The following is a 72089-nucleotide window of genomic DNA, read 5'->3' on the forward strand; positions in this document are numbered from 1 at the left end:
TACTAATAGCAGAGCTGGTCCTAGAATCTGATTCTCTCAGTTTCTACTCCACTGCTTATCCTTTGCTATTCTTTTGCTATTTTTTCCCTAAACTTGTCTCTTTATTCTTTATTTCCTTTGTTTTCCATTCCCTATTTATCCTTTATCTCAGCTGGATGCTTTTGAGTTCTCCCCTCTACTTTTTCTTTTCTTTTCAATTATGTAAATTTCTGTAATCCAGAAATTGCTGAGCTACCTGGAAATCTGGGTATGAGAAGGTGTTGACAAAGACATCAACAGATGTATCAGGTGTTACAGACTTTGCTACCTCAAAACTGCAGGACAGTTTTACTCTTTAGTAACTAAAATCCCATTTTAGTAACTAGAATATCATTCAATCTCGATATATTTGATTATGTGTAAGTTTTGTGCAATTAACAAGGAAGAACTCTGAAATAAAAATCTAGATCCTAGAAGGTCTTGATCTTAAACTTTCACATTCTATTTCTACCTAACTTTAAGGGAAGTCCTCGTGCTTCAGGAGCTCCGGCAATCTCAGTTTGAAGTGGACAACGCTGAAATCCAGCTGGTATTTAAATTGCCCCCTTCTTAGGAGTACTTCACCTAGTAGAGCAGGACTTGCTGGCTACTTGTTATTCTGCTTTGATTCCATTGTCCTTATTTGAACTCTTGTCATTCTAAGAATCCCAAAATCTTCCTTAAAGCCCTGGTTTCGTTTCACAGTGAATAGGACTCTAGACTTAAAAACATCCAACCCAGTGTATGAGGTTAAGTCATAGCAGTAGACTCAGAAATTAATGGGAAGCAAAGGAGTAGAAGAATCACACTAAAGTAACAAAGTAGAGAACTTGGGACCAAGCCCTGAGTGCTCTCAGATGAACACAAAGAGGATCTGATTCCATCCTAGTAAAGGCAACTTCAACATCAAAAAACTGAAATCCTGGCAAAACACTCATCTTTCACATTTGAGTAAAGCGGAATACTGTTTAAAAATTAAGTAATATCTTTCCACTGTTTAAACATTCTCACATGGTATACTTTTATTTTCTTTTTTAACAGCTTTATAGAAATATCATTCACTCATCTAAAGTATACAATTCAATGGGCTTCAGTGTATTCACAGGGTTGTGCAACCATCATCACAATCAATTTTTCATTTTCATCAACCCAGAAAGGAAATTTCACACCCACTACTAGTCACTTCCCGTTTTCCCCCCACCTCCCACCCCTAGTCAATCACTAATCTTTTTTTTTTTTTTTTGGCCACGCCGCATGGTTTGCCGGATCTTAGTTCCCCAACCAGGGATCAAACCCAGGCCCTGGCAGTGAAAGCGCAGAGTCCTAACCACTGGACCGCCAGGGAATTCCCTGGTCAATCACTAATCTATTTCCTATCTTTATAGATTTGCCCATTCTGGATATTTCATGTAAACGAAATTGTATAATATGTGGCCTTTTGTGACTGGCTCTTTTCACTTAACATAATGTTTTCAAGGTTCCTCCAGTTTATAATATGTATCAGTGCTATATAGGAAAAGTTCATTCCTTTTCATTGTCAAATAATATTACATTACATGGATATACCACATTTTATTTATCCATTCATCAGCTGATGGACATTTGGGTTGTTTCCATTTTTTGGCTATTATGAATAATGCTGCCATAAACATCTGTGTACACGTTTTTGTGTGAACATATGTTTTTATTTCTCTCAGGTATATTCTTAGGATTAGAATTGCTGCGTCCTATGGTAACTCTACATTTAACCTTTTGAAGGACTGCCAGAGTGTTTCCCACAGCAGACGCAACATTTTACATTGCCACCTGCAAGGTATGTGGGTTCCATTTTCTCCACTACACTTATGATTATCTACTTTTTGACGGGATGTGAAGTGCCATCTCACTGCGGTTTTGACTGGCGTTTCCTTGATGGATAATGACACTGACCACTTTTTCATGAGATTATTAGCCATTTTTTGGAGAAAGGTCTATTCAGATCCTTTGCCCATTTTAATTTATTTTTTTTTTCCAATTTGAAAGCAGTCAGTGTTTATTAACTGACCAGATTACAAAAAGAATCATGGCAGATACCTTAGTTCATCCTTCTAATAAGCCTGTTGATCTGGTCTTCCCTGTTGCCAGCATCTCCACTTTCTACCAAATGGGCGGTCTTTTTCTTCATTCTGCTTCGTGGAGAAGACAATTTAAAGGGCCACAGCAAGTTGTCTGCTTCTTTGAAATGTTTTCCAATGGTATTGATCTCATGAATCAGATCCTTCCTGCAGATGGTGCCATATTTGCCAAGAGATGGAGCAACCAAGGCGTCATCTGTCAGGGCACTTCGCTTCCTGTTGATTTTGCCATAACCACGCCTGTAGATCAGTTCATTTACTGACTTCAGGTTTGGGTGCCCCCCCGCAATGTACGGTTCCACAATTCTCAGCACGTTCATTAACATGCTGAGAATTCACAAAGGTGCCATTGAGCTTCACAAAGGTGCCACTGAAGATCTGATGGAGGCGAAGAAGCTGCAACACTTTTCGAACATTTGGGCTCACACCATTGACACCTCTGATCCTGATGACGAATGCCAATTTGGGTTCTGCGGGTACATAGAAGTTGCCGGCTTTTCTTGCCATCCTAGCCATTCGAATGTCGGTTCTGTACATCTGCCTGTATTCCTTGTGATGGTGCTTAGCTTCTTCATAGATATGCCTCCGCCTTGCCTTTCGAAGCATCTTTTGCTTTTTCTTAAGGGTTTCTGGCACAGCAGGAACCTTCTTTTTCTTCTCTTCTGCACCTTCCATGGTTCCAGCTGGAAAAGAGCTGCCCATTTTTAAATTGGGTTATTCATTTTTTAAAAATTATTGAGTCATAAGAATTCTTCATACAGTCTAGATACAAGTCTTTTAGATATATGATTTGCAAATATTTCTCCCATTTGGTGGGTTGTCCTTACGTTTTCTTAATGGTGTCTTTTAAAGCATAAAAAGTCTTAATTTTGATGAAGTCCAATTTATTTTTTTCTTTTGTTACTTGTGCTTTTGGTGTCATACCTAAGAAATTATTGCCTAATCCAAGGTCATGAAGGTATTTGCAGGCTTGTTTTCTTTTAAGAGTCTTATGGTTTTAACTCTTACAATTAGGTTTATGATCCTTAAAGTTAATTTTTGTATATGGTGTGAGGAAGGAGTCCACTTTCATTCTCTTGCTGGTGGCAGTCCAGTTGTCCTAGCACCATATGTTGAAAGACTGTTCTTTCTCCATTGAATTATCTTGGCACCCTGTCAGAATTCATTTGACCAAAAAGGTGAAGTACCGGCTTCTCAATTATATCTCATTGTTCTATACGTCTAATTCTAAAAATTCGTTTGTTGATTTGCAGCATTAATTCCAAAGGTTTGACATGGTGGGAAAGTAAGAAATTTCTCAGGATGGTGGAGTTGGAAGGTAATATTGCTTGGTGGCCAAGCTAAGATTTGTGAAGAATCAAACCAGTGTCCCGTTCTTTGCTCTGCATCAAAGTAAACTGTTGACAGGCAATGTTTTTACACAGGGTACTGGTTTCTTGGGCGGAGACTGAATAAGCTATTATGTTGTATTTTTGTAGATACTTGGGTAGGCCTCATGTGGTTAGGAAGATTTTTTGGGTAAGGTTATGTGTGCCTCAGAACCTAGGAAACATGGAACAGCTGGGCCTCAGGAAGTCAAGGAGCCGAGACAGGGCTGGTCGTTGTAGAAACTGCAGTTGGAAGGCCTTTTCTTTTTTTTTTTTTTCGGCCGCACCGCGCAGCTTGTGGGATCTTAGTTCCCCAACCAGGGATCGAACCCAGGCCCTTGGCAGTGGAAGCACAGAGTCCTAACCATTGGACCACCGGGGAAGTCCCTCTGGTCTCCCTTTTGATTTGTTTATTTTTCAGTACCTCGAAGCTTCTCAGTTTTTCTTCTTTTTCCTTTAAAAACCCCAATTTTGGACTTAAATGAATGATAAGTAAATTTCTATCATGTTTGGATAGTTATACGTTGTTTTTAATTGAGGTGTAAGTGACATATGACATTAGTTTCAGGTATACAACATAACGGTTTGATATTTGTATATACTGTGAGATGATCACCACAGTAAGTCTAGTTAATATCTGTCAACATAAACAGTTAAAACATTTTTTTTCTGTGATGAGTCTTTGAGCTTTACTCTCTTAGCAATTTTCCAATCTCTAATGCAGTATTATCAACTACAGTCCCCACGCAGCACATTGCCTCCCGTGACTTATTTATTTGGTAGCTGGGTCTGTGCCTTTCAACCCCCTTTACCTATTCTGTCCGGCCCCCATTGCCATTTCTGGCAACCACCCATCTGTTCTCTGTTTCTTTGAGCTTGTTTGTGTGTATGTTTGTTTTGTTTAGATTCCACATATAAGTGAGATCATAAAACATTTGTCTTTCTCTGTTTGACTTACTTCATTGAGCTTAATGCCCTCAGACTCCATCCGTGTTATCACAAATAGCAAGATTTCATTCTTTTTTTATGACTGAATAATATTTACATCACATGTTCTTTATCCATTCATCCATCAGTGGGCACTTAGATGTTTCCATATCTTGGTTATTATAAATAATGCTGCAATGAACATGAGGGTGCATGTATCTTTTCGAGTTAGTGTTTTCAGTTTCTTTCGATAAATATTAAAAGTGGAATTGCTGGGTCATATGGTAGTTCTATTTTCAGTTTTTTGAGGAACTTCCATACTGTTTTCCATAGTGGCTGCACCAATTTACATTCCCACCAACAGTGTATAAGGATTCCCCCAGTACCTGTTATTTCTTGTCTTCTTGATGATAGCCCTTCTAACAGGTGTGAGGTGATATCTTATTTTAGTTTTGATTTGCATTTCCCTGATGATTAGTGATGTTGAGCACATTTTCATGTACCTGTTGGCCATCTGTATGGCCATCTTTGGAAAAATGTCTACTTAGATCTTCTGTCCATTTTTTAATCAGATTGTTTGGAGTTTTTTTTTTTTTTTTAAATGTATTTGTTTATTTATTTATGGCTGCGGTGGGTTGCACGTGGGCTTTCTCTAGTTGCGGTGAGCGGGGGCTACTCTTCGTTGCGGTGCACAGGCTTCTCATTGCGGTGGCTTCTCTTGGTGTGGAGCGCGGGCTTCAGTAGTTGTGGCTCGAAGGCTCTAGAGCGCAGGCTCAGTAGTTGTGGCACACAGGCTTAGTTGCTCTGCGGCATGTGGGATCTTCCCGGACCAGGGATCGAACCCATGTCCCCTGCATTGGCAGGCAGATTCTTATCCACTGCGCCACCAGGGAATTCCCTGTTTTGAGTTTTTGTTTGTTTTTTGCTATTGAGTTGTATGAATTCTTTATACATTTTGGGTATTAACACCTTATCAGATATATAACTTGCAAATATTTCCTCCCTTTCAGCAGGCTGCCTTTTCATTTTGTTGAAGGTTTCCTTTCCTGTGCAGAAGCTTTTTAGTTTGATGTAGTCCCACTTGTTTATTTTTGCTTTTGTTGCCTTTGCTTTTGGTGTCAGATTAAAAAAATCATCACCAAGACTGATGTCAAGGAGCTGACTGCTTATGTTTTCTTCTAGGAATTCTGTGGTCTCAGGTCTTACATTCAGATCCTTAATCTATTTTGAGTTAATTTTTGTGTATGGTAATTTTTGTATATGGTGTAAGATACTGGTCCAGTTTCATTCTTTTGCATGTAGCTGGTCAGTTTTCCCAACACCATTTATTGAAGAGACTGTCCTTTACCCATTGTACATTCTTGACTTCTTTGTTGTAAGTTGACTGACCATATATGTGTGGGCTTATTTCTGGGCTCTCTATTCTATTCCCTTGTTCTATGTGTCTGTTTTTAGGCTAACCATACTGTTTTGATTACTATAGATTTGTAATATAGTTTCAAATCAGAGAGCGTGATGCCTCCAGTGCTGTTCTTCTTTCTCATGATTGCTTTGGCTATTTGGGGTCTTTTGTGGTTCCATACAACTTTAAGGATTGCTCTATTTCTGTGAAAAATGCCATTGGAATTTTAATTGGGATTGTATTGAATCTGTAGATTGCTTTGTGTAGTATGTTTTTGGTGTACAGGTCTTTCACCTCCTTGGTTAAATTTATGCCTAGATATTTTATTCTTTTTGATGCAATTTTAAATGGGATTGTTTTCTTACTTTCTCTTTCTGATAGTTTGTTGTCAGTGTATAGAAAATTTTTGTACCTTGATTTTGTATCCAGCAACTTTACTGAATTTATTAGTTCTAACAGGTTTTCTTTGGTGGAATCTTTAGGGTTTTCTATATATAATATCATGTCATTTGCAAATAGTGACAGTTTTACTTCTTCCTTTCTGATACGGATTGCTTTTTATTTCCTTTTCTTGACCAGTTGCTCTGGCTAGGACTTCTAGTACTATGTCAAATAAAAGTGCCAAGAGTGGGTATCCTTTCTTGTTCCTGATCTTAAAGGAAAAGCTGAAAGCTTTTCACCATTGAATTTGATGTTAGCTGTGGGCTTGTCACATATGGTCTTTATTATACTGAGTAATGGTCCCTCTATGCCCACTTTGTTGAGAGGTTTTTTTTTAAATTAATTAATTAATTAATTAATTTTTGGCTGCATTGGGTCTTCGTTGCTGCGCGCGAGCTTTCTCTAGTTGCGGCGAGCAGGGGCTACTCTTCGTTGCGGTGTGCAGGCTTCTCATTGCAGCGGCTTCTCTTGTTGTGGAGCACGGGCTCTAGGCACGTGGGCTTCAGTAGTTGTGGTGTGCGGGCTCTAGAGCGCAGGCTCAGTAGTTGTGGTGCGTGGGCTCAGTAGTTGTGGCTCGCGGGCTCTAGAGCGCAGGCTCAGTAGTTGTGGCACACAGGCTTAGTTGCTCTGCAGCATGTGGAATCTTCCCAGACCAGGGCTCGAACCTGTGTCCCCTGCATTGGCAGGCGGATTCTTAACCACTGTGCCACCACAGAAATCCCTGTTGAGAGTTTTTATCATGAATAGGATATTGAATTTTGCCAAATGCTTTTTCTGCATCTGTTGAGATGATCATACGATTTTATCCTTCATTTTATTTATTTATTTATTTTTAAAGATTTGTTTTGATGTGGACCATTTTTAAACTCTTTATTCAATTTGTTACAATATTGTTTTTGTTTTATGTTTCGGTTTTTGGCCACGAGACGTGTGGGATCTTAGCTCCTTGACCAGGGATTGAACCCACACTCCCTGCATTGGAAGGCGAAGTCTCAACCGCTGGACTGCCAGGGAAGTCCCTATCCTCCATTTTATTAATGTGGTGTATCACACTGATTGACTTGAGGATGTTGAACCATCCTTGCACCCCTGGAATAAATCCCACTGGATCATGGTTTATGATCCTTTTAATGCTTTGTTGAATTCAGTTTTCTAATTTTTGTTGAGGATTTTTCATCTATGTTCATCACGAATATTTGCCTGTAATTTTCTTTTCCTGCAGTGTCCTTGCCTAGTTTTTGTATATGAGGGTAAAGCTGGCCTCATAAAATGAGTATGGAAGTGTTCCCCCCTCTTCTATTTTTTGGAAGAGTGTGAGGAATGGTATTAATTATTTAAATGTTTGGTAGCACTGTTTGGGTTTTTTTTCTTATGATTTCTATCTCCTTATTGATATTCTCCATTTGATTAGACAGTGTGATCATACTTTTCCTCAAATAGTTGATTTGATTTTTGCCTGCTAAATCCAATATTTGGCCCCATCATAGGCAATTTCTGTTGCCTGATTTTTTTTTTTTTCCCATGTGTATGGTCACACTTTCCTGTTTCTTTGCATAACTGGTAATTTTTTTTAAATTTGACATTTTAGATAATATACTGTAGTAACTCCAGTGTTAATCCCCCCTCCCTCACCCCAAAAGGACTGTTGTGTTTTGCTTATTTTTCTCAATAACTTGGCAGGGCTATTTTACTAAAATCTATTTTCCTTGGCTATGTGCACCCTCTGAAGTTGCTCATCAGGGGGTACAGCCTTAGGCATACATAGTCACCTCTCTTTTTCTGATCTTTTTTAAGTTGTCTGTCACTTTTGGTATCACACCCAGCTGTTAGTCTTCAATAATTGCAGGCAAATTGCTCTACTGTCTTTAGCAATGCCCTGGAGCATACATTTTGCCACATTCCAATTCAACTAAATTCAGGCCACTCTGCAGGAGTAGTCTTTAAGGCCAGTCTTTGGGTTTTGCTCTTATCCCAGTAGGCTCTTCTTAGCAGTCTCATTCTTTGGTTCTTTTTGGTAAACTTGCAGCTGGTTTATAATTTAACTTTTTGCTTTACTGAATCTGCCAGCCTCCTCTTCAGTGCTTACCACCAAATTTTCCTTTATTTTGGGGAGCACTCTTAGGCTTGAACTTCCTCACATTCTATTCTAAATAAGGTCAGATCCCTTTGGAGCTCTCCATTCTTTTTTTTTTTTTTCTTTAACTTTTGGCCACGCCACGTGGCTTGTAGGAACCAGCTTCCTGACCAGGGATTGACCCGCACCCTTGGCAGTGAAAGCATGGAGTCCTAAGCACTGGACCACCAGGGAACTCCCTGGAGCTCTCTATTCTTAGAGCTTGCCTCTGTACCATCACTCTGGAGCTTTTCTCAGAGTGACAGTGCCAGCTTCTCTTGGAGTGACAGGCCTGATTTATAAGCAGGGTACTGGGTGGGGCAGTAGTCTCTGGTCTTCTTGGCTTTTCTCTCCTGGCATAAATCATCTGCACTTTAATTGAGCTGGGGTGAAGACTGTTGGAGCCCCAGTGTTCTTGGTCTATTGTGCCTGGGGGTAGAGTTTTCACCCTATGAGTGGGTACTAGGTAGAGAAGAAAGACCCAGATCTCTCAGCCACTTTTGCCAAGAATTAAGCTTCTTCAACATGTATTTGGGAGAAAATCAGAAATGCTGGTGCCTTGTCCTTCACAGAAAGATACCGTAGCTGATAGCTGGGAGGTGGGAGAGAAAGCCTTATGTTCTTGTCTGGATCTGCCCAGGGTAGAGCTTCAGCACACTGAACTGGGCCAGGGAGGAGGGAGAAGGAAGTAGGTGGTACCTCAAGTGCTAAAGACTCTCCCTGCTCTCTTAGAAAGATTTAGATTTTCTTGGATCAATGTTTCTTCATTTGTTGTATGCCCTTAACACATTTCCGGAGACTTTAAAATAGTTGGTTTCTTAAAAGTAATTTTTACCTGTTAGAGTGGTTTCACTAGGAAAGGCTCCTCATATCATTATTCCAGAAATCATCTCCATGGATTAGATTTATTTTTATTTTTTAAAATCTTTTATTTATTTATTTTTGGCTATGCTGTGAGGCTTATGGGGATCTTAGTTCCCTGACCAGGGGTTGAACCTGGGCCCTGGCAGTGAAAGCACTGAGTTCTAACCACTGGACCACCAGGGAACTCCCCTAGATTTATTTTTCAGATTTATTTTTAAATCTCATGTTCTATTTGGGATAAAATTGTATCTTTTATTATTATTATTTTTTACAACACAATGGTGTATGTTTTATGTGTTTTACTTGGTATTTAAATTTTTTGATTTTTCATCTCTCTATATATAGCTGAATATTTTTCATATAAAGAGGTATTTTAATGTAATGACATAATTTTTATTCTTTTAAACTAATTGTTCACCAAGTGTTTGGCAATTAAATCACTTATTTTCTCCCCTCCTCCTTCCCTCCTTTATTCCTCTTTTTTTAAAAATTCTTATTTTATATTGGAGTATAGTTGATTTACAACGTTGTGTTAGTTTCAGGTGTGCAGCAAAGTGATTCAGTTATATATATATATACATATATTTATTCTTTTTCAGGTTCTTTACTCATTTAGGTTATTACACTATATTGAATATAGTTCCCTGTGCTATACAGTAAGTAAGTCCTTGTTGATTATCTATTTTATATATAGTAGTGTGTATATGTTAATCCCAAACTCCCAATTTATCCCTCTTCCCCACCTTTCTCCTTTGGTAATCATAAGTTTGTTTTCTAAGTCTGTGAGTCTGTTTCTGTTTTGTAAATAAGTTCATTTGTATCATTTTTTTTTTAAGATTCCACATATAAGTGATATCATATGATATCTGTCTTTCTCTGTCTGGCTTACTTCACTTAGTATGATAATCTCTAGGTCCATCCATGTTGCTGCATATGGCATTATTCCTTCTTTTTTATGGCTGAGTAATATTCCATTGTATTTATGTACCACATCTTCTTTATCCATTCATCTGTCTATGGACATTTAGGTTGTTTCCATATCTTTGACTATTGTAAATAGTGCTGTTATGAACATAGGGGTGCATATATCTTTTAAAGTTAGTGTTTTCATTTTCTTAAATTGTACCTTAAGATTTAGAAGGGACCTCTAATGTCAGTAAGGTCAACCTTTCAATCAATGAAGACATACCTAAATATCCTTGATTCGTAGTTCTTTAATCTCTCCTTGGTGACAATTTATGACTTCCTACACAGGCAAATGGTTTGACGCTGGACAGCTTATGTTAAAAGGTCATTTTGACCTGAAATATGTCAGCAATTGATAACAGTTTTGAAAGCAAATAAACTGTCTAATCCTTCTTGTGTTAAACAGTTCTTCAAACATTTGAGACCAGGCATCAAATCTCCCTTTCCTCTTTTCTTTTTAAAATTAATTTTTTAAATTTTTATTTATTTATTTATTTATTTATTTATTTATTTATTTATTTATTTATTTATGGCTGTGTTGGGTCTTCGTTTCTGTGCGAGGGCTCTCTCTAGTTGCGGCAAGTGGGGGCCACTCTTCATCGCGGTGCGCGGGCCTCTCACTATCGCGGCCTCTCTTGTTGCAGAGCACAGGCTCCAGACGCGCAGGCTCAGTAATTGTGGCTCACGGGCCTAGTTGCTCCGTGGCATGTGGGATCCTCCCAGACCAGGGCTCGAACCAGTGTCCCCTGCATTGGCAGGCAGATTCTCAACCACTGCGCCACCAGGGAAGCCCCTAAAATTAATTTTTTTAATGAAAAAAATTTATATATTTATTTGGCTGCATCAGGTCTTAGTTGCGGCAGGCAGGATCTTCGCTGTGGCGAGCGGGCTTCTCTCTAGGTACAGTGCATGGGCTTAGTTGTGGACTCGGTAGTTGCACCATGCGGGCTTAGTTGCCCCGCAGCCTGTGGGATCTTAGTTCCCCGACCAGGGATCGAACCTGCGTCCCCTGCATTGGAAGTCAAGATTCGTAACCACTGGACCATGAGGGAAGTCCCTAAAATTAATTAACCAATGTTTCTTTTTTTTAAAAAAATATTTATTTATTTATTTTTTTGGTTGCACCAGGTCTTAGTTGTGGCTCCAGGGCTCCTCAGTTGCGGCTCCAGGGCTCCTTAGCTGTGGCACGTGGGCTCCTTTGTTGTGGCATGCAAACTCTTAGCGGCAGCATGCAGGTGGGATCTAGTTCCCTGACCAGGGATCGAACCCAGGCACCCTGCATTGGGAGCACGGAGTCTTTTTTTTTTTTTTTTAATAAATTTATTTATTTTATTTATTTATTTTTGGCTGCGTTGGGTCTTTGTTGCTGTGCACAGTCTTTCTCTAGTTGTGGCACATGGGCTCAGTTGTTGTGGCTCGCGGGCTCTAGAGTGCAGGCTCAGTAGTTGTGGTGCACAGGCTTAGCTGCTCCACGGCATGTGGGATCTTCCTGGACCAGGGATCGAACCCGTGTCCCCTGCACTGGCAGGCGGATTCTTAACCACTGCGCCACCAGGGAAGTCCCACCAATGTTTCTTTAAATGAGGAAATTTCTGAAACTCTAAACATCATAGCCGCTTTTTAAAAATGTCTCTCTTAAAATTGGTCTAAGTTAAGTGCAAAAACCTAAATGTGACCCCAATAATTCTGTGTATGAGACTATTATTTTCAGTACAGGGGTATAGGAAGTAAACAGATGGATAAATAGATCAATATACATGGACAGATAATTAGATTAATACCTTTCAAAAATACATTTGTTCAAACTGCAGAGGCCAAAATAGGAGAGACAGTGAACATAATATTCAAAGTTGGAACTTGGGAAACTTGGCTCTCCAACAAACTCACTTTATCAATTCCTTCAAAAACCTCTGGGGAAATGAAATGTGCCTCTCCCTTACTTGAGAAACGGGTGTGAGGTGAGTGTGAGAGATGCCACGAGAGCAGTGTCCACCTTGCACTGACACCAGCAGAAATGTGAACGTAACCTCTTTGGGTGTGTGCTCCTGACAACTGCCTCAGTAACAGAATTCAGACCAGCATCTTGGGGAGAGCTAACACAGGCATCATGTTGGGGAAAAGTGCTGATGTGTAGCCCTGGGGTTTGTATCCCATCAGAAGTGGACTGCCACGTTCTTCTGGTAGGGCTTAGATTTAAATGAGTTTATATTTGATTTTAACTCAATTTATTAGTTGCTCTTCTTGGATAAATTACTTAATTTCTGAACCTAAGACTGCCAACTATTAAAAGAGGGTATTGTTGGGACTTCCCAGGTGGTGCAGTGGTTAAGAATCCGCCTGCCAATGCAGGGGACACGGGTTCGAGCCCTGGTCCGGGAAGATCCCACATGCCGCGGAGCAACTAAGCCCGTGAGCCACAACTATTGAGCCTGCGCTCTAGAGCCCGTGAGCCACAACTACTGAGCCCACATGCCACAACTACTGAAGCCTGCACGCCTAGAGCCCGTGCTCCACAACAAGAGAAGCCACCGCAATGAGAAGCCCGCGTGCCGCAACAAAGAGCAGCCCCCGCTCGCCGCACCTAGGTTAGCTTTAGCTTCGACAGTGACTGTCTGAAGGGGGGAAAAGGATGTGAGCGGCTGCAATGAGCAGGAGGAGGTGAGATGAAGAGATCAGAGGAGGAGGTGCAGCATGTGCCAGTGCCACAGGCACAGTCACACTCAATCCCAGCCTCGTACAGGCCTACAAGTAGAAAGAGCTTGAACTTGTATGATGTGTCTCCACCTGTGGCAAATGCATTATCAAGCCTATTTTGTTCCAGATCCGAGTTCTGTGTTTGGAAATGGCAAAGTAGAAAGACTTCATTTTACTAACTAATATCTTCTGGGTACTCTGTTCAGTATGGCAATATTCCCCCAAGTAGTTCTAGAGTACCAGTGGAAACCAAAGAAGTACGAGGCCAGGTGAGGGGAGTTTTCTAGAGGAGATTCCCAATTCTTATTCAGGTGTTTCCTTATGGCAGTGCAAGAGCGCTCTTAGCTTTCCATTTTTTTCCTTAGTAAAAACAAAAGAAGGATCACACTGGAAACTACTCACAAAGTTTTCTAGGTCTTAGGTAACCGGGGTAGCTCATAAGGAGGCTTAAAATTAAACCTGTATCCATGCAAGAAAGTATTTATTTAGCTGAAGACTATTTAGTGCTGTTCTTTCACTCTTTTGGTTTTTCTTCACTATCTCACATTAAAACATATTTGCGATTTGCATTTGGAGCCAGGATTTTAAAGGGCATCAAGGAGGCTTTCCATTTGCATGTTACTGTAGTATGGTCGGAGTTATTTTCCAAATGAAAACCAGCAGATAAATAGTCCTCTGGTTACTATCCTCCAAGGATTCCAATCTTCCATATGAAAAAAGCCATATTGTTGGACAGAATTTCAGCTTGATGTTTCATCCCAGTAACTGCAATTAAATTCTACTATGGGTTATAGGTAAATCCTTGTCTACGATGTAAAAGATCCAAATTTTTTTTTTTTTGAATAATCTCAAATGCAGGGAATTCATGTCTGGGGAGCATCTGATACTTCACCTCCTAATCTTGCTCCATTTTTTCCATCACAAATAGCTCATTATTGAAAAGGAAGGGGGCTGGGCTTCCCTGGTGGCGCAGTGGTTAAGAATCCGCCTGCCAATGCAGGGGACATGGATTCGAGCCCTGGTCTGGGAAGATCCCACATGCCGCGGAGCAACTAAGCCCGTGCGCCACAACTACTGAAGCCCGCGCACCTAGAGTCCATGCTCTGCAACAAGAGAAGCCACCGCAACGAGAAGCCCGTGCACCGCAATAAAGACCCAACGCAGCCAAAACTAAATAAATTAATTAATTAAAAAAAAAAAAAAAAGAAAAGGAAGGGGGCTGAGTCCTATTTCGTGTTGGTGAAATAACAGGGATCACTGGTGGGGGGAAGTTATAATGGCCCTGTGGGCTAGAACATGAAGAAGAGAAAATGATAAAAGAGTTTCAGGAAGAGGGTAGATTCTAGGGCAGCAGCACTGAGGGGTCTGAAAGTCCCAGATTCTCTCAGGCAATGATTATCACAGTGCAATCCCAGACCAACACCAGTAGCACCACCTGGGAACTTATTAGAAATAAAGAATCTCAGGCCTCACCCCAGACACACAGAATCAAAATCTGCATTTTAACAAAATCCTCTGGTAATTTGTATATACAGTAAAGTTTGAGAATCACTGGTTGAAAAACACCAAGAGTTTTATCCTTTTGTGCCATAATATTCTTGCCTTATTTAGGACTTTTATAATAGAGTCACCCTAAAATGTACTTGGACTTGGAAGAGGGTTCACGATCACACAGGATAAAGTGGTCCCTTATGCTGTCCATGTGTTAGCTCACAGCTTACCCTAATGACTCAGTCAAGGAATTTTTAATAAACTCCTATGAGCAAAGTACTAAGATATGTGTTATGGAGGATATATACTCTTTACAAAACCTTAATTTTCGTGACTGGGAGACAGGCTACCCTTAAAATAGGAAATAATCCACATATCCTGTTAGAGTCTACTCTAATTCTCTAATGTATTAGACTTTTTAAGATTCTAACTAGCTGCCATGAGAAACCGGGCATGTGGCTTTAATAAATGTTTCATTCGACCAAATGTAAAATGCATGTTATTATATGGAATTAGATTTGTTCTCCCTGTGCACATCCTGCTCTTCATTAGATGGGTCACATTTAAATACTACATTGAAAATTCAAGAGTAGTTTCATAAGCTCTCTGCTAAATAAATACAACTCCAATTTTAAGCATAGTGCAGTATAAAGAAAACAGCAGTAATGGCTGTGGATAGTTAAAAAATGCTGTACAGGAGACTGCATGCATTACCTCAAGATCATTCAGAGAAATAAATGTATCACTTGCCAATGAATTTGGTTATCTTAAAAAAAAAAAAGGTCAGGCTATAGCACTTTTTCTACCAACATTGGCCAAGAGTAATCTGCTCTCCTATGAACCGACCAACAGCTACTGATTATTGAGTGGCTCTATATAACCAACACTGTTAAAGACATCAAAGTATAGGAAACAAAACTTGTTCCCCAGGAATTTATAGTCTAGACTGAGAGAAAAACTAGATGCACATAAAAATAATGGTCAAGGGGCTTCCCTGGTGGCGCAGTGGTTGAGAATCTGCCTGCCAATGCAGGGCACACGGGTTCGAGCCCTGGTCTGGGAGGATCCCACATGCCGCGGAGCAGCTAGGCCCGTGAGCCACAACTACTGAGCCTGCGCGTCTGGAGCCTGTGCTCCGCAACAAGAGAGGCCGCGATAGTGAAGAGGCCCGCGCACCGCCATGGGGAGCGGCCCCCGCTCGCCGCAACTAGAGAAAGCCCTCGCACAGAAACGAAGACACCACACAGCCAAAAATAAATATAAATAAATAAAGTTTTTAAAAAAAAAAAAATAATGGTCAAGACAATATATAAGTCTCAAATGAGGGATACAAACAAGTGTGCAGAAGTTAACTTTGTCTTGGGTGATCACTGAATCTTCACAGAGCACACAGGATTTGAGCTGGGCATTGAAGCTCAATCGAAGTTGAATAAAATGATAGAAGTGATATTTGTCTGGAGCAAAACATTCTCCGTCAGCCATAGTTCTCACGGTGCTTTTCCTAAAAGAAACATTTTCTTGCAACTCCCTCATACCAGAGGTCTGAGTCTAAGGTCCAAATGTGTTAGTCCTACTATCTTATTATCCATTCAGTTAAAAACACCCAACAACAAAATGATCATTTTTGAATGATAACTTAGCTAACGCTACATGGAACTTTGTTTACCTGGCAAAACGTTAATGTATTAGCTTCATGTCACCATCCTCGTGGATTTTTTTCCCTCATGCTTTGGCCGAGCAGGATTCTAGTTGAAAACAGTACCATGCAACCATGCAGCAACATGCCCCCCTTGACTGCACGTTCACTGTGTCCTCCAGGGCCATGCTCTTCACACACGGGGCTTCATGAATGTTGCTGGCAGATGGATTAACAAAAAGAATGATACTGGTGCAGCTCTCTAGTCCATCTTGCCTAGGTTACAGCAGAAAAAGCACTCAACAGTGAAAGAAGAAGGAAAAAAAAAGGTTGGCTGGGATTGGATACCAGCTGACTGGTTTTTCTTAGTAATAGTATATTTTTGTGTTTACCGAACAACCTAAACTACTTGGAGGCTAAAGTAAAAGTGAGGGGTCCTAACATTATGCCAAAGAATAATTTTCAAAGGGCTGAAAACACGATCTCTCACATATAAAATAAACGCGTGGTGAATGATTCTATTCAACTCAATAGTTAATGAGGGAAACGGTAAAAGACTGGGTTCAAATGAGAATTGGAGCCTCCAAGTATTAATAAATTTAAAAAGGAATGTTAGGATAAGATTACTAGGTTAGATACAAAACTAGTTAATGTCCCACAGGGCCACAACCCACAACCTCTAGGATTACCTTTCCCACTGGACAGAAATTATTTGTATCTCTAACCAGACAAAAATCTACAAGTTAACCTCTGCTCCTACAGAGATGTCAAATAACCTAGTCAACAAAGGGGGCTTCCCTGGTGGCACAGTGGTTAAGAATCCGCCTGCCAATGCAGGGAACACGGGTTCGAGCCCTGGTCTGGGAAGATTCCACATGCCGCGGAGCAACTAAGCCCGTGCGCCACAGCTACTGAGCCTGCGCTCTAGAGCCCGAGAGCCACAACTACTGAAGCCTGCACGCCTAGAGCCCGTGCTCTGCAACAAAGAGAAGCCACCGCAATTAGAAGCCTGCACACCACAACGGAGAGCGGGCCCCGCTCGCCGCAACTAGAAGAAAACCCACGTGCAGCAACGAAGACCCAACGCAGCCAAAAATAAATAAAATATATAAGTGAAACAGTCAAAGGTGCAAGCCCGGCAGGGCATTGGAAGAACACCCAGTAATCTCATCTCTTGTGTCTATTTCGAGTTTTGAATAATTGTTCTGACACTCAGAAGAGGCTCTCAAAAGGCAATGGCAAAGGTCCAACATCATGCTAGAATAGTATGCAGATCTTTATCATGCATATGACATTGTACCAATTATAAAAGAACATTGTTAGGGCAGGTATCCATCCTGTACAGTTTGAGGTAACATGATTTGATTTACGTAATGACAAGACTCAGAGAAGTAGGGCACAAAAAAAGTGTTCCGGTGAATATTAATGAGCAGAGAGTTCATATACATGGCAACCTCAGTGATCTGGAACCTAGTTGGGAACCAACCTAGATATAAATTTAAAGGGTATTTAAGTCCAATTTTAGATTTAATTCTAACAGTCTTGCTTGTCTGGAGAATACTGGACACAGTCATAATTCAGCAGAGAGGTGCCTTTAGAGAGGAATACATAATCCAAAAGCACCTAGGGCCACTTAGTTATAGGCTGTAGCACTATAAACCTCTGAAGGCATCAGTGTCTTATATAGTAAATTCCTATAAATCATCTTCATATAAGGGTCAGTTATCAAAAACCCTAAATTGTTTTTTAATAAGCTCTGCTGAAGAAAATGTGCAAATATAGAATTCAAAACTACTTCTATAAAAAATGTTTTAAAATGTAAAAGGCTTGGTATTCATAGAGCTAACAAATCAATTCAACCCCCAGTATTGAATATATATCATGTGCAGGATACCTTACTGGGCCCTGAGTTGTACTAAAAGGAATAAGATATTGTTCCTGCTTTCTAAAAGCTTACGACAGCGAGATATCTTTGCAAACATATTTAATACAAGAAAGTCTGAATGAAGTGTTAGTGCACATGTCAAAACACACAGGAAAGAAAGAGTGACTCAGACCTAAATTAGAGGAAGTCATGGAAGACTTTGTGGAGAAAGGGACATTTAGGTTGGGACTTGAAAGATTTAATATTCATTTGACTGGAAAATTCTCTAAAAGGAATGACTGTGAATAAATGAAGTGTTGCTATGTTTTTTCTCAAAAGGACTCCAATTATGTAGAAAAATACATGTGATACTATAAACAAAGACAAGTGACAAATTGAGATGAAAACATTACAAAAGACAGACCCGTATTGTGGACAATACACAAAAGAAACAGTAATGGCCATGAACATCCAAAATTGAATTTGATCTTGCTAATAACCAGAGAAATGCAAAGTAAAATCAGATACACTTTTGCAGAGAGCAGCATGACAAAGATTAAAGCGAGAGATAGTACTTGTGGTTGGTAAGTGTGTAAAGAATCTAGTGTCCTCGTGTACAGTTATTAAGAATTTAAACTGGTATAACCTTTCCTTTAGATAAAGGATTTATCCTATGAAAATAATTACACAGTAGTACAAAGATTATATCCATATGAATGTCACCAAAACACAGAACAATTTTTAAAAGGAAAAAGCAAAGAAAGAAATATCCAACAGTTGAGAATTGGTTAATAAATTATGGATCCATGATATATCATGTGGCATTAAAAACTGTAATCACATAAAATTTAATGATGTGAAAAAAATTACAAAATATTAAGTGAGAAAAAAAAGCATGTTATAAAAGTCTGTCAGTCAATATGGTCCCAGTTTTGATTTTTAAAACAAAGGAAAAAAAGGATCTTTGTTTTCCTGTTTGTTTCCAGATTATGCCTTTAGGTCTCATCTCCCACATTTAACAATGATCTAATTCTAAGCTGATACATTTTTTTTCCTTATAAGAAACTCTGGAATCAACTAGTGAAATAATGTTTTTTAACTATTATAATGCTTAAGAAAATCTGAGAGAGTATATACACCAATAAAGTTAATATAACTTTTAATTTTCTTATTCTGTAAAATGTCTGTGATAACATATATTACTTTAAAATCAGAATAGCAAACGTACAATTATTTACAAGTTGACAAAAATGGTCTTATTTTATTTTTGGCATGGGATCTTAGTTCCCCGACCAGGGATCGAACCCGCGCCCTCAGCAGTGAAAGCGCTGAGTCCTAACCACTGGACCTCCAGGGAATTCCCATGGCCTTATTTTAAATAGCGTTAACACTTCCAGGGATTTAGTGTAAAGAATTAATCATAGATATACAGAAAAATGTTTGTACAGCACTGTCTTAGCCCGTGTTCCCCAGGAAAAGAACATGAGGCAAAGCATACATACTAATAATTTATTAGTGAGGGGAAAGGGCAGTCAGAAGAGCATATACAGGGGCACACGGCAGACTTGCCACGGCCTCCTAACAGAGTCAGCTTGGTCTCACAGGGTGTCTTCAGTGCGCTGATATAAAGTACTGTGTCTAGGAGCAGTCCATTCAGGGGGAGGAAGGGAAAATAACTTATATAACAGTTCCCTTCCTTTCCTGAACTCTCATTTGTCAGTCAGCCTCAGAGGACATTACGGCCCCTAAATTTCCAGGTTGTGCTACCTGGCCTCTCCAGGCAGTTACTGGGGAGGCCAGTGGGCAGGCACAGCAGATGGTCTTCATTGTCAAGTTGGTGGATGGGGCTCCTTGATTTGCAGGGCTATGGTGGCAGCAGCTGTTACCGGGTCCACAACCACGGAGACTACGAGCCACTGCTAGTGTTGCTGTGTGTGTGTGTGTGTGTGTGTGTGTGTGTGTGTGTAAGGGGGTAGGGGGCAGTCGGGTGAAATAGGCATGGCTGTGCAGATTTTGGTTGGCACACCACAGAGCAAGATATAGTCAACCCCTTGCACCACTTGGATCTACTCATATCCTCTTACGATATCCAGATCTCATAAGAGAGCACAATGCCCTCACTTCCTCTCCAGAAGAAAGGAAAGAGTCATCTTAATGGTAACAGCCACTCATCTCCTTGAAGCACACCAAGACCCACTCTCTGCCGCTGTAGCTGGCCCCAAATTTGTTAACTAGTATTGGTGTCATTTCCTGCCACCTATTCCAGCTTGCCCTCCCTTTCAGCCAAGCATTTTGGCTGTTCTGAGTTGCCTGCTGGACATAGTTTGAGCCCTTCATTGTCTTGTCCTTGTTGGGTCATGGATGCTTCAATTGCTCTTACAGTTATCAGTGGCATGGAAACATCACAAGATACTCTCATTTTATAGAATAAAGTGTACCTACTCATTTTACGCAAGAAAGGCGTACCCATCACCCATACCAAATCTTACTACAGTACACTGCTGTTGAGGCACCTCCCCCCCAAAAAGAAGGCAAGTCAGCAGGTGGTGGTGGGCGATCAGTCTGAAATACTGGTGTCTGTGAGGATTCCTTTAATCAAAGAACCATAAACACCCAGCAGGTTTTCATGCTTTCCCCTCTCTTATTCATTAATTGTGGGATAGCTTATAGAGTACGTCAGTGGAGAAAACACAATTCTTTTAATGACCTAACTAACATCTCTGATTATTTAGAAGAAGGCATCACTTCTGACGGAGAATACCATGTGAGCAAAGAGGCATCTACACAAAATATTGAAGGCAGAGGATGCTCACTTCATCCAGGCAATAAAATGGCAAGGATTTATGTCCTCTACCTACTACCTACCTACCTGCCTACCTACCTACCTACCTATCTATCCATCCAATAATTCAAATAGTCAAGATTTATAAACATCATCTTGGGAAATCCCAATTTGTTACAAAATGCACTTTCTCTGCATTTTCTGAGTTCTTGACAAGGGGAAGGAACTTCGGCCATGTGCTTGTCTCAGTTGTCTATTTCAAAGAAGAGGGATGAATATTTCCATGTTTACTTCTGACAGATGAACTTCCAATGAAAGAAACATATATTCAAGCTAAGTTAGACTTTCATATTAATGTTCTAATTTCACTAACTTTTAGATTACTGGATTTTAAAATCCATACTTATTTTTTAAATTAGGGCAAGTCTCCTTCCTGATGCTACCCATCAACTAATTCTGTTCATTTATTCAGAACTACTATGTACTTATAATATGCAGATTCAACTTATACAGCTTATGAAGAAATACATTTCCAGCACATTTACTTTGTGTTACCCATTATTTATCAATATTTGAAATACATAGGTTGTTTCAACCAACTGTGTTCTACTAAGAGCTGTAGTAATTATTCAGTTATTTAATACTTTGAACCTTAAGATCACAGGAGAAAATTGCTTCTAATTTAAATTTATATACATATTTTTGTTGCAGACACATGTGATCAGGTCAACAGTCAGTAATGGACTTCTAAATATAAAAAATATGTTAGATCAAACTTCTGTAGGGGGAAGGAATTCAGGAAACTAGTAATGATGTAAAAATTTTGACTATTAAATACAAGCTTTCCTTTTAAATCTATTTTTAATTTAAAAACCGGTGGTAGGGGGCTTCCCTGGTGGCGCAGTGGTTGAGAATCTGCCTGCCAATGCAGGGGACAAGGGTTCGAGCCCTGGTCTGGGAAGATCCCACATGCCACGGAGCAACTGGGCCTGTGAGCCACAATTACTGAGCCTGCGCGTCTGGAGCCTATGCTCCGCAACAAGAGAGGCCGCGATGGTGAGAGGCCCGTGCACCGCGATGAAGAGTGGTCCCCACTTGCCGCAACTAGAGAAAGCCCTCGCACAGAAACGAAGACTCAACACAGTCATAAATAAATAAATAAAAGAACGTGAATTTCTTTAAAAAAAAAAAAACAAAAAACAAACCGGTGGTAGGGCTTCCCTGGTGGAGCAGTGGTTGAGAATCTGCCTGCCAATACAGGGGAAACAGGTTTGAGCCCTGGTCCGGTAAGATCCCACATGCCGCGGAGCAACTAAGCCCGCGCGACACAACTACTGAGCCTGCGCTCTAGAGCCTGCGAGCCACAACTACTGAGCCCACGTGCTGCAACTACTGAAGCCTGCGTGCCTAGAGCCCATGCTCCGTGACAAGAGAAGCCACCGCAATGAGAAGCCCGCGCACCGCAACGAAGAGTAGCCCCACTCACCGCAACTAGAGAAAGCCTGTGTGCAGCAACAAAGACCCTATGCAGCCAAAAATAAGATAAATAAATAAATTTATTTTAAAAAAAGGTGTTAAAATACACATAACATAAATTTACCATCTTAACTATCGTTAAGTGTACAGCGCAGTAGTGTTAAGCACATTCGCACAATCTCCAGAACTCTTTATCTTGCAAAAGTGAAACTCTGTAACCATTAAACAATTCCCCATATCCCCTTCCCCCCAGCCCCTGACAACCACCCTTCTACTTTCTATGAATTTGATCACTCTACAAAACCCACATAAGTGGAATCACACAGTATTAATACAAGCTGTACTTTTGTATTTAAAAAAAGGGTGGTAGGTATAAAATTGCTATGATATGTAGATTTCATTGGATATATTTAATAAATATTTTATTTTAAAGTATTAATGTGTCAGAAATCAAACTTTTTGCCACTATCTAAACTTATGAATTAAAGTTCTGAAGGTCAATTCAAAAGGTATAAGGCAATACTTAATTTTCCAAATTTCACTTAGGGAGTATGTGAGTAGAAAAGAAGCCCAGTGATCCCAATTTACTCTGTTTGATTGTTTGTTTGTTTGGCCGCGGCCCGTGGCTTGCGGGATCTTAGTTCCCCCATCAGGGATTGAACCCGGGCCACTGCAGTGAAAGCACCAAGTCCTAACCACTAGACCGCCAGGGAATTCCCTACTCTTTTTGTTTTATACACAAGCGATTAAATGATTTGCATATAGTCAAGACCTAGTTGACTGTAGTGCATGAGAGAGAACCTAAGTAAGACTCCTGATACCTAAGAGCCCCTTCGCACCACAGATTCTGTTGTCCATACATTTTATATATTTATTTCAATTTTAACCACACTATTCACATATGATCTGTGTGAATACTTAGTATAGTCAAGAATCCTTTGTAATAAAAAAATACCTTATATCTCTAGCGTAAGTTAGATTTTTATATAATAAACTTAAATAGACGAGTCTGTATTTGGTAATATGGTATTCTGTTTTAAGTAAGATTAAGTGTATCAACCTATGAATGACCAGTACACTAATATGGACTTACAGAGGTAGGATAGGCCTCAGAGGTCATCTAATCTGAAAAATACAGTATAAATCAAGGCACAGTGAAGTAAATTGCCCACAAATAACCTTCAGGAAATTCTGAAACCTATTTGAAATGTTAAAGACATGAGTTATGTGACTATCCATAAATATTTCTTAATCTTTTAAAAGGGATCCTTTAAGAAATTTCAAAATAAATGAATGAAATCCAATAATTTAAAACTCAAGTGCTGTTATTTCTATGAGATCTCGGATTATATGTTCATTTGTTCATTGGAAGAAAAATCACATTTTCATTTCTTATATTTTATTTATATTAGAGAGAGCACTTCAATATTAATTCAAATATCTACCCATTAAATGCAAAAATGTTAATGCAATATTAAAAATGAAATTTAAATGAAAGCAAGGGGATATCACATTAAGGTTTCCATGGCAACTCTCACTACACTTTTCAGCTTCTGAATTGTAATATGGTCATTTATTACAGGCTCATATAAAATATAATTTTGCAAATATTTAAAGATGTATAGGTTAATTCATGTCAATTTAAGGCTTCATATGCAATGTAATATAATACATCAGACTAAGAATACTCTAAATATTAACCCATATTCTTAATTTAGACATACTATATAAAACAGATGCAAACTTCCTAAATTTTGAATAATCTGTTATTAAATAATTTGTGTTTTGAATAGCACTCACATGAATTATAGCATTTTGCAGCTCCCATGATGGTTGAAACCTGAACTTTATGTTACGTAAATACGAATATAGGCAGGGTCAAGTGCCTCTCTCTTTAGCTTAGCAAGAGTTTGAAATTACAGATTACACATTTTGCCAGAGTAGGCAAAATGTAAATTCATTAGTTCACACCAGTTAAAAGTCCAGGAACTGAATTATGTAGAAGATCAAACGATACTGTCAGAGCCCTCCTGGCTCTGCTTTTTCTACAGCCTTCAGCAGTACACAGTAATGTACTGAGAACTCAAAAAAGTAACCATCTGTTAACCAAGCAATATCTCTTTATTTATGTAAAGGAAAAAATTGGACTACTACAAAGCTATATGTATAAGGATTTAGAAAAAAATGTACACAATCTAAATATCCATCAACAGGGTGGGTTAAGCAAACTACGGTATACAGAGCTTTGACAATGATTAGATCCGTATTGATGTGGAAAGGTGTCCATAGCACACTGTCAAGTAAACAAAGTATAAAACAGCATGTACAGTAAGGAGAAAACCAGAACAAATCGAAACAAAAAGCCAAACAGTATCTCACAAACAATGTGTATACACATATAGAGAAAAGTCTAGAATGATATACTCCAAATATTAAAAGTAGAGATCTCTGGGTGGTGGGATTATGACTACTCTATTTCTTGATATTATTTTTCTGAGGTTTTTCAAACGAATATAATTAGAAAATAAATATAAGGTGTAAATAAAGTAAATACTCTCTGTTATTGGTGTGAAGATACTGATATTCTTCTCCACTGAGAGCAGGAGTATCGATTGGAAAAAACCTCCTTGAGACATTTGATATCGTGAAAACGTTGCAGCAAATCTATTTCTATATTCTACTTTTTAAAATATTCAGGAAATTGGAAACCACTCACATATTCAAGAATGATTAAATGATTATATATCTGTAAGAGGGAATACTAAATATCATGTTATAGAATATTTCTATGTGAAAATACTACTGATAACATGTCAGATCAGGATGCCCTTAGGGGCAAGTAATAGAAAAAACCCTGACTCAACGTACATTATAAAATCTCTGGGTAACCACAGCAGTCGAACATACCCGTTTGCTTCTAATTCCTCCTGAAACCAAACTGCAATGACAGAAAAGGGGAAAAAGTAAAAACTCATAAAGACAAAGAGGGGGGAAGAGACAATAGCAACACAATTTCTGAAGCTAGAAAGCTGGTGAATGGGGATGGGTCTGTGGACCCAGTAAAACAGATGACGTGGGGGGCTCAGCAGAGCCCAGAAGCAGGCTGATTTACCCAGCGGAACTCAAAAAATACTCAAGAAAGGAACACATTTGGAAAGTGGGAGCGCCATGGAGGAATTTACATGAGAAATGAGAAGAACCCAGGTCTCCCCCAGAAATCAAGACCTACTGGGGGTTTTAGAGGCTAGTGCCTCCCCCACACCCAACCATTAAACTTTTACAAAATGTTGAGGCCGGACTGCCCTATTCCTATGCGTTCGCGTGTATATGTTATAATTACGGTAACCTATGATGTTATGAGACGCATTAAAAATGAACCTTAGTGAACTGATTAGAACTTCCCCAAATCTGCTGATCCCTTCTTTTTCTAACTTTAGCATACAATGTTTAGTTTCGCTTGTCTTTGAACCCTATATTTTTAAAAATACTTGGTTATTTTTTATTTTTTGGCTGTGCCCACTCAGCATGTGGGATCTTAGTTCCCCAACCAGGGATGGAACCTGCGTCCCCCCCCCACCCCAGTGGAAGCGCTGGCATCCCATTCACTGGACCGCCAGGAAATTCCCTCTTTGAACCTTATTTTTTAAAGAATCTCCACATAAAAAATGTATGAGTGTTCATGGCAGCATTATTCATAATAGCCCCAAATTGGAAGCAACCTAAATGTCTTTCAACGGGTGGAATTTTTAAAAAGTGGTATACATTTGCATAATAGAATATTACATGGCAATAAAAAGGAATGAAGCTCCCACACTTGCTGCAACAGGGAAGAATCTTGAAAACATTATCCTAAGTGACAGAAGCCTCACAAAAGGCCACCTATTGTGTGATCTCATTTATAGGAAATGTTCAGAATAGGCAAATCTATAGAGTCAGAAAGTAGATTAGTGGTTGCCAGGGGCTGGGGAGAATGACTGATAGTGGATATGGAGTTTCTTTTGGGGATGATGAAAACTTTCTAAAATTAAAATAGTTGTACAACTCTAAATAAACTAAAACCCACAAGGGTATACTTTAAATGGGTGAAGTTTATGGTATGTGACTTATATCTTAATAAAGCTATCAAAAAGGTATTATGCTGAAAGTATTCTTCTGCAATTTTTTGTTTTTAATTGTCCGTGCCATGTGTGGCATGTGGGATCTTAGTTCCCCAACCAGGGATGGAACCTGTGCCCCCTGCATTGGGAGCGCGGAGTCTTAACCACCGGACTGCTAGGGAAGTCCTTCTTCTGCAATCTTTTAAGAAAATTCAACATTATGTTTCTAAGATTTATCTAATGTTTATGCATCTTGCAGTAATGCATTCATTTTTAATGCTGTTGAGGGCTTAGTAGTATGGATAAACTACCATTTGTTTATCCATTCTATGGTGAGTGGATGTTTGTTGATTCTGGCTTTTGCAGGTACAACGCTAATATATTTATACATCTCTCCTGCTGCATAGGAGCAAGAACTTCTCAAGGGTATATGCCAGACGAAAGGGATATGTGTGTTATGTGCTGTTCCACACACAGCTGGTTTGCATTCCCACCAGCACTGAACTGGGCTTCCCTTTGTTGCCTACCTTCTTCAGCACTTAGTACTGCCAGCCTTCAAGTTTCTGTCAACCAGGTGTGTATGAAATGACATCTTAAGATCTTAACCTGTATTTCCAATTACCAATGAGATTGAACCTCGTTTCATGTTTCTTGACTATTCCTGTTTCTCCTTCTGTGAAATGCCTCTAAATGTTTTGCCCATTTTCCTATGCATTAATTCTTCCTTATTGATTTGTGTGTACACCACATGTATACACAATTATAATGAATTAGAAAAGCTAATGAACAGAAAAAAATTACAATGTGTATATTCATGTGTATATATTTAATTCGGTTTGTATATTAAACATGTTCACATGGGTTGCAAATATACTTTCAGTTTGTAGCTTTTCACTATCTTCTGATGAATAAAATTTCAAAGTTTTAATGTTGTCAAAAATTTTCTTTTCTATTATGGCTATTGATTGCTTTTTGTGTCTGTTTGAAGAAGTACTTCCCTACTCCAAGATCACAAATATATTCTCATATACAGTCTTCTGTAGTTTTTAATGTTTTGCTTTTACATTTATGTCTTTAACCATTGAAATGGATTTTACAAATATATATATAAAGGTCCAGTTTCATTTTTTTCCACGTGTCATCCATCCTTGCTACAATGTGAACAGTCCATCCTTCCCACAATGATTTGCTACCTCTGACATGTATTAAGCCCCATACTTGGGTGGGTTTGTTCTGCTGCTCTATGCTGTTCTATTTGCTTATCCTTGTACCAATAAGACACAATCTTAATTACTTTAGCTACATAATATCTTTCCATATAAGAGGGTAAGGCTCCCTACCTCAGTCTTCTTTCAGAACACAGAGCAGCATTAGAAGTGCACCACTCAGGGCTTCCCTGGTGGCCCAGTGGTTAAGAATCTGCCTGCCAATGCAGGGGAACACGGGTTTGAGCCCTGGTCCAGGAAGATCCCACATGCCGCAGAGTAACTAAGCCCACAAGCCACAACTACTGAGCCCGCGCACCACAACTACTGAAGCCTGCACACCTAGAGCCCATGCTCCGCAAAAAGAGAAGCCACCGCAATGAGAAGCCCACGCACCCCAACAAAGAGTAGCCCCCACTCGCCACAACTGGAGAAAGCCCATGCGCAGCAACGAAGACCTAATGCAGCCAAAAATAAATAATAAATAAAATAGATATTAAAAAAAAAAAAAAGTGCACCACAGATTTCCTTTGAGAGTGAATCTGCCGCAATGGGTGGGGTTAGTTAACAGCCTCCCCCTAAAGCATCTTCTGGATCTGCTGCAGCAATTGAGCCGAGGTCATGTCCTTCCCAGGCAGCTAACCAATGCCCGAGCAAGGCAGGAGTACTGAGGACTGGCCCAATGTAGGACCCTCTACAGTCTTTGCACCGGCGTTCCCTGTGGTCAGGCCAAGATTTTCTCCGAGTTGTTGTGCAGCCAGTCTGAAGCTCTTCCTGCCAGCCCTTCTCCCTTCCTTCCTCCGCCCACAGGTGTCAGACCTGCAGCACCCTCTGAAGGCTTTCCCTGCCTATTCCTGCTCCTTCTCTTTATCCTTTACATCTTATACTTCTAGCCACATTTTTGCATCTGTCTCCTAGAAGACCTGAACTGATACAAGGGTCCTGGCTGTCCTTGGTTCCTTGCTCTGCTAAATTTAAGAATCATTTAAGTTCCAAAATGAAAGAAAACAAAAATACTTTGTTAGGATTTTGACAGGAATTGCACTGGATCAATTAATCAGTTGCAGAATTGATGTCTTTATAATACTGAGTCTCTCAGTCTATGAACATGCTACCTCTCTCCATTTGTTTAGGTTTTCTTTAGTTTCTTTCAATATAGCCTTGTGATTTGCTCCAAAAGGGCCTTGCATATTTTTGTGAGATTTCTAGGTATCTTATATTTTTAGTTACGATTGAAATTGTGTACTTTTTAAATTCCATTTTTCTAATCCTGTTGCTGGTATTTAGAAATATTTAAATATTGATCTTTCAACTAACACATTTGCTAAACTCTTAATTCTAATATCTATTTACAGATGGCTTTTGGGTTTCCATGTACACAACCGTACAATCTTACAATAATGACGACTTTGTTTCTTCCTCACACCTTTTATTCATTTTCCTTGCCTTACTGTGCTGACCCTTTTAGTACAATGTTGAAAGTGACGGCAGACATTTTTGTCTTGTTCTTGATTTTAAAGGTAATGCTTCTACTGTTTCACTATTTAGTAATGTTTACTGTGGGGTTTTTGTAGATACCTTTTATCAGTTCAAGGAAATTCTCTTCTATTCTACAGGAAGACTTAATATTGTGAAAAGATGTTGAATTTTATTAAAGGCTTCTCTGTATCTACTGATGTACTCACATTATTTTTTACTTTAATCTCTTCACGAGAAACTTACAGTGACTTATCATGAAATAACTGAATTTTATCAAACACTTTTTCTGCATTGCTTGGTATCTTAACTTTTCCCCCTTTAATCTAGTTTATGTGGCAAACTTTACCGATTTTCAAATGCTAGGCCCACCTTATGTTCCTGGGATAAACCCAACGTGGTCATGATGCTATTTACATTTCATTGAATTGTTTGTTGATTGTCTTTAGTGTTCTTTATACATATATATGTCTTTTTTCTTCCAGTTTTATTGAGATATATTTGACATTCAGCACCGTGCAAGTTTAAGGTGTACAACGTAATGATGTGACTTACATACACCATGAAATGATTCCCTCAGTAAGTGTAGTGAACATCCATCCTCTCATATAGATACAAAATTAAAGACACAGAAAAAATATTTTATCCTTGTGATGGGAACTCTTACCATTCACTCTCTTGACAACTTTCCTACACAACATCCAGCAGTGTTAGTCATGTTGTACATTACACCCCTGGTACTTATACCTGGAAGTTTGTACCTTTGACGGCCTTCATCCAGTTCCCCCCATGCCCACCCCCGGCCTCTAGTAACCACAAGTATGACCTCTTTTTCTGTGAGTTTGGTTTTGAAGTATAATTGACCTACCACACTATGCTAGTTCCTGTTACACAATATAGTGATTTGATACTTCTATACATTTCAAAATGATCACCATGATAGGTTTAGTTACCACCCGTCACCAAAGATATTACATAATTATTGACTATATTCCCCACACTGCACATTTCATACCTGTGACTCATTTATTTTGCAACTGGAAGTTTGTACCTCTTAATCTCCCTCACCTATCTCTCATCCCCCTAACCCTCTCCTCTCTGGTGACCACCTGTTTGTTCCCTGTATCTATGACTGTTTCTGTTTTATGTTTGTTCATTTGTTTTTTTAGATTCCAGATATGAGTGAAATGATACAGTATTTGTCTTTGTCCCACTTATTTTACTTAGCATAATAACCTCTAGGTCCATTCATGTTGTTGCAAATGGCAAGATTTCAGTTTTGTTTTTTTTTAAAATAAAGTTATTTATTTTTGGCTGCACTGGGTCTTTGTTGCTGCACGCAGGCTTTTCTCTAGTTGCAGCGAGCAGGGGCTACTCTTCGTTGTGGTGCGCAGGCTTCTCACTGCGGTGGCTTCTCTTGTTGCAGAGCACGGGCTCTAGGTGCGTGGGCTTCAGTAGTTGTGGCACACGGGCTCAGTAGTTGTGGCTTGTGGGCTCTAGAGCGCAGGCTCAGTAGTTGTGGCGCATGGGCTTAGTTGCTCCGCGGCACGTGGGATCTTCCCGGACCAGGGCTCAAACCTGTGTCCCGTGCATTGGCAGGCAGATTCTTAACCACTGTGCCACCAGGGAAGTCCAAGATTTCATTTTTTTTATGAGTAATATTCCGTTTTGTGTGTGTGTGTGTGTATACATTCCACATCTTCTTTATCCATTCATCTACTGATGGGCACTTAAGGTTGCTTCCATATCTTGGCTATTGTAAATAATGCAGCAATGAACATGGGGTGCATCTATCTTTTCTAATTAGTGTTTTCATTTTCTTCAGATAAATACTCAGGAGTGGAATGCTGGATCATATGGTAGCTCTATTTTTAATTTTTTGAGGAACCTCCATACTGTTCTCCATAGTGGCTGCACCAATTTACATTCCCACCAGCAGTGCACTAGGGTTCCCTTTTCTCCACACCCTCACCAACATTTGTTATTTGATGTCTTTTTATAACAGCCATTTTGACAGGTGTGAGGTGGCATCTCATTGTGGTTTTGATTTGGATTTCCCTGATAATTAGTGATGTTGAGCATCTTTTCCTGTTGGCCATTTGTATGTCTTCTTTGGATGAATGTCTATTTAGATCCTCTGTCCATTTTTTTTTTTTTTTTTTAAGTCACTTTTCTGGCCAAGTTTAATGAGATGAACTGCCATATAGCTCTGTCCATTTTTTAATTGGGTTGGTTTTTTGATGTTGTATGAGATCTTTGTATATTTTGGATATTAACCCCTCATCATTTGCAAATATCTTCTTCCATTCAGTAGGTGGCCTTTCTGTTTTGTTGATAGTTTCCTTCACTGCGCAAAAGCTTTTTAATTTGATGTAATACCATATGTTTATTCTTGCTTTTGTTTCCCTTGCCTGAGATGATATATCCAAAAAAGATATTACTAAGACCACTGTCAAAGAGCATCCTGCCTGTTTTCTTCTAGAAGTTTTAGGAGTCTTACATTTGTCTTTAATCCATTTTGAATTTACCTTTGTGCATGGTGAGAGAAAGTAGTCCAGTTTGAATTCTTTTGCATATAGCTATCCAGTTTTCCCAATACCGTTTACTGAAGAGGCTGTCTCTTCCCCATTGTATATTCTTGCCTTCTCTGTATTGGTTTTATTGATCCCTTATTACATTTTTCCCATTTTATTTATCTCTGCTTTTGTTATTACATTTCTTTTATTTGGGGAAGGGGATTTAATTTACTATTCATTTTCTTCTTTAAGGAAATGCTTATTTAGCTCCTTTTTTAGCCTTTCATCTGATCTAACAAAAGGGTTTAAGGCTATAAATTTCCCCCTAAGTATTGTTTTAACAATACTCCTCATATTTGATATAAATTTCATTAATGAATTAAATATTTTCTATTTTCTATTGTGATATCTCCAATCTATTTTATTTTGAAGTTTATTCCTTACTTTTGAAATATATGCAGATTTTCTATTATCTTTTCATTACTGATTTCTGGTGTAATGGTATCGGCACTGGAGAACTTACTCTGTGATTTCAGTCCTTTGAATTTTGTTGACACAGCTTTATGGCCCAGTATATGGTCCCTAAAAAATGTTATAAGCATGCTGGAAAATAATGTATTCTGCACTTGATAAGTGGTGTGGTGTTTGTGGATCATCCTGTTCTATTTTTAGTATCCTTACTGATTTTGTTTTGTTTACTGTTTACCAATTACTCGGGTGTTAAAATCTCCAAACATAATTCTCAATGTCTCTATTCCCCTTGTATGTCTGTAAACTTTATATTATCCTGGTGAATTGAAAGTTTTATCAACTTCACTTTTTCTTTACCTCTAGTAAAGATACCTTGTATCCTTCTTACCTTAGTATCTTTTGTCTGATATTACTGTACATATACCAGCCTTCTCTTAGTTCGCATTTAATGGAGGATCTTTGTCCACTCCTTTAATGTGAAAAATTATAACCTTTTTTTTCTATTCTTGAGTGGTTATTCTAGAAATCATAAGATGCAATCTCTTTATCAGTGTCTAACGTGACACCTTTCCTTCTCCCAGACAATGTAAGGACCTTAGAACACCCACTCCATTTACCCGACTCCTGATTCATGGTGTTCCTCCCATGTATTCTTAGTCTGCATGAGTTGTGGATGTATTGATATATACATTCATGTCTTTGGGGGGGGGGGTGGTCATTTCTTTCTGCAGTTTCTCACCCATAGAGACTTGTCTTTTTGTGTGTCATAATACCTTAGATTGTATTTTGGACATTGCATTTAAGAATTCACTTTTAAAAATAACATGAGGCCTATGAATGATATTGTCATCCTCCAGAGAGGATTTGTTTTGGTAGGGACATATTCTGCTATTACTGGAAGTCTCCCTAAATGACTGTGGGGAGAGTTCAAATTACTGATTCAAGTATTGTAATGATTATAGTATTTTTCAGGGTTTTTTCTGAGATTGTTTTGATGTGTCCGCTGTCTCAGTTTTCAGAATTACTGACACCAGTTGTTACTGATATAAAGTCTCTGCTCTATTTACAGTCATGCCTTCCTGTTCACTCTGAAAACTGTTTGAGCCCTTGCTCTTGGCAGTAATTTGACTTTGTTGCTTCTCTTGTGTTTTCTATTTCAGTAATTTCTACTCAGTTTTTCTCCTGTGTCCTTTGTGTTTATTCTTTTTCTAACAATTTGTATGTTAGTATTTTCTAATTGTGAATATGATTTCTTATGTGACCTATTATTTAGAAATTTAAACTTTTTTCTAAATTTGGAAACTTTCTAGTTATCCTTTTTGTTGTCGACTTCTGACAATTGCATTATAATGAAGAAAAATGATCTCAATGATACTGACTCTATGAAATTTGATGTCTTCTCATAGCACATGATCAGTTTTCATAAATTTTCCTTTTGTGTTCAAGATATGCATTCTCATTTTGTCTGCAGACTTCTACATACATTTATTAGATCAAGTTTGAGCTTGTGCTTAGATTCTCTCTCTTTAACTGATTTTTTAACTGCTTGGTCTCCCAGGTATATTAAAAGGTCTACCATGATGGTGACTGTCAATTTCTCCTTGTAGTCTCTAAGTTTTTGCTTTATATTTTCGAAGTTATCTTACAAAGGACATATAAACTAAACCTTCTATCATTAACCAGTTAAGACAGAAAATATTACCACAGTTAAAGTCTACTTATACAGCTCCAGGAGCTTCCTTTGATACTTTTCTGGTCTTTTTAATCTTTAGGCTCTCAACATTTCTGTATCTTTGTTTTAGATGTATTTCCTTAAAAAGCATATAGCAGATTGTTAAAAATCTAGCCTAATTACCCAAGATTTTTCACAGAAGAGTTCAACACATTTCTAACTGGATTTATCTCCACCACATTATTTAGTGCTCATTTGTCCTATCCACTTTTCCTCCTGTGTTTGTTCATTTTTTGTTTTTCTCTTTTCCCTTTTGCCTCAACATATACCACTGGAGCACATGTTAATTTGTTTCTTTTAGAAGCAGCTCTTCAAATTGTCAAGTTAATACTTAAGTCTAAAGTTGGTCCATATCTTTAGTCTCCTTCAGAATAATATAAGCTATTTAGATTGATATAATTTCAATTACCTACCTTATATGTACTAGGCTTATAGGCAATGGGATGCCTAGAATTTTTACTTTATATTGTTTCTTCCTCCCATAAATTAGATGTTGTTTTGCGCTATCAATATTTCTTTAGATTTATTCAAGTGCTTACTATTTTCTCTACTCACTATTACTTCTTACATTTCAGGCTTTGGGATCATATTCTTCCTCCTTGAAGTCCATCTTTCAGAAGTTCCTTTAGTGAGGCAATTTTTGTGGTAAATTCTCAGTTTCTGTTCATCTGAAAGTGTCTGTTTCATCCTCATTCTTAGATAATCCATACAGAAGAGTCGTCTGCATCAAAGTTTTCTGGAATGATATCAATAATCCAGCATTTGAGAGCTGAAAGCTGAAAACTTTATACAATGGAAGTGATAAGGTGAGCACTATCTTGATTTTATATAGCATTTATCAGATGAACATCTGAAATATCTTTCATATGCATTTTTTAAAAAACTAGATTCTCACAGTGGTCTCCCTGAGAAGTTCACCTATAAGAAATGTATTTTACGATCCCCCCCTTTTTAAACAAGTAAATGGGATAACTATCCTAAGATCTGTAATCCTCACTCCTGTTATTCTTCTGGTTCTATCCAGCATCCCCGTTATCTGCCATCTGTGGCTCAGGATGTGCCACTTCTATCTCTTTAAGGTTGATTCTTTTTACAAGTATTAATTTTTCTACAGTGTTCAAGAAATCCCATTGGTATAACTTTTAGTTTAAAAGACTTTTTTATTAGCCAGGATTAATTCCTTCCAACATGTTAGATAACAAATCTTTTTAAGATAACTAAGTCTTTGGTCTGACACATTAATATATAATTGATAATTTAAGTTAATATAAAAGTTCATTATTTTTTAATCATGTTCCTGAAGAATAAGTTATAAATCTGTGAATAACAGCCCATTAAATTAGCACTTCATTTATACAGAGGAGAAATGGAAACTCCTATCATAGCCAAGGCCAGAATTCTGCTAAGAGTCGCTAAGTTTTTCATAAACACATGTAACACACACCCAGAGCTTGATAGGGAAGGAAACAGAATTTTCACATCTCAACAGCTAAAAGGAGAAGTCCTCTTAAGTACAGCAAGAGATTGTCACCCTTACTGATCACACACTCGTATGGGGGGGAAAATAAGCATATTCCCTCAACATACAAATATTTATAAATTACTTATGTGTAACATGTATTGCATGTAATAAGATACAGAAAAATATAAGCTGAAAAAGGATGAACTATGGATAAAATATGTAAATATTTAAAAGTATATTAATGGCAAGATAACATTTATTGATGGCACACAGGTAAGTGGGTATGAATGACAGTAATGTGATCCAATGTAATTTAACTTGACGGCCAATTAGAATGCCATCATTTTAAATTCCATAATGTGGCTAAAGAGCAAATACTGAGCCTAGAGGGGCTGTTAGTCTGACACCTGCCGACAGTTTGGTTCCCCCTCAACCCACAACAAAAGTAGTTCCTAGACAAGGATTTGCTCATTAGGGAGACAATCCCAGGAGCCCCCATGAGAGTGGGGAAGTGAGAGGGAAGGATGGGAGGCAATAAACAGTGAGTTAATGAATAGATTATTGCTGTAAGTGACTGGGAATCAGTCCTACCAGGGCCACCCTGAGAAATACGTCGTTGTCCTCACTGAGGGGTGAGGAAGCAGGTGCATTAATCTACCAAATCCTGACCCTCACTGCTTAAGGACTGCCAGGTTTGGGCCCCATGCAGCCCAGCAGGCTCTGGTGTCCAGAGACACCTTCAGAAGTCTTTGGGTTTTGGGAACTGCAAGTAAGCTACAGGAGCTCCAGGTATGGACAGCACATGCTACATCTGCTATGCCTGCATTATGAAGAGGATCCTTTAAGCCCTTATAAAGAATCTTCGTTAGATAAGTGAACGTACAGTTAATTTTAACTAAATAGGTTACATACAAATGAACATACCTGTGAGAACACCACTGTCAATTCTATCCACTTTTCCCACAGGATACCTCAAATATACAGGTGACATAAGGCAATCTGATATATAGGTTGAGTGAGTGCCAGGGTCAGTCTGAATTATCAAATATTGATATAATTTAATCTTTTCTTAGATTAAAATATATAAATCAAAGTTCTAAAATTTTCTTCCTCTTCCACAACACACTACCTTGTGTGCCCCTGGAGGTGCACACTCCCCTTTCTGGTCATTACTGGGCCAAGGTACATAGAGCCTTGCCCAGCTCTCAGCTGGAAACATTTCAATTCATTTCAGAGTGTGTCTGAAGTATTCTAAATGGGTAAGAAAACGCAAGTAACATACAGTTACTACATAGTTTTAGCATTTATCTATCGCTTAACAAGAAAGATGAAAATTTCAATATTCACAGAACTCCTTGAATGGGTATCTTCTTTCCCTGTGTTTTAAAAATTATACAGAAACTCAACCATAATGCAGCTCCATCTTCGAATTCAGTAAAACAGATCAAAATGCTCTGACTTTCCATAGTCTTTGGTGTGAAAGGCAGATTGGGTAGGCTCCTTGTTTTCATCCTCTTTACAGAAATAACAGCTCTACAGAAACATTTTCCAAATTTACGGCTTCTTAAAGGAGTTACATATGAAAAATCAGAAATGCATTTCAACTTTCCTAAACAAGTATTTAACTGAATTCCAGAAATGTGACACAAAGTTAGAAAATTCCACTTTATTTGGACTGAAATGTATATCTTATTTATTTGGTTTTAAAACAACTTAATATAGCTTAATTGTTATTATCACTTTGAATAATCTTCAACAACCTAGGGAAGAAGAGTCTAAGGTTCTACTGCACTAGTTTAAGAAATCCATTCTGTATAGAAACACGGTTATGTTAAATTCCCTTAGAGTTTAAGAACTTTAGAATCAAATCATTTTAGCCTATTAAAGACGTTTTAAAACTTGCATGATATCCTACAAAAAGACTATTTTACGTTACATATCAACAAAACTCAACACCACTTTCTCCAATAATAAAAAAATGTTTTTTTAAGTTGTTACTTTTTAAATGACGTGAAACTAAAGAAAACTGGTTGCTGGTTTTGGAATCACCTTGTTTGGAGAAGAATATTCTATGCTTTACCACTTGTTGCCACGCCTTACAGAGATAGGGTCTATAGTCTACATCCACATCACTCTGGCGATTAAAGGCACAAGAAGGCCCTTCTGCTGAGTTTGAGGTTTTCTGCATTATACTTTGTGTTGTTGCAAAAAGAGCCAATCGATACTCATTCACCAGCTTCTCTAAGAGTTGGGAACATTTCTTCAGAGTGGACTCCTGTAAGTTAACACTTTCTCCTCCATTGACACGGTCTATCCAATAAAAAGCTGACAGGCTATCCAAAATCAACAGGCAGAGAGAGGGGTGACTACAGAACATAGTTTCTAGTGAGTACAGTGTGAGAAGTAACTGGGTGCTGCTACTGCAGTACACCAGAAAAAATCTCCCAAGGCAGTGTTTTATGGCTTCTTCAGAGCTTTCGGAGAGTCTGTGCTCAAGAACCGTGACGAGCCGAAGTATATCGAAGTGGTAATCTGTGTCAATAAACAAGACTTCCCCTCCCAGTCCGCCTTCCGATTTCGGAAGTATACATCGTGCTGTTAAATGATAAAGCATTTCTGTTTTTCCTGTTCCTTCTGGACCATGAAATTCAAGAATTTCACCTGTGTAAAATTTAAAAATGTCCGTCAAAATGCAGCAGCACAATAATGATAGCCTACAAGATGAAAAGTGTGCAAAAATGTTTAAAAAGACATTTACTGAAATTTTTTCCTTTTGAAAGAAAATCTAAATCCATTTGCCAAAACGGATTTGTATAAGCAAATACAAATAAATAAGGAAATAAAAAGTAAATCACTAAATTTCACCTCTGAGAAAGGTGTTGGCTATTAATTAGCACAAAGAAAATTTGAAAAACAAAATGACATGGTTGAAATGGGCCTAAGGGAATCTCCTGGGGAGGGGTCCACATAACACTCACACTTAAATTGGTGATATTATAGCACTAAGAATAAAGTGCCACAGATCTAGGGTCTTTTAAAAAGCTACTGACTACTGGTACACACCATTTCTGGTAGTTAATTATCCCATATCCAGTTTCTCAATTTTCCTTAAGTATAAAAACCCCAATTTGGGGGAAAAGCAATGTGCCCAGCTTAAAAACGATTCTTCTCAGTCTTCCTTGCAAAGAGAGGCCAGCAGGTAGCACAGCTGTAGCCAATGAGACGCAGGTGGATGTCTGTTGGGGTTTCCAAGTTGTGCCATCCTCACACAGGCGCCACTTCTGTCTGCTCTGCCGCTCCCTCCTCTGAGGTGACAGCGAGGATGACAGGTGTACACTGAGGAGGGCAGACCCTAAAGAGGGTGGGGCAGGAAGACAGGAGGCACCCAGGACGTGGATGACAATACGGAACCTCGCACACCAGCCTGCCTCCATACCTGTGCGAGAAAAATAAGCCACTAGGCTGGACTTCCGCTACGTGCAAGTGAAACAGTCCCTAACCGGGGCTTCTCAAAATTGCTGGCATTATGGATGGAACAGTTCTCAATGGTGCAGTTTCACACATACAAGGCAGTAAGGACCCACAGCTTTCAGGCCCTAAGTGCCAACTGCATCCCTCAGGTGAAAACACCCCTGCACGTTTCCAAACTGCCTTCAGTTACCCTTTGCTATATGAATATCGCTTGATACTGTCTTGCTGAAATGACATCTGCACTGTGAATTATTTTCCTAGCATTATAAATCAAAGTCAACTACTCTAAACTTTGAAGACCCCAAATCTCTTTCTATATAGTTTCCAATAACTCTCTTTCATTGAGGACAGCACAGATAAAATAAAACACCTGGGAAAACTGTCCAGCCTCCAGAGCTTTTCAAAATCCACTCTAAACAGTGGCCTTCCAATTCTTGTTTGCTTGCCATTTAATTTTTTTTTAAGATTTATTTATTATTTATTTATTTATTTTAGGTTGCATGGGGTCTTAGTTGTGGCATGCGGGCTCTTCGTTGTGGCGCACAGGCTTTTCTCTAGTTGTGGTGTGCGGGTTTTCTCTTCTCTAGTTGTGGTGCACAGGCTCCAGGGCATGTGGGCTCTGTAGTTGTGGCACGTGGGCTTAGTTGCCCCGCGGCATGTGGGATCTTAGTTCCCCGACCAGGGATCAAACCCGTGTCCCCTGTATTGGAAGGCAGATTCTTTACCACTGGACCACCAGGGAAGTCCCTGTTTGCCACTTAATTTACGGCTGAACTACATAATTGGAAACAGTATGTTAAAAATGCAGATTCTTAGGCCCTAAACAAACTACAAGTCCATCTGAGAATCCAGTTACTTTATTTCCTGTTATTACTAACAAACCATTGTATGTTGGAACATTCACAAATAATGTGTAAGAAACCTAGCAATCTGTCACCATACCATATTTAAGGTAGTATAAAACTTTAGCCGATTTCCACTATAATCTTATATACAATTTGCAATTCAAAATTTTAATTAAAAAGACTCCCCCAAACCCCTGCCCCCAAGATTCCAGCCTCAAGGAGTAAAGCTATTTTCATATTAACAATTGTTCATGGATGCTCTTATTAAAAGTTAACACAGTGACTAAAACTATATTCAATCCAGATGTTCCAGTTACTCTCTCCTACTATATAACTGATGAGCTAAGTGGGAACTCTCCCCACCCACAAATAAAAATCTTTTACCGCCCTATATTATAGAAAAAGAATAAGCTACATGCACTAGATGAAGAAACATTAACACTGAACCAATATTAATGATAGGAAGGAAAGCTGAAAACACAGCTTAGCAAGATTAATCTGAAAGTGGTTTGGAGGACACAGAGGACCACGCAGAAACACAATGCAGAGACCGACAAGCAGACCACACACAAGCACCCTCTCTCCTTTCCCCAGGAAAGGCAGCCTAAGAGGCTGAGAAGCAGTAACCAACCTTTTTATAGCGCTTTCCAAATGAAAAGGGACGGCTGCGTATCTCGTTGGATCCTAGTAACAACACTCTGAGGTGGGAAGAGCAAACTTTATCATCTTCTGTCATCACATTTAACATGCTATATCATTTTTGATGATTTGCTTGACTGATTATATTTCTTGTTCACTACTCTAAGGTGGGGACTTGAATACTCTATCCCCAGCACAAAGTACGGTATCTTTTGAATGCATTTCATCAGATTACTTTCTTCTTAAGAATTTCTTAGAAGAAATCTCAAGAAGGAAAACGTAAGTTCTCATCTGGTGAAGAAAGTCAATTTTGGAACACGGCATTTTGAAAGGGAGCAGGTGTGGTAGGGAGTTACAGGTGGGGATGTGGCTTTGGTTAGCAGAGTCGGCAGGTGTGAAGGCCAGCTGCCCCTGGGCCTGAGTGTGCTGACACTTCATTTCTATCAAGTCTTCAGCCTCCTTCACTTAGAAGGTAAGGGTTAAACCTAAGGCAGTGATTTAAAAGTTCTCAGAGATAGGCTTGGAAGTGCTGTGTAAAAAAAAAAAACATAAGCAGAGCAGAGATTTTTAATTCACATAATCATGTAAATATCCTAACAAGAATTTAGCTTTCAAAAAAAAAGAATTTAGCTTTCAAAATGGTATGTTAAGATGTATCTCTAGGTGTCACAAATAAATATATCCTACAGCCACTAGGATTTAAGATTCACGACAGTAATAAGAGGCTGGATATAGCAATCTAGGAATAAGTTACACAGAAATAGAGAACAGAAAACTCTTTGGGGGGTGGGAGTGAACCTAAAACTAAGAGAGAGGGCCAAAACTCAATTCTTGGGATAGATCCACAGTTAGAGAAGTCAGCATAAAGACAGATAAAACAGAAATTTAATAGAAATAGTACTAAATAATACTAAATGCAGCAGAAAAGTTCTAAAACTTAAAAAATGGCAGGGGAGAGGTAGGAAACAGATCACTGAACTGGTCCTGGATAGTAACCTTACAGCAGTAAATATGTAGCCTGCAAAAGCACATTTAATGTAAACATTATTTTATGAACCAAACTTTAAAAACTGAGATACTCAGAAGATAGGCTGAGGGACTTCCCTGGTGGTCCAGTGGTTAAGAATCCGCCTTCCAATGCAGGGGACGTGGGTTCGATTCCTGGTTGGGGAACTAAGATCCCACATGCCGTGGGGCAACTAAGCCCATGCCCTCTGGAGCCTGTGTGCTGTAACTACTGAGCCCGTGTGCCACTAGAGAGAAGCCTGCGTGCCAAAACGAAGAGCCTGCACGCTGCAATGAAAGCTCCCACGTGCTGAAACTAAGACCCAATGCAGCCAAAAACGAATAAATAAATAAATATTTTTTAAAAAGTCTATTATTAAAAAAAAAAGAAGACAATGTGCTGAAAAGGCACCACAGGGCGCAGTCACTGCCTCTAGAGTAAGAGCAAGGAGAGAAATCAGAGTGGAGGAAGGTAGGGACACATCAGGGACTAGAAAAGAACATAACGGTTTAGGCTCATTTAAAAAGTAAAAAATTCAGTAGCAGTTTCACGAGGCTGGAGAGTCAAATGAAGATAAATTAAGATAAATGTAACATATTCTGAAGTAAAAGAGGAGGGACTCCACAGAGAGCTAGAAATACATGATATTGGTCAGAGGGTAACTGTGAGATATCTCTGGATATTTTCTGGAATTCTCAGAACAGGGGAAAAAATGAACACTTTGCCAAGTATTTTCTTGGAGAGATGGGTGGTGCTCGTGAACATTTTTCATCATAACTCAAAAGAGTAAGGCTTTCCTACATGGTTTAACAAGGCTTTCTGAATCCATGTGCTAACTAAGCACTAGCTGGTGTGGTGTAAATATGGACTCCTTAGAGCCTTGGTTCAGCACAAGTTAAACTGAGGCAAAGTTTAAGGCTGGCTAAGAGATTGTTAGGTAGATAGAAACCCTCCTGTCCTTTCACAGAATAATAGCAAAGTGGGGGGAAAGGTCATTTATAACAACTGGGTAAGTAAAATCTGCAAACTTGGAAATTACACATGAATACTATCATTAACTTCTTGTACTAGAGTCCCTGCAAATATGTTTAATGATGAACTGAAATCAATTTCATTGATTTTTATAAACATTTACTATCTAATCATAAGATCAAAAATAATATTCAGGGACCTCCCTGGTGGCGCAGTGGTTAAGAATCCGCCTGCCAATGCAGGGGGCACGGGTTCGATCCCTGGTCCCAGAAGACCCCACGTGCCGCAGAGCAACTAAGCCCGTGAGCCACAACTACTGAGCCTGCACTCTACAGCCTGCGAGCCACAACTACTGAGCCCTCGCGCCGCCAACTACTGAAGCCCACGCACTTAGAGCCTGTGCTCCGCAACAAGAGAAGCCACCGCAATAAGAAGCCCGTGCACTGCTACGAAGAGTAGATTCCACTCACCGCAACTAGAGAAAGCCCGCTCACAGCAATGAAGTCCCAATGCAGCCAAAAAAGTAATAATAATAATAATATTCAAACATTATGTTCTGTAGAGGAGACACAGTCCTTTTAACTGCATCTGAATCACTATCTCGTAAGTTTCTGCGAGCTGTTAAAAAAATCTCACCCTAGTCCAGGCAAAGTACTGCATATTACAACTGGTAGTTAAAGGAAACAGCCCCCCCACCAAAAAAAAAAAATCACCTCTACAGTTTGACATTAGACAAATTAAACTAAATCAGAAAATCTGGATGGTTTGGCCTTGATAGTTACTCTCACAAATAGAATGCGTAAGGGGTTTGGGTAACAGATTGTCGGAGTGAGTTTATGAATCTAAAGAGCCTTCAAAATAAGTAAAAGAAAGAAAAGCCAAAAAATACATCATCTAGGTACCAACCTACTAATTGTATAACAAATATGTTGAATTTGCAGAGTATAATCATTATAGTACTGAAGTGGTAATGAGTCTGGATATGGTACTGAATAAGTACTATCCAAAAAAAGTATTAAAAATATGTTTTACAACAGCATTAGAGACCCCTGTAACACCTAAATTGCTTACTGCTTCAACTTGAGCTTCCCTATAACAGTTTTTGATAAACTGCTGTGGTTGATAAATAACTCTTATAATCCCAGTCTTATGTATGCTGTTGCTCCAATGAATATTCATCTAACCAGTTCTTTTTTTCCATCTAACCAGTTTTATAGCTCTAAGAGCTATGATAGTTTTAAGTAAACTTTTTTGTTAGTGACTGAACATAATGGTGTTTTTAAAGTTTCTATAAATGTAATATTCAAATGTATAAGCTGTGCTTCAAACCTATTTTTTTTTTGTTTTCATTTTATTTATTTTTGGCTGCACTGGGTCTTCATTGCGGTGCACAGGCTTCTCATTGCGGTGGCTTCTCTTTGTTGGGGAGCACAGGCTCTAGGCACGCGGGCTTCAGTAGTTGTGGCACACGGGCTCAGTAGTTGTGGCTCTCGGGCTCTAGAGCACAGGCTCAATGGTTGTGGCACACGGGCTTAGTTGCTCCGTGGCATGTGGGATCTTCCTGGACCAGGGCTGGAACCCGTGTCCCCTGCATTGGCAGGCGGATTCTTAACCACTGGGCCACCAAGGAAGTCCTCGAACCTATGTTTTAATGTCAGTTTCGCAAGGTTCAACTTAATAATATCCTTTCTGATAGAATAAAAACAGTTCAATCTTTTGTCTAACATGTTTGATCAAAATTTGTCATTTATTATTGATAGTTTAGAATTTTTTTTTAACTAAGAGATATGCTCTATAAGAAATACTAAAAGGAGTCCTTCAGGCTGCATGAAAGGACAGCAGTAGACAGTAACAAATCCAAATGAGTTAATAAAGAACATAGGACTACATAGGTAAATATAAAAGACAATATAAGTGTTTTATATTTTTAATTATTTTTTCATCTGATTTAAGAAACAACTGCATTAAGTAATTTTAATGATTTTAACTAAGCAAAATTTTAAGTGTGTTTAAGGGCATACCGTGTATAAATATGTAATTTAAAACAGCACAGAGGAAGGGGACAGGAATGGAGCTATACGGTAGCAAAGTTTTTTTATAAAATATCGAAATTAAGATGGTATTTAATCCAAACCAGACTGTTGTAAATTAAGATGGTAATTGTAATCCTCAGGGCAATCACGAGGTAAATAACTCAAAGAAAAAAAAAAGTAAAAATAATGACAAGGAATTAAAATGCTACACTAGAAAATATCTATTTAACACAAAAGAAGACAGTAAAGGATGAATAGAGAAACAAAAAAGACGTAAGACACATATAAAACAGATAGCAAAATGGCAGTCAAAAACCCTATCTTAACTAATAATAGTAATAAATGGATTAAACTGTCCAAACAAAAGGCAGGTTGACAAAATGGAATAAAAAAACATGATCCAACTATAGGTTGTTTACAATGGGCACACTTTACATCTCATGGCACAAGGCTGATAGTAACCAAACAGTAACCAAAAGAGAGCTGAAGTGGCTAGCCTATTATCAGACAAAATATACTTTAAGACAAAAATTGTTATTTGAGACAAAGAAGGACATTTTGTTTTTTTATTGTGGTAAAAGATGCTTAATACCATTAGCCATCAGCGAAATGTAAATCAAAACCACAATGAGGTATCACTTCATACTCACTAGGAAGGCTATAATCAAAAAGACAGACAGTAACATGTTTGCAGGAAGTGGGGAAATTGGAACCACTATACACTTCACTGATAGTGGCAAGTAAAATGTGGCAATTCCCAAGCAGCTACTTTGGAAAACAGTCTGGCAATTTTGCCAAAGGTCAAACACAGAGTTACCATACAACCTAGCAGTCCCTTTCAGAGGTATTATCCAAGGAAACTGAAAACATTTCTCCACAGAAAAACTCGTACACAAAATGATCATAGCAGCATTAGTCGTAACAACCAAAAAGTAGAAACAACCCAAATGTCCACACCAACTGATGAATGGGTACAACAGAATATTATTATTCAATAAAAAGGAATGAACTACTGATGCATGCTACAATATGATAAATCTTGAAAATATTAAGCAAAGTGGAAAAAGTCAGTGACAAAACACCACATACTGTATGATTCCAATTACATGAAATGTCCAGAAAAGGCAAATCTACAGAGGCAGAAAGTAGATTGGTGGTTGCCTAGAGCTAAGGGATGTGAAAGGAAATGGGGAGTGACTAGTAATAGGCAACGGTTTCTTTTTGGGGTGAAGAAAATGTTCTAGAATTGATTGTGCCGACAGATGCCTAAGTGTGCAAATTGTACACTTAAATGGGTGAACTGTATTTCTTTAAGGCTGTTATATTAACAAAGAAGAAAACCACCTAAGCACACTACCTTTTTTCTAGTTCTCCCTCGTGTAGAGGGGCCAGTAAAACAAGTGGGTATTATTCTATCGCAGAAATATTAACAGAGCTACCGACTACCGAAGGACTTTCCTGGGATTCTCAAACTTGTAAAGAATAAAAATAAATAACAAAACTCCCATTAAATATTGTGCTGGGATAAAAGAGGTTTTCATACTGAAGACTTAACTGCAAATAAACCAAACCTCATCTCATCTGACACAGATAATGAAGGCTTAAAAGTGTCTCATCAAAAAAAAAAAAAAAAAAGTCTCATCATCATCTTTCTCAGTTTTTAATTTCACAGTTTAACCTATATAGGCTGTTGCTAGAAGTGTGTGTATGTATATGAATATATGTGGGGAAAAACTTGTTTTCTAAAACTTAATTTATGACACTGTATTTTGGCTTGAGATTGTGTTTTTACCATGCACAGGTGAATCTTCATCAGCAAACAGATGTGGTTCTATTTCTTTCAAGGAACTTCTACCTTCCAGTCGGGCAAGGAGCTTGCGAAAGGGAAAAAAAAGAGAAGGAAAACTCATTGTTTAAAAATATAAAATCCTAGAAATCGACATTTATTCAATTTTCCAAAAGTCTGTGAGAGACTCTTCATCATTTTGAGGATCTGAAGGAAATTATGAAATAGAAAATATAGTTTAGGAGAAAAGTTGTATTCATTTATTCAGAAAACACTTTATTTTTTGTTAACGTACCAAATACTGTTGGGATAAAATGAGTCCCTGCCCTCAAAGAAGCTGATAGGGTCTTTGGGACACAGGACCAAACTGCTAACTGCAAAGTATTTACCTTCCTTCCTCATTATAATTACCTTTCTCACTCTGCCCACCACACTTGTTATCAGGTATCAGCTTTTAATCTGTCTGCCCATTACATCGCCAGCTCCTTATCTAGGGGAGGGGAGGGGACAATGGAGAAAGGTGGAGAAAAACTTCCCTGAGAAGCTCCCACGTGAATTCGTGAACTCGTGAACAGGGCACAAGCAGGCATACCTGGCAGATGGGACAACATCAGCCAAGGTGCAAAGGTTATAACAGCACAGTGTGTGGGTAAACTATAAGCAGATTTGAATTGCTAGAGCTTGTGGCACAAAACTGGCAGGAGATAATGAAGTCCTAAAAGAACCGAAGTCAGATCACAAAGGGTCTTGGATGTCACCTTTAGGAGTTTGCTCTTTGGCTTGTAGATAAGAGCAAGGGGTTTTAAGAAGCAATCTAGAACAGTTAAGAGTAGACAGCTAGGTCTTTGGGCCTGAGGTTTCTCATCAGTAAAGTGAGCAAAACAAACAGTATTTCCCTCACAAGACTGTTGAGGATTCAATGTGTTCCAAGAGTGCCTGGCACAGAGTAAGCATAAGCTATTATTATCTGCATTTCAAACAGATCATCTTGGTGGCTACGAGGGGATAGATTTGAGAGCAAAGCCAGATGTGGAGAAAAGGCTCAAGTCTGTCACACTAACGTGAAGAAGTGCCTGTACCAAGACAGAAGGAGCTAGAACTACAGGCAGCAAAATTCCAAGACAGACTGAAATGTCAACGTGGGAAATAAAATCAAAGTTGATTCTCAAGGTTCTAAGGAAACAGTACAGATTTGACAACCCTTCTAAACAACAAAAACGCGTACCACAAACGAAGAAAAGCAGTCATCCTTTGTGGGTTTTTTTTTTTTTTTTAAAAACAGAAGCAAAAGTTTTGGAAAGATTTCCTGCAGTGATGAAAAGGTTCTATACATTAATTTGGCAAATATTTATTGAAAGTCTATTATGTACAAAGCACTATGGCAGGTAAAATGGAGACTACAGAAATGAAGATAATTAAGCTACCCTCAAAGAACCTGCAGTTAGGTCCTCTAGGAGATGAGATTTTATCACAAAACAAGCTAAAGACTGCTAACTACACTCAAGAGTGCTTTGAGTTAGAGCAGAGCTTCTGAGAGTGTACCTGTGGTCAATCATGTTCATAAATATTAAGACATTATTTGTCTTTCTCACTATGCTGACACTTGCACTGATGGTGCAGCAGCAAAGGTAGGTAAAACTGCTGGCACCCAGCACAATCAAGGCAGTGGCATCAAACCATATTAGTACACATGGTATTCTTCACCACTCGCAGAAAAACAAACAAGCAAGCAAAACTATTTTTGCATAAGAATGTTTTTGATGTGGCAGTAAAAACTATTGACTCTGTATTAAATCATAACCTTTGAGTACTGTTGAAAATATTCCCTGTGATGACGTGGGAAACATATTAGTAGGAAAGAATTTAACCTTGACCAAAGAGAGGTCTGGCCTTTGTCCTTGGCTCCTGGGAGATAATCTCTAAGTCTCTTGGAAAATCCTGCTGATAAAAGTGTCTTTGTTTACCTGGGGGCCCTGAGCCACACCAGGTAGTCCCACAACGTGAGCGAAGGTGAGGGCTTTGGGTCGGCTCAACCTCTGCATCAGTGGCTGGACACAGAGGCCAGCTGGTTGGGGGCTGACAATGTCTACATGACAAAGCCCCATGAGCACTCTGGACACCAAAGTTCAGGGGCGCTTCCCTGGTTGGCATACTGTCCCCCACTGCTGCTGGGGAAAGCTAGCACTGCCCATACTCCACTAGGACAGGACAATTGGAAGCTCCATATTTGGAGTTCTGGATTTTGTCCCATTATATCTCTTCCCTGGGCTGATTTTAATCTGTATCCTTTTGCTGTAGTAAACTATAACCATGACTAAGCTTTCAGCGTATTCTTTAAGTCCTTCCAGCAAATCACTGAACCTGAAGGTGGTCTTGGGGACCCCCAAACATGCAACTAATGTCAGAATGAGTGAGGTCATGAGGACCTGGAACTCTGTAGTTGGTGTCTGAAGTGAAGGCAGTCTTGGGGACTCACCCCAACTTCACACACAGATAAAGAAAGCACTTTTGCTCCAAGCTGAAATACAATGGTTTTTCTCTAGGAAAAGCACTTGTGTGATTACCTGAGCTGGATACTTTTTCATAGAACACCCTTTTATTTGAAAGAATGACTGATAGACAAATTAGGATTACACAGACTTTGTTATTTGGCAGACATTTTACTGAAAACAAAGAAAGTCAGCTGGTCACTTTAAGGAAACTAACTGACAGTATTTGTTGCCAATGATAAAATTTGAATTTTGGAAAACTTTTATCCACTCCTATGAGCTTGACAGCATCCCAATACTTAAAGCGTTGGTGAAATCACTAAGTATTTTAAATTTCTCCATTTCACTGACAGATATAACCCACATAAACAACAACCCTTCTGGTTATGGATGTTCACTGGGAACTACTGTGGTGATCATTCTGTACTACATACAAATATTGAACCATTATGCTGTAATTCAGTCCTAAGGCCAAGAAGTATGAGAACCACTGGGTTAGAAGGTTGAGGGTCCAAAAGAAGAAGACAGAGAAACTTGCGTGGGCAAGATGGAACACATGAAATGACTATAAAATGTTTTAAAAAGCATGTATACAAATGACCAACGTCCTCATCAGAATGATTAACGTGAGAAGTTACTCCAACTGTTTACCCTTACTGTCATTGCTCGAGATATTTTAGAATCTTCCTCTGGAGAATTCCTTGTAAGACAGAATTCAGAAAAGGATTAGAATTTTATTGACATGACTCTTAGATAAAAATGGTATTACTCCTCTTATCAAACTGGCTGACTTTGCCGATTTGCATCTGACTTTCCACTATTACTAAAAAGTCAAATTCATTTTCAAAGGATGAAAACTACCTATCAATGAGAAATTTCAAAACAGTGTTTTACAATGCCAAAAGCAGAGTATACCGAATACAGAGGAAGTGAAAGTACCTCCCAGAACCTGGAAATAGATTAACTCTGACAAAAATAGATAATATTAACAATTTATAGAAGTCACTTGATGGGATGAGATATCTTCCAAACCTAAGCAGAAAATACCCTAAAAATTTGGCATTAACCTGACCATTATATAAACTAAAATGAACGATGTTGTCCAGATTTGAGGAATAAGCTGAAAGAAGCAAGGTATAATCAATCTAGAGTTTCAGAAGGGCAAAGAGTAAATTAAGCCAGGGTAAAGGGAACCAAAGTAAGTTCTGTTTGACATGATAGTTTAATCCTTTTAGGGAAGACTAACACATCAGGCAAACAAAGCTTGGTGATGGTAGCTATTAAGATAATTCAACTATTTCTCTTGATTCTCTAAGCAACCTTTCTGAGCCCAAATTTCCTAACTGGGAAAGAATACACAGTGGACACAACAATTTTACTCTATTTGGCAGTTTCACTAATATTGTAAATTAATAGATTTGGCATTTGGTTTGTAAATCAGTATCTGCCAGGTTTTATTATCATAACAATAGCTATCTAATAATAGCTACTATTTGTACTTGCTGTGGTACATAATTTATATACATTATCTCTTTTAATTATCACATTAACTCTATTTGTTATCATTCTATTTTTCAGATGAGAAAACTAGTAGACGCCAGAGTTGGGATTTAACTGAGATCTCTGGCTCCCCAAGCCTGGAATTCTTCCCCTGTGCTACAGAGCCTCAGAATCAGTATCACTGAGTCTGAAAAAATCTGAGTACAGGGATGACAGTTTTTGGACCTACTCAGCTGAATATCAAACCAATCTGAAGTCCTGTCTAGGCAATTATCTGGTCTCTCTCAACCATCTCTCTTAGCACTCCCTCTAACACCACAAGGAGCCCCAAATGTTTTCAACAGCAACATCAATACTGGAGCTAGTATACAGTCTGCAAAAGGGGTAATACTCAATTATACAGACATTCATTGGTAAAAATTTCAAGCAAGTCAAGTGTATTCCAGGAACTGAGTAAGGTGCATAGATACAACACCTTACTTACATAGATACAACAGACACAGTTCCTATCCTCAAAGAATTTAATGAGGGAGAGTCAAAGGTTTAAAAAGTACAACAAAGTATTGTAGGTGCTATAATATCAGTAGAAATAACATGGGGCTCTGTGAAGGCATAAAAAAGGGACAGTCGATTCTAATCTGTGTGAGAGGCAACTTTAACTCTGAAAGAGATTTAGCATGCAGTTCTTTCAGGCACATACAAAATATTCATTGATAGAGCAATGTCCTTTCCCTATTCTCTCAATTAAATGCTCTAAGGCCTAGACTATTGAATGAATGAAAATTCTACACATTCCTCAGGGCCAGCTCCTTCCACGAAGCTATTCCTATACTTAGGAACACATTACCTACCAGTCTCCCTCATCTGGATCTAAGAGCTTGAAAGGAACTGGCTCACCACCAATTCCAAAATGCTTTACATTTGGCAGAAACTTAGTAGCTGCCTATTAAGTTGAAGGTAAACAGGTCACAGGTCGGTAGAATTAGGGGAGGATGGAGAATAAAAAGAGCCTCCAACTACATAGATTTTCACATGTTTGGACAATCTATGCAAACTTCTCCTAAACAAAAGTCCTTGAGTGTTCTTACAGCTATCATCAAAGTTCTTAACACTCATTAACAAAAGTCTGTTTTATAGACAATCATATACCTTCAATGCCTGTTAAGTAGAATACATATCATACAGATGTTTTAAAACATCATTTGGTTATGGAAAAGCTTACACTAGAGCAGGAAGGAGAGCTTAAAGATCAAGTTAACCAGAAATGAATGACATTAAGGCAAACGTGCATGTAATTGTCATTTGGATAAAGGCTCATTTCCCCTGACCTTCTGTGATTAAATCTGTTTGCAGATGGACCCCAGCAGCAAGGTTTCAAACCAGTTAAGTATAAATGTCTACCTAAAGGGGCTTCCTTGGTGGCGCAGTGGTTAAGAATCCGCCTGCCAATGCAGGGGACACGGGTTCGAGCTCTGGTCCGGGAAGATCCCACATGCCGCGGAGCAACTAAGCCCGTGCGCCACAACTACTGAGCCTGTGCTCTAGAGCCCGCGAGCCACAACTACTGAGCCCATGCGCCAGGAGCCCGTGCTCCGCAACAAGAGAAGCCACCGCAATGAGAAGCCCGCGCACCGCAACGAAGAGTAGCCCCCGCTCGCCGCAACTAGAGAAAGCCCATGCGTAGCAACAAAGACCCAGTGCAGCCAAAAATAAATAAATAAAATAAATAAATTTATTAAAAAAAAAAAAAAGTCTACCTAAAGAAGCAAACACTCTAAACCAAATATTCCCACCCCCGCCCTATAACAGGCCTGGATTTCCACTACAAACTGAATACAATTCTTAGTAGTTTTATTACATATATACAGAGGAAATTCACTCCAGGCAAATATGTGTTAACTATAACATACAGAAAGTAAGAGAGGAGTTGGAACATGTAAGATGGCAAGGGAAAGCAGCAGCTATGTTAACATGTATGTGATCAATGCAAAATTTGGCCCTTACCATGGTAGTCCCTTAAATTCACGGACTAATTCTTTTTCACTTGTGAAATTAGGCTCCTCTGCCACTTAGAAAATTCAATTGCCCTTCAGGGCAGAGTACTAGGCCTGGCTCTTAATAAAGCTTTTGTCTAAATTATATGGAAAAGACAATTGTTACTCGAATACTAAATCATAAAAATTCCATTGTTTCTAAGTATAGTCCCCAAAGAGCTGCTGCCCTTATAACTAATATTTTTAAAAAGCAATCATCCTATAAGAAGGAAAAATAGATACATAAAAAGTCAAGCAAAAATTACTATATGTACCTAAGAAGCATTCATTTCTAGCAGAATTTATAAGGACTAAATTTTAAATTTATGACAGTCCACAAGTTAGTAATTTCATTAAATGTATAGTTAAGATTTCACTAGGAAGTTATATCAGACTATGCTTCAAAATGTCATTTAGACAGAAAAATCAACTATATGCAAGATCCCAGAAAGAGACAATAAAGCACAGAATCAAAACTGCAGAAGCTTAACACTGGAGGGACACTTACCCCTCCCCCACCTCCCTTGTATGTGAGGAACTCTACTGGAGAAACACCTCTGGTGTATGCTCCCATCCTCCTGTTCTCTCTTCCCCAGGGAAGAAGAGGTTTTTCTGATGGGTTATTTTGAGAGCAGGAACTAGACACACATTGATTGGCCCCATCCTGGGTCCTGACAGCTTGCCTGCAGGAAGTGCATATTCTGCTGTTTCTAGTGTAGGAGGAGGGGTGCTTAGAAATGAGCATTTGGCAACATGAAGTTCGATGGTAACCCTGACAAGAGCACTTTTGGTGGAATATGGAGACAGAAGCCAGATTACAGTGGGCTAAAGAGTGAATGAGAGAAAAGCAGACTCAGGCCAGAGTACAAGGGAGGAGGGCTCTACAGGAGGAGGAAGGGAATGGGGCTGGTAGGGGCTGGTGTGTAGGGAGTTTTCTGGTTTGTTTTGTGTGTACTGCTTTATGTTAGGATACTGACGGAAATTATTGGTAGAAAGAAGACTGCAGATGCAGAAGACAGAAAAACTGGGGATACCTGCAGGAGTGATGTCCTAGAGGGGGTGGAGTGGGGTGGATGGAATTCATATCACAAGTGGAGAAGCTGCCCTTTCTCAGAAGCAAAAATATTCTACTTTGCAGGAGGGAATTCAGAGGAAATCAGTACATGTACTTTTTATCAATACAGACTTGATGAAAAAGCAGGAATTGCTATATTACTACCCAATAAAGTAGACTTCAGAGCAAAGAAAATTACTAGAGACAAAGAGGGACACTACGTAATGATAAAAGCATCAATTCACTAGGAAGACATGTGATCCTAAATGTGTACATATCAGACACAGTCTCAAAATACATGAAGCAAAACTCATACAGCTGAAAGGAGAAACAGACAAACTCACAAGTATAGTTGGGACTTCAACACCCACTTCTCAGAAACCAAAAGACTTACTAGAAGATCTGAACAACACAACCAACAGGATCTAATTCATATACACAGAACATTTGACCCAACAATAGCTGAGTGTACATTTTTTTTCAAGTGCCCATGGAACATTCATCAAGCTAGATCACACCCTGGGCCATAAAACAAACCTCAACAATCATAAAAGAACTGAAGTCATACAGAGTATGTTTGACTATAATGGAAACAAACTAGAAATCAGTAACAGACAACAGGAAAAAATAAGGGAGTTCCTGTGATTTTTTTTGTTTGTTTTCTCAATGACACATGAGGCAAGGCAGAAAGGAGAAGGAAGAGAAGGGAAGGCACGAAATTTATCATTAAACAATTATTGAGCACCTACTGTGGGCTAAATATTGTTCTAAACACTGAGACTTAAAGGAGTAATCCCAACAGAGAACAATCATGATCCTTCAATGGCAGGGGTGGGAGGTGGGGAGGAAGACAACATATAAACAATATAAGATGTCAGATGTGGTAAGGGTAAAGAAGAAAAAGAAACAGAAACAGAGTAAAGGAGTAAAGATTAACAGTAGGAAGGACCTCCTTATACTGGATGGAAAAGCTTCTCCTCTAAGAAACATGAAGCAAGTGAGGAGGCAAACCGTGTCAATTTCTGAAGGAACTGCAAAGGCTCTGAGGCTGAGGCACACTTGGCACATTCAAGGAATAGCAAGGACAACAGTGTGTCTGAAGAAGAGTGAGGGAGAGTGGAAGATGAGATCAGAAAGGCAGGAGAAGAGATCCGAGGCGGGGCTGAAGGGCAAATCATACAATTTGCAAATCACGCATCAGTGGAGGAAACAGGATTCTGGATTTTACTGTAAATGATACAGGAGCCTCTGGAAAACTTTGAACAGTAGAGTCTGCTTACATTTTGAATGGATCACCCTGGATACTGTGTGGAAAATATATTAGAATAAGTGTGAACACGGTGGAGCAGAGCCGAGTTAGAAGGTTACTGCAGTCAAGCAGGTGATGGTTACTAGGAATAGGAATGGCTGCAGTAAAAAGTAGTGAAACGTGGTCAAATCCATGATAAATATTGAAGGCAGAGAAAACGGGATGTGCTAGTGGATGTGGGCTGATATGGGAGGAAAAGAGGATTCAAGAATGACTTAGTCTTTGGCTTGAGCAACAGGTAGAACAAATTCACCATTTAACAAGATAGGGAAGGCCTGGGAGGAAGCAGGCTGGGGCTGGGTGTACATGTGTGGTGGTAAACCAAGACTTCAGTGTAGGGCATATTAAAACTTTTCTCATGTTGTCTCTCCGTCCAGGAGTCAATCATGATGAGAATGTTAAGTCTGGGATGCCTATGAGACATCCATGTGGGTATGTGGGTAAGAAGATACTAGAACACGTGTGTCTGGAATTCAGGCGTAAAGTTGGATTTGACGACAGGTGTTTTGTAGGGAGAAAGTGAATGAATTACTAGAAAAACACAAGTGGGCTGGGAGTCCACTTGAACTTGATGGTTACAAATTTAAAATGAAATCAGTCGGCCTGGTTGTGATTTTCTTTAGCAATATTCAGCTGAGTGGGTAGACAGTGAAAGTAGACAGCTGGGTTTAACCACGGTTAGGAAAGTAGGTTAGGATTTAAAGAGAAAAGGAAGTTGAAAGTACTCATAATGGAGGAACGGTAATGATGGAGCACTGATTCTATTCTGGGTAAGAAGGGAAGCAAAGAGAGAAGGGGACAGATGTTGTTCTAAGTCTACCATGCGAGACCAAGATATTATTAAATGCTAAATATTTTCTTATTTAATATTTGCCTCTGGCAAAAAGGCCACCCTGAACCTTTTCTAAGAAAAGAAAACCAGGGAATTCTCTGGTGGTCCAGTGGTTAGGACTCTGCACTTTCACTGCCGTGGGTGTGGAGTCAATCCCTGGTCGGGGAACTAAGATCCCAGAAGCCGCATGGTGCAGGCAAAAAATAAATAAAAAAAAGAAAACCAGTCATTATTATTAATAAATAGTTATCAAGTGTTTACCGTGCAGAGAATACTGTGCTTAGTGAAAGGATACATAGAAATATAGGGACCCACCTCCTAGGAGTACAGCTGAAAGACAACTGAGAAATCATCATCTACCACCGTCCTCTTACAAAGGTAGAAACCAAGGTTTAATAACTTATCCAAAATCACCCAGCTTGCTCCCGGCTGAACCAAGACTACAGCCATGGTCCAGGGTTCTCTATCTCAGCCCCCAGAATGATGACATTAGAAAACTTCTGGGAAAATGTGTAAAAATTCACCTTGAGAAATGATAATTGGGATGGAGAAGTTTCCTACTTTTCACTTCAGTACTACTGGAATTTTCTGTCATAAGCATGTACTACTTTAATATAAACTATTATAATAAAGAGAGGAAACAGTATGCTGTGCATGACAACCAAAACTGGACACTTTGAATTTATCCACTGATTACTTTTAAACTCAAGGCATTTTCAGCATTTTTGAGAAAATGTAAAGTACACCAGGGGTCCCCAACCCCCGGGCCTCAGACGGGTTTGGGCCCACGGCCCGTTAGGAAGCGGCCACACAGCAGCAGGTGAGCGGCGGGGGAGTGAAGCTTCGTCTGCTTCTCCCCATCGCTCGCGTTCCCACCTGAACCAACCCCCCCCCACCCCCATCCACGGAAAAACTGTCTTCCACGAAACCGGTCCTTGGTGCCAAAAAGGTTGCGGACCGCTTTAGGACACCACTACTTAACAAGTATGCGCAAATGAAGCCATCTGGTGGATGATACCAAAATATTGCCTAAATCTTTTCTAATACTCTCAGAGGAATGTAAAAGTAAAAAATGCCATTGTTACTGTGCAAAAGTAAGGTAAAGAACAGATTAGTCTACTGTAAATTGCATTCCAATGTGTGTCTTCTTTAAATCAAGGGCTCCTTATGTAAGTTTTCCACTCAGCTATCTGGCCTACCCTAAATTGCATCCCTAGAATCTGTTAAAGGAAAATATTCTTTGCGACTTTGTTTTCTTGGAAGACCCTGTATGAAATGTCTCTTCCCTGCTACTCACAAGATGTGGGAAACGTTAGCTATTTTATAAGGTGGTTATTCTTGTGAATTAAAAATTTAAAGTAGTTTATTTCAGGACTTCCCTGGTGGTCCAGTGGGTAAGACTCCACGCTCCCAATGCAGGGGGCCTGGGTTCGATTCCTGGTCAGGGAACTAGATCCTGCATGCATGCCACAACTGAGTCCACACGCCGCAACTAAAGATCCCGCATGCCGCCACTAAGACCTGGCACAGCCAAAATAAATATATAAAATAATAGATAAATAAATATTTTTTAAAAATAAAAAAAATTAAGTAGTTTATTTCAGCTTCTTGGGATAATTTGTGACCTCAGATATCTTCCTCAACACAATGCCTCCAGGTAGGATCCATCTAGTAGACTGATGTACAAAGAAAGACAATAGGATCCAAACAAATTAAGCAATGGCCATACAGTGCCCAGCACTTAAGGGAAAAGAGGGTTGCTTAGTTGGTTTTGTTGACAAAAAGGAAAAAGAATAAAGCAGCACCAACTGCCCAGCTCACTAATCTTCTCCCCTCCACCCCACTGTACTCCAAAGTAATATGAGTGAGGTAATCTTGCTTAGGATCTCCAGACAGCCGTGGCAGGCAAACGATATGATGCTAAACTCTTTGTTCAGTGCCTCGACTGCACTGGGCTCTCATTTTCTGGATGTTAGGCTTGCTCTGATTGCAAAAGTCATCTGAGTTTAACCTGCGTTTCAAATTATCATTTCAATCAGTAAGGTTGTAACTGTAGCAGTTCTTACAGGGAGCAGCGCCTCTACTCTGAAGGAGCAAGGGTTGGCAAACTATGGCCGGCGCGCCAAATCCTGAAGTTTAAAAAATAAAAGGTTTACTGGAACACAGCCATGATTTGTTTACACACCTCTGGCTGCCTTCACATTAGAACAGCAGAGCTGAGTAGCTGTGACCGAGACCGAATGGCCCACAAAGCCTAAATATAGACTATCTACTCTGGTCCTTCACAGAAAGAGGCTGTTGATCGTTCAAGGGTATCGCTTCCCCTCCCTCCTCTGTATAAAAGATCCTCCATAACCTGCCTCTACCAATTTCTCAGGGCTTAACTTCCCAACAGTGTTTCCCCACTAGCTTTGTCCGTCTACAGAGAACTACTTGCAGTTCCCCTAAATCAGTGACGCCTTTGCTCAAGGCAGAACCCACATACTTGCAACTCCCTGCCCCGAATGCCACTCCCTCCTTGCCAAGCCACCGACCATCCAAAGCCACCAACCTCAGCTGTCCCCTCCTCCTCCCAGTTAGTCGTCCAGGTTGCCCGCCCCTCGGCTGGACGGCACGATCTACCAACTGTCCTGTAATTTGTACGCAGCCTCCCTTACTTGTCCTGCAAAAGCAGAAGCTGTTTCTTGCGTTTCTTACTCCTGTTCCTTAACCAGCGGTTGACACGTAATAAGTGCTTGATACTTGCTGGTTGAATTCCTGAATAAATCTTTGCAGACACCACATGGCTTGTGTGGCCCTGGATGCTTAGGCTGGAAATGTAAGCCGCGATAGCGAGGCTGAATGCCGCAGGCAAAAGATGTACAGAACAGAGGGAACAGGTGGAGCCACCTACTCAGATACCACTGTTCTAGAAAAGTCTATGAGCGCTCCGCCTGGCGATCCCCTGCTTTTCCTAGCCTCTCTTGCACACCGTACCATGTCTGACTGGTTCACGCATGACAGGTTTGAACCGTAATGCTGGCGGTCTCAGGGGCCGGCTCCGGGGACACAGGTTTGGGGGGCGGGGCTCTAGGCTCGCCGGCGTCCGGGCCCCGCGCGCCTCGCCCTCCCCGGGGCGCCCCGGCCTCCCGCGCCCTCGGGGTACCCTCGCCCGCCCACGGCCCTGTTCTCGTCTCCCTAGCTCCCACCTCGGCAGCTCTCACCTCCGTCCCAGATTCAGCCCTATGGAAGTCACTACACATCGCCCCGGAGGCTCGGCGCACCAGCCACTCAACTTTCCCGCCAGCGGCGCCATTTACTGCGCGGCCTCGGTCCCGCAGCCAGTCAGAGACGCTGACCCGCTGACCCGGGCGCGAGCATGCGCACTGCGCCCGCCCTCGGCCGGGGAGCCGGCGAGCATGCGCAGCAGGGCGTGCGACCGCCCCCCGGCCCTGCTCAGTGATGTCAGACCACGTCTCCTAGGAGACCGGGAGGTAACTGGGGATTTTCTTTTCTTCTCTCTCATAAATTTCCATTTGTTTTTATTGGGTAAAACTACCAGCATGTATTTTTTTTTTTAAGTATTAACAGAACACTTACTGAGCAAACGGGCCTTTTTGTTCATTCTTGGGTTAAAAGCCTCTGGCTGGCTGTGGGTGTAGTTTATGGTTGATTCTGAATAAACGAAAAAAGTATACTAAATTTAAACGAATTTTTAAAATATAGCGAGCCGGCAGATATATCCAGTTCTTTTTGGAGGTAGAAGGACTGTTTGTTATCAAGTGCCTATCCGTTAAGTTAAGGCACCTATCAAGTGCCTATCCATTAAGATAGATAAATATTAGATGGACGGATGATAGAAAGATAGATGGATATTGAGTATTTGCTCTATGCCAGACCTTGTGCCGAGCTCTGGGAACAGAACAAAGAATAAGAGACATGCATGAATGGGGTTTACAGCCTATTAAGCCATTTACTGGAATGTGTCCTTAAAAAATTCGCTTTCCAGTAGCCGTAGCTGTTGTTTAGTTGGGCAAAACAGTGAGGTTGGCAGTGTAGGGTTCTCTTTTTCTTATCCTTGCGCTTGCAGCTGTGTAATTAAGAAACGATTATAATATTAGTAATGATAGGTAACACTTCCAGAGCGTATTATGTGCCAGGTACTGTCCTAAGGGCTTTATATATAATAACCCATTTAATCTCCACAGTCCTGAGGTGGGTATTGTTATTATCCTTATTTTAGAGATGAGAAAACTGAGGCATCAATTTTGGCCCATTTTACTTTGTTGTAATGATTGTGGCGGATCAACACTTTAATGGGAAGTAGGAAGCAAAGACCATGAATACAGACAGTTCTTCACAGAAACTTGGCTGTGAAGGAAGGAAATAACATAATACACAGAAAAATATATATAGGATAAAGGAAGAGTCATTTAAGGAGGCAAAGCCTGGTTCAAGTTTAAATGCTGATAGGAAAGAGCTGGTAGAGACTTAATGGTTAAAGACACCATCTGAGAAAGGATACTTGATGGAGCTGGACCGGAAGAGGAAAGAGGGTGTTGGGTGTAAGAATCAGCTCTAGATGGGGGACGGCATCTCTTCAACGTGAGCAGGGACAAGGAGCCAAGAATGGGTGCAGACTATTCACAGTAGCCAAGACACGGAAGTGACCTAAATGTCCATCAACAGGTGAGTGGATCAAGAAGATGTGGTATATATATATATACAATGGAATCTTACTCAGCCACGAAAAAGAATGAAATAATGCCATTTGCAGCAACATGGATGGACCTAGAGATTATCACACTAAGAGAAGTAAGTCAGACAGAGAAAGACAAATATCGCATGATATCACTTATATGTGGAATCTAAAACATGACACAAATGAACCTATTTATGAAACAGAAACAGACTCACAGATATAGAGAACAGACTTGTGGTTGCCAGGAGGGAGGGGGGTGGGGGAGGGATGGATCGGGAGTTTGGAGTTAGTGGATGCAAACTATTATATATAGAATGGATGGACAACAAGGTTCTACTGTATAGCACAGGGAACCGTATTCAATATCCTGTGATAAACCATAGGGGAAAAGAATACAAAAAAGAATGTCTATACGTGTATAACTGAATTGCTTTGCTATACCGCAGAAATTAACACAACGTTGTAAATCAACGCTACTTCAATTTTTAAAAAAATGGGTGCAGATGCCAGATGCAGTTTGGGGTGGGGAGCTCAAAGAGGTTGAGGAAGTTCTAGTCTGAGGACTTATGCTTTTTCTCTGAAGGAAAGAGCAAGGTAGTAGAAATGTAAGATTTGAGTTTAAATTCCTCTGGTGAAAATTAAAGTGAGCACCCAAGTCAAATCCCTAAACAAATGTTACCCACCCACGCACTCTGCTAAACCTTCCTCAGAAAACCATTCTTGGTCCACTTGAGTACACGGAGCAGTGGGTGATGGACCTAACTACTACCCTAGAGTATGGCAGTAATTGTTCTAACTAGGGAAATTGTCCTGTAATTGTCTATAATCACATTTAATATTCAACATACATTAGTACTATTCTTTCATTGCACAGAGCTCTTCCCTGAGTTACAATGTTCTTGAATTCCAAGATGAATTTTCTGAACTCACCATGGATTCTGATGTCAGAATTTTGAACCCGGTTCTGTCACTTATTACCATCATTTAAGTTACTTGCCCCTCTGGGCCTTAGTTAGCATAGAGCTGTGATGACTAAGGGAAACTGTGTACTAGCGCAGCACCTGACACAAAATATCGATTGCCTTCCTACCTCCCTACCTTTCTTAGATCAGCACTTAACAGAGCACCAAAGATATAATAAATACTCAGTAGATAGCGCCTGTTCACCATGATGGTAGTGATTAGGGCCAGATTAAGAGATGAACCTGTATGGCAGTAGTTCAGAGTGGCACATAGTAAAGAGTGCTAAAACTTCTCTAGGCACTAAATTGCCACAGAAATATGATATGGAAAAAAACTCTTGTTTTTTGGCCGTGCCGCGAGGCTTGTGGGATCTTTGTTCCCCGACCACGGATTGAACCAAAATTTGCTTCCTCTGCCTTCTCCCCATCCACTCCCACCCATACACGCAGGGTTATGAATCTCTAAAAATAGACTGAAAAGTTTTTTGAATAGTCTTTTTTTTTTTCTTTTGGTCATACCACGTGGCTTGGGAGATCTTAGTTCCCTGACCAAGGATTGAACCCCTGCTGTGGAAATGCCGAGTCCTAACCACTGGACCGCCAGGGACTTCTCTAGACAAATATTTTTAATATGCCAAATTATATTATTTGCTCCCCCAACCAAGTCCATAAATCTTAATCCAATTAGGATGGTATTGATGATGGTGATGACTTGAGCTATTACCCCTTTTGTACTGGGGTCCTGGATTTCCTATCTTAGACAAGTGAAGTCTGTTTATTTTTTTAATTCTACAGGCTGTCAAAGTCATTTGTAGAGTGACCAGAGCAAAGTCAAGTTTACGCCCATTCTAAAAGATTTGGGCTCCCTAAGCTGAAGTTTCCTCTCCTGTAATGCAACCCATTCCATGTGCGGGTGTCACCTCACCCTTCTCCCATTGCCCTGTGGCTACTAGGGCTCTGGTAAGCAGTGCAAGGAAATGCTGATATTCTGGCTGCTGCTGTTACTGTGAGTAATAAAATCTTCTGTCTCGGACTTGAACTTTTGTGTGGTCTGTCAGCATCCATGAAACTGTGGTAGGCTAACTTGTTAGCTTGCAGGAAGAGTAAAATCCCAAGCTCTTTATAGGTCTTGACAACCCACACTAAACAATCTGTAACAGGATAAATTAACGGTTTTGAGTGAGCAAAGCAGAAGCTCCGAGGAGTGGGAATATAATTGTCACTGAGAATGGCAGGAAGACTATTTCAAAATGGTGGGAAAGTGCAGCCAATATCGATGTATGTGTCTTTCATTCCGACCTAAAGATGTTTCATGCCTTGTTAAACTTTCTTGATAAAGTTTTGAATCTAACTTCTAGGATTTACAAATTTAGACCCGGCAATTTGAATCCCCACTTCAAGTTCTAAGAGGCAAGAATATGGAACTAGTAGCACTGGCTGTTAATATCAAGATGACAAGCTGTTTTGTGGAATGAAAAAGCTTCATGCAAAGATATATATTTTTCTGGGTGGACAAGATCCTACTGTATAGCACAGGGAACTAAATTCAATGTCCTGGGATAAACCATAATGGAAAGAATATTAAAAAGTATGTATATATGTATAACTGAGTCACTTTGCTGTACAGCAGAAAGCAACACAACATTGTAAATCAACTATACTTCAATTAAAAAAAGATACAGATTTTTTTCACCCATCTATTCTTTCAAAAACCTAGGGAATATCATGTACATATGAAATATTTCTTATAGGTAATACTGAAGTTGCTCATTGTATAAATCAGAATGTTTCTCTTTTAAAAAAGTGTTTGGGGCTTCCCTGGTGGCACAGTGGTTAAGAATCCGCCTGCCAATGCAGGGGACACAGGTTCAAACCCTGGGCCACGAAGATCCCACATGCCGCGGAGCAACTAAGCCCGTGCGCCACGACTACTGAGCCTGCGCTCTAGAGCCCGTGCTCCGCAACAAGAGAGGCCACCGCAGCGAGAACCCCATGGACCGCAATGAAGAGTAGCCCCCGCTCGCCGCAACTATAAAAAGCCCGTACGCAGCAACGAAGACCCAACACAGCCAAAAATAATAAAATAAATGAAAAAAAAAAAAAAAAAGAAAAAAAAAGGTGTTCAAGTCACTCATAAATTTCTGGTAGAAATGCAAACATGTACAGTCTTTTGGGGGGTGGAATTTGGCAGTATCTAACAAAACTATACATTTATTAACTTTTTGACACAGCAGTCTTCTAGGAATTTATCCTACAGTCATAACTTCAATTCCAGTCCTAGGTATATACCCATGAAATCCATTTAAAAAGATTTTTTTTTTGGCCGTGCCACTCAGCTTGTGGGATCTTAGTTCCCTGACCAGGGATTGAACCCGGGCCATGGCAGTGACAGCACCAAGTCCTAACCACTGGAGCGCCGGGGAATTCCCGATGATGGATTTTAAGTATCCATATTTAAAATCTATTTAGGGAATTCCCCGGCGGTCCAGTGGTTAGGAATCCGTGCTCTCACTGCCGTGGCCTGGGTTCCATCCCTGATCGGGGAACTAAGATCCCACAAGCTGAGTGGCGCAGCCAAAAATAAATAAATAAAATCCGTAATCAACTCTGCTCTTCCTATAGGATCCTGGATATGCCTCCAACTTCCATGAGATGGTAGTGTCCATCCCTTCTCTGCGAAGTGAGGGATTTGGACTAGATGATAGCTCCCATTTATTGAAAGTCAGCTGTGTCCCAGACACTCTGCTTATTGTTGTATGTGTATCACTTCCAACCCTTCCCTGCAAGGTATTTATTATACCCTGATTTTATAGGTGAGGATTTTGAGGCTCCAAGAGGTTTAGCAAGCACACAGTCTTCCAGCCAGTAAGAACTCAAGTCTCCCTGACTGTAAAGCCTGTGGTCTTCCTAACACATTAAGTTCCTTCCAGAAGATGCAAAGGATCTAAGTCCTTTTACAACTCTAGATTCTGTGATTCTTTGTTAAGAAGCAAGAAGGTGAGAATTGACATATCCGCTAAGGCGCTAATAATTCATAACCTAAATGTTCATTCGCTTTTTCTATTGGAATTAAACAACAGCTGGTATCACATTCCCTTACCCTATAGTCATTTTCAGCTCAACCTCTTTTTTATGTACCTTGGTGGTAGTTAATGGTACTTTTCGGTTTGTGAGCAGGTATCTTTCTGCTCCTGCAAAGCCCTGCTCTTGTTTCATTTATTTGTTTATTCCCTTTTAGCCCCATTTCGTACTCCCTGGCTCATCCCTGCATGGGCAATTATTCTCGTGTGTTTTCTATGTGTCCCTCATTTTGTAGGTTCTTTGTGAAATAAGAAATTTTGTTTTGAGTGTGTATGTATTTGTAACTTACATAAATAACTACGTGCTGGCTGGTGTCTTTGACTCTCAAATCCATTTCTTGTTCTTTCCCTGCTCTGCTTGGTATCACAGGGCAGTGCAGGGTGGTGTGAGGTGGGAAGGTAGGGGTGGACTGACCTCTGCAAGGAGCATTGCCAGGTTCCCTGGTCAGCCTTTGGCTGAGGTTAGCCAGTGGGAGGCACGGCAGGAGCTCGGAGGATGGACGAAGGGAGAATAGGGTGCATGCTCCTCTGTCTCTCTTTTTTAGGATCTCCTGCAGCAGCTGTGTTTCCCCATAGCTCCAGCTCCCCCTGCCACGGGTCCAGCTTCTGCCCAATGACCTCAGCCCCTGGACTCAGGTCACATCATTTCATCCCCTTGTCCCTCCAACCTTGGATGGTGGTGATGACTTCCTGCTGTTGTGAACACCTAGGCTGCCTCACCTGTCCCTTGGTGGTTTCTCAAATATTTCATCACCTGTGTAACCAATTCCCCATATTAAATTCCCTCTCTGTTTTAAAATGCTTAAAATGTTTTCTGCTTTCCTGGTTAAATCCCCAGCTAATACATTTGGTTTTCCCCTTTTTTTGTGCAACACCGTATTTTAAGGTCCGTCTCTGTTCTTATTTGTAAATGTAGCTCTCTAACTGCTGAATAGTGAACTACCGTGTATCCACCACATTTTATTTATCCGTGTCCTCCGTAACAAGTGTCTCCAACTCCTGCTCCCGCACACGGCACTTTGATGAACATTCTCATACATATGTTCCTTCGTGGATCTTTTCTGAGAATTTTTCTGCAATATATACACTGGAATGGGATGGCTGGGTCATAAAGTAAACACATGTTTAACTTGACTAAGTTCTACCAGGTTGGTCAACAAAAGTTACTCTTTCCTCATATCCCCAACACTTGGCATCATCTAACTTTCCCATTTTTGCCTTATTTAATTTCATAATAATACTACTATTAGATAGCAGCACTAACTAGCATTTGTTGAGTGATTTACTATGTGCCATCCACTTTACATAGTTTCATCGTTTGGTCTTTATCTCACTTCTGTGAATAGGTGTCAGATGAATGAACAAAGGATCAGAGAGGTTAAGCAACTTGCCCAAGGTCACAGAGTTGAGAAGTTGCAGAGCTGGATTATAAATCCAGGCAGATGGGTTCCAGAGCTCATGACTCAGACTGTTACAGCATACTGATCTTAGATAGGTAGTGATGTCCCATTTTATAGATGAAGAAACTGAGACTGGAGAGAGGAAATAAATTACACGATGAAGTTCACATGGCTGGGAAGAGTTAGAGATTATTTTGACCTGGGGTCTGACCCAAAGCCAGTGCTCTTGACGTCACAAAACGCTGCCTAATAGATTCTACGTCTGGGAGAACAGAGAACCAAGTCAGCGAGCTTGTGACTATGCGTGGGGCTTCTGAATTCTCTGGATCATGCTGACAGATAATAGGGTTATCAAAATGACCTACAGAAATAAAATCGCACTAAAATTAATTTAATTACTTAGGAGGTGAAACTGTTGAGGTTAGCATCCCCGTTAGAATAAGAGTTTTGAGGAATTTGGGCATCTAAAGCCTGAGATGCTAGAATTTGCCAGTTGACAATCTTCATTTCCCAATGAAAAGACCACGACAAACCAAAGCCACAATGAGATGCCTCTTCACACCCACCAGAATGGCTAGAATTTTTAAAAAGGAAAATAACAAGCGTTGGTGAGGGTCTGGAGAAGTTAGAACCTTTGTGTGTTGTTAGTGAGAATGTAAAATGGCTCAGCCCCTGTGGAAAAGTCTGGCCGTTTGTCAAAATCTCAAACATAGAGTTACCATCTGGCCCAGCACTTCCACTCCTAGGTCTATACCCAAGAGAAATGAAAACCCATACTCACACAAACACTTGTCCACTCATGTTCATAGCAGCATTTTTCATAAGAGCCATAAAGTGGAAACCACCCAAATATCCACCAGCTGATGAATGAATACCTAAAATGTGGTACAGTCATACAATAGAATATTCGTTGGCAATAAAAAGAAGTAAAATACTGATTCATGTTACATCTGTATGAACCTTGAGAACATGATGTTAAGTGAAAGAAGCCAGTCACAAAGGATGACATACTGCATGATCCCATTTATATGAAATGTCCAGAATAGGTGAATGTAGAGACAGGAAGTAGGTTAGCGGTTGCCAAGGGCTGGAGGGTGTGGGAGAGTTGAGGGGTGATGGCTAATGGGTACAGAATTTCCTTCTGGGGTAATGGAAATGTTCAGAAATTGATTGTGTGATGGATGCACAATTCTTAAATATGCTAAAAGCCATCTAATTATACACTATATGATATATGAATTATATTTCAGGAAAGCTGTTTAAAAAAAGGCTATGAGATTGTGACTTTACAGAAATGGGAGTTGGGAATAGACTAGGATGACATTATCCTTTTTTTTTTTTTTTAAAGTAACATTTTAATTATTTTGACACACAATTATATACACTTCAGCTCATACCAGAAGAAATTTGTATTTCTCAGGGACAGATTTTTTACTCATGTGTACGTATTTTCTGGGTTCTATGGGATGGGGCTTCCAATTCCCTCTTCCTTTTTCCTTTTTTATTTATATTTATAGAAATATATGAATAAGAGTTGTTATAATAAAAGCCTATGATATAGGTGAGGATGGAAGTAGCAGATAGAATTTCCCCACCTTTGTGAGGTAAAAAAAATTCAAAAGAAGATCTAAGATCCAGACTGAATTTGAATAATCATTGTAGTGCAGCAGCTTTCAGAAATCTTGGGCTGAGGAACCCTTTGCACTCTTAAAAATTAAGGACCCCAAAGAGCTCTTGTTTATGTGAATTATATCTATTACAAATTAAACTGAAAAAAGTTTTGAATATATACTTATTCAACCCATTACATGTCAATGTATTCTATTTTATTTTTTATTTTATATTTTAAAGTTTTTATTTATGTATGTGTGTATGTATGTATTTATTTATTTGGCTGCGTCAGGTCCCAGTTGTGGCGCACGGGCTCTTCATTGCGGGCTTCTCTCTAGTTGTGGCACGTGGGCTCTAGAGTGCAGGCTCAGTAGTTACGGCACTCGGGCTTAGTTGTCCCGCGGCACGTGGGATCTTAGTTCCCCGACCAGGGATGGAACCCGCATCCCCTGCATTGGAAGGCGGATTCTTCACCGCTGGACCACCAGGGAAGTCCCTCAATGTATTTCATTTAAAAAACTATTTTCTGAAATAAAAAATTAGTGAGAGGAGTAGCATCGGTCCACATCTTTGCAAACTCTCTGTGACAGAATCTCGTACCTGCTTCTGAATTCAATCTGTTGTGATGTGAGCACAGTGCAAATGTCGGCACCATGGAAAAGGAAAATGGCATCTTAGTCCTTTTATGAAATAGTTTGGATCTCGTGAACCCGTGAAAGGTCTTGGGACTCCCTGGGGCTCTTAGATCATACTGTGGGAACCGGGGGTTTAATGCTTACTAAATTCCTGATAGCAGCTCCTTTGACGAGGTTTCACATTTCATTTTAATAGGATCATCGTTTAATAATTACATCTCAAAATATATGCACAGATGCCCGGGTATACGTACAAAGATTAAGTAATAAAGCTTCTGCCTCAAAACTAAACATTTACTTTCGCTCTGTGAAAATATGGAAACCATTTTAATCATGGAGGAGGAATGGCTAGCAGAAAAAGAAAATGCTGCTCAATGACCTGATGGTTTGCAGTCAACTACCCCACATGTAGAGCACACTGCATGTCTACTCAACTTTGGATACGCTTTCTAGTAGAAGCCCAGAGGCTAGAACCAATGGTTTTCAATCCTTGTGTGACAGATTGAAAATACAGCAGGAAAGAAGATTTCAGTCCAGGCTAGTTCAGATGTTAGTAATAGAGGAGAAAACAGCAGAAACACTTATTCCAGTAATTCTTGGGACAAGACAACAGGGTTTAAATGAATCCGTATCTCTGTAACACATGATATGCCATGTCCAGACCCTGGGTACTAAGCAAAGTGAACTTTGAATACATGAATACGGAAAATGGTCTTATAAAGTCACTGAGAATGAGCTATATCAAATTCATCATATGAATAAGAAAATAAGGGAGTACACTTTGTTCTAAAAAAACACATATTAAAAGAGAGATGACCTGGTACTTTCTATCCAAAACTTATACACCTGTTGGGGAAATACACATTCTAGTAGGGAAATGGTGGAAAGCATTTGGGAAAGCAGAAATGAGGAAGGGGGTGCAGGAGGTTTGTTGTAGGGAGACCACCAGACCACATGGAGAAAATGAGTCATGTTTTCCCCAAATGAGATGCAAAACCAGCACAAGAAACACAAAGAGGACTGAACTGTCTGTTCATTGATGAAAAGTCTCATTCTGTTGAAAGTGGAAAGTCAGATATGTCCTTAACTTTCTTGGTTGGAAATTAAACTGTTAAAATTTATTTATTTATTTATTTGATGTTTGTTTGTTTGTTTAATTTGCTTACGCTGTGCAGCTTGCAGGATCTTAGTTCTCTGACCAGGGATCCAACCCAGACTCCAGCAGTGAAAGCGCCAAGTCCTAACCACTGAACCACCAGGAAAGTCCCAAACTGTTCAAATTTAAATGTTAAATGAGAGTAACTGCTACACAAAGCTTAGTCCTGACCACGTGGGAGGGATGTAGTGGAAAATGACCACATTATCTTAGAGGAAATGTTGGGTCCAGTCAGATATGTCCTAAACCTAAGAATAGTAAAATTTTAGAGGAGGGAAAAAAAGCCATAACCCTGTGGTTTAAAAAGAGAATTTTAATTTAAAAGAGAATAAGACCAAAGGAAGATGTCTTCAAAAATAAGTCCCTTATGTCCTGGAATTGTCATAGACATAACACATTTTGATTAGACCAAGCATTTACTAGTTTGTGAATAAAGTAGAGAAATAAAAGCTGACTGATAAAACAGCTTTTGTCAAATCTTTATCTCTGGGAGGTTGAAAGGAGTACAATCAGTACCCCTAGACCTATTAATACCCCTGTAAGATTCTGTCCTCGAAAATACCAGCTAAGATATATTTGCAAGGATAAATACTAGAGCTTTGCTTGTAATAGAAAAAAGTAAAATAATACAAATGTCTGTAAATAGGTTGTTAATTTAATACATTATGGTGATTCACTCATAGTGGAAGGTAGCCCTATATACAGACATGAAAAAGATATGAACACTGGGCTTCCCTGGTGGCGCAGTGGTTGAGAGTCTGCCTGCCAGTGCAGGGCACACGGGTTCGAGCTCTGGTCTGGGAGGATCCCACATGCCGCGGAGCAACTGGGCCCGTGAGCCACAACTACTGAGCCTGCGCGTCTGGAGCCTGTGCTCCGCAACAAGAGAGGCCGCGATAGTGAGAGGCCCGCGCACCGCGATGAAGAGTGGCCCCCACTCGCCGCAACTGGAGAAAGCCCTCGCACAGAAACGAAGACCCAACACAGCCAAAAATAAAAATAATAAATAAATAATAAATTTAAAAATTAAAAAAAAAAAAGATATGAACACAATATTGTTCAGTAGGAAAGCAAGAGGCAGAGCATGGCATGGTCAGAGGGTCTGAACTCTTGACACGACAGCAGCTGAAACCACAAAGGGTTAGGCAACAGGGAGGGCAGCTGGAGGTGGAGTCTGGGGCAGAACCCAGACCCTCTAAAGGCTGAGAGAGATGGGAAGAAGGTGGATCCTGGGTGACATCATCTGAATCACTGCAATTAGCTCACCTGAATCTAGACCTCAACTTTCTGTTACATAAACCAAGCCAATTAAGTTTTGCTTTTCTTTACTTGTAAGCACCCCCCTCAAAAAAACTTAACACACACACACACACATGCACACACACACACACTGCATTGCCCACGCCTTTTTTCTGTTGCTGTTATTTTTAACTTTTTATTTTATATTGGATTATAGTTGATTAACAATGTTGTGATACTGTCAGGTGTACAGCAAGGTGATTCAGTTACACAGATACATGTATCTATTCTTTTTAAAATTCTTTTCCCATTTATGTTGTTACATAATATTGAGCAGAGTTCCCTGTGCTGTACAGTAGGTCCTTGTTGGTCATCCATTTTAAATATAGCAGTGTATCCAGAAACAATAAATGCTGGAAAGGGTGTGGTGAAAAGGGAACCGTCCTGCACTGTTGGTGGGAATGTAAATTGATACAACCACTATGGAGAACAGTATGGACGTTCCTTAAAAAACTAAAAATAGAACTACCATATGACCCAGCAATCCCACTACTGGGCATATACCCTGAGAAAACCATACTTCAAAAAGAGACATGTACCACAATGTTCATTGCAACACTATTTACAATAGCCAGGACATGAAAGCAACCTAAATGTCCATCGACAGATGAATGGATAAAGAAGATGTGGCACATATATACAATGGAATATTACTCAGCCATAAAAAGAAATGAAATTGAGTTATTTGTAGTGAGGTGGATGGACCTAGAGTCTGTCATACAGAGTGAAGTAAGTCAGAAAGAGAAAAACAAATACCATATGCTAACACATATATATGGAATTAAAAAAAAAATGGTACTGATGAACCTAGTCGCAGAGCAGGAATAAAGACGTAGACATAGAGAATGGACTTGAGGACATGGGGTGGGCGGGGGAAATTGGGGCGAAGTGAGAGTAGCATTGCAACATATATACACTACCAAATGTAAAATAGATAGCTAGTGGGAAGCAGCCGCATAGCACAGGGAGATCAGCTCTGTGCTTGGCGACAACCTAGAGGGGTGGGATAGGGAGGATGGGAGGGAGGCTCAAGAGGGAGGGGATATGGGGATATATGTATGCATATGGCTGATTCACTTTGTTGTACAACAGAAACTAACACAGCATTGTGAAGCAATTATACTCCAATAAAGATGCATTAAAAAAATATATAGCAGTGTGTACATGTCACTCCCAAGACCACGCCTTTTTTATGTGGCTGAAATGTTTCAGTATGACCTGGTTGGAAGGAAGATAACAGACATGAGTCCTCAAGGGGCTTCAGGTCTTTTATTTTCATGCTCAGCTACGTAATGGTAGGCCTTGGGAACAGTGATTTCTTTGAAAGCCATGGCCAGTGCACATCTGGCAATCTGCGTCCCCCCGTCCTAGTCACTCATGATACACTGCTTTTCATTTATTGCTTAAAAAGCTTCTTTGAAAATGTATGGTAATCCAGCTTTAAAAATGCACGTGCAACTTCCTGTTTCATCTCTGACTTCTAAAGTTCTTGGAAGTCACCACGCTATCCCCACAGCAAGAAAAAAGCGGAATAAATTGAAAATCAATAACTTCTCCTAGACTCATGAAAGAACTAAAATATCGGGGGGAAATCACTCTGCAATCTGGAGAAACAGGTGAAACCAGAGGCACAGGTGAGATCTGCTTACTGGCACAGAAGCTGCTAGAGCCATAAACTCTGGTAATTTTGATGATTTGCTGGAGGCTGAGTGTGGACTAGTATGAAAATTAGAAAGTCCAGGGGGCTGCAGTCTTAGAGGACTCCCACAGTTTCGTGGGTCGTACCTCCAGCAATTCCACTAGCTTCTCATAGCGCAGAACCAAGAAAGATCCCTTCTTGTCTGGGGGTCACGGGTTGGGGGGTAACCTTGTAAAATAACATATTCTCCATTACAAAGGCTTACTCTCCAGTGTAAAAGTCTTTACCAGAGCCTCGTCCAGCCATGGGAAAGGGTATTTCCCAGGTCCTCCCAGTTATCTCACTAAGAAGCGGGGGGGAAGCTAAAAGAGATTTGTGAATATAGGTTCACTAAAGGAATAATATTTGGGAGTTCCCTGGAGGTCTGGTGGTTAGGTCTCCGGGTTTCCACTGCAGGGGTGCAGGGGTTTGATCCCTGGTGGGGGAAGATCCCGCATGCTGCATGGCCAAAATATATAAATATAAATATATAAATATAAATAT

The 72089-nt window shown here is 39.7% G+C and overlaps 1 protein-coding gene and 1 pseudogene across 1 annotated transcript; both read right to left on the minus strand.

Moving 5' to 3' along the window:
- Positions 1–2092: 2092 nt before the first annotated feature.
- On the minus strand, positions 2093–2807 carry LOC137768647 (large ribosomal subunit protein uL30-like; annotated as a pseudogene).
- Positions 2808–34930: 32123 nt separating this feature from the next.
- On the minus strand, positions 34931–58420 carry XRCC2 (X-ray repair cross complementing 2). The gene is made up of 3 exons (XM_068550203.1): positions 58287–58420; positions 45873–45954; positions 34931–37775 (listed from the first exon to the last, which is right to left on the minus strand). Exons 1-3 carry the CDS (start codon positions 58323–58325, stop codon positions 37054–37056), a joined length of 843 nt encoding a protein of 280 aa, XP_068406304.1. The 5' UTR covers positions 58326–58420; the 3' UTR covers positions 34931–37053.
- Positions 58421–72089: the final 13669 nt, after the last annotated feature.

The sequence above is a fragment of the Eschrichtius robustus genome, chromosome 8 (assembly GCF_028021215.1).
Source record: "Eschrichtius robustus isolate mEscRob2 chromosome 8, mEscRob2.pri, whole genome shotgun sequence".
Lineage (NCBI taxonomy): Eukaryota > Metazoa > Chordata > Mammalia > Artiodactyla > Eschrichtiidae > Eschrichtius > Eschrichtius robustus.

Excerpts from the sequence above, each read along its gene's own strand:
- XRCC2 (XM_068550203.1), bottom strand. The coding sequence starts at position 58,325 with ATGTGTAGTGACTTCCATAGGGCTGAATCTGGGACGGAG. Across the intron at positions 45,955-58,286 it reads GGGCTGAATCTGGGACGGAG|CTCCTTGCCCGACTGGAAGG; the intron begins GTGAGAGCTGCC and ends CCCTTTCGCAAG. Across the intron at positions 37,776-45,872 it reads TGAAGATTCACCTGTGCATG|GTGAAATTCTTGAATTTCAT; the intron begins GTAAAAACACAA and ends AATTTTACACAG.